The sequence below is a fragment of the Zophobas morio genome, unplaced genomic scaffold (assembly GCF_036711695.1).
Source record: "Zophobas morio isolate AGI-343-1 ecotype UQ-CSIRO unplaced genomic scaffold, CSIRO_AGI_Zmor_V1 ptg000002l, whole genome shotgun sequence".
Lineage (NCBI taxonomy): Eukaryota > Metazoa > Arthropoda > Insecta > Coleoptera > Tenebrionidae > Zophobas > Zophobas morio.
In genome coordinates this window covers 15,425,294-15,497,382 of record NW_026972107.1, presented here as the reverse complement: position 1 = coordinate 15,497,382, position 72,089 = coordinate 15,425,294, and the positions used below count along the sequence as shown (strand labels likewise).

The 72,089-nt window shown below is 33.3% G+C and overlaps 2 protein-coding genes across 3 annotated transcripts; one reads left to right on the top strand and one right to left on the bottom strand.

Annotated features, from left to right (window-relative positions):
- Positions 1–28,165: 28,165 nt before the first annotated feature.
- On the bottom strand, positions 28,166–42,338 carry LOC135128782 (uncharacterized). Its single transcript, XM_064055864.1, has 2 exons — positions 41,684–42,338; positions 28,166–29,455 (listed from the first exon to the last, which is right to left on the bottom strand). Exons 1-2 carry the CDS (start codon positions 42,057–42,059, stop codon positions 29,355–29,357), a joined length of 477 nt encoding a protein of 158 aa, XP_063911934.1. The 5' UTR covers positions 42,060–42,338; the 3' UTR covers positions 28,166–29,354.
- A 6,380-nt stretch (positions 42,339–48,718) lies between these two features.
- Positions 48,719–68,213, top strand: LOC135119608 (farnesol dehydrogenase-like). Of its 2 annotated transcripts, XM_064044100.1 has the most exons (5): positions 48,719–48,852; positions 67,046–67,316; positions 67,371–67,832; positions 67,884–68,039; positions 68,096–68,213. In XM_064044100.1, exons 2-5 carry the CDS (start codon positions 67,209–67,211, stop codon positions 68,135–68,137), a joined length of 768 nt encoding a protein of 255 aa, XP_063900170.1. In that variant the 5' UTR covers positions 48,719–48,852; positions 67,046–67,208; the 3' UTR covers positions 68,138–68,213. The 2 variants fall into 2 exon arrangements, with proteins under 2 accessions (XP_063900170.1, XP_063900107.1); XM_064044037.1 differs by lacking the exon at positions 48,719–48,852 and having other exon boundaries at positions 66,261–67,316.
- Positions 68,214–72,089: the final 3,876 nt, after the last annotated feature.

Sequence of the window (72,089 nt, the reverse complement as noted above, 5' to 3'; positions counted from 1 at the left end):
TATTTTTATCTTTTACTGAGGGCGTTTTTATCTGTGTCTGCCTGCAGTATTGTGCTAAAATTACTACCTGGGTGCCAACAAAGGTGCTCAGGAAATTATAGACATTTCAGAAACCGTAGCAAATTGCCTTTATGGGTTATCACAGTGACTCATTTTATTTTTGCAATTTTATTTTAAGTAATTTAGAAAATGTAAAAGAAAATGATTTCATTATGTCAGTTGTAATGACTGCGGTGAAAAACTAATTAATTTGTTATTTTCTACTAACAACTTCAAGGCTATAATTATTCATTAAGGCAATAATAATTCCTAGTTTATTTTCTTATACGAACGCAAATTATGTTGGTTTATGAAGAATTTTAATGAAGGAAAGAACTAGCGTAAAGGTACAAAACGTGTTTAATAGTTCACAAAAAAACATTAATCTCTTTATAGAGCGCTTTTTAGTGTTTGTGGTAGTTCTAACTTGTTATCGCGGGTAGGTTTATTATACGCCTGCTAGCCACCACGTTTCTTTGAGGTATACCACTCGGTTAAATTAGATTCCACCTTAAAAGTTTTATTACATAAGTGCTCCTTTGGTAGTTCAAGCTTTTTTGTGTTCTTGGTATTTCTATATTTATTTATTTATAAAAATGTACGTAGTGCTCTTTCACCAATATTATTTTTTTACGTCTTGAGCGTAAGCTAAAGAAGTATGGTAATCGACTCCATCGGGCGACTCGCTACTTTTATATTTTCTTGACGTTTCATGACTCCTAGAATACTAAAACATAGGTCTTTCGTTTCCGTCTATCTGTCTGCCGTCTGCCATCTCCCATCTGTCTCCGTCTGTGTCGATATTTATTAGGCAGATTATCTTCTTAACTACCGGACCCATTTATACGTATATTAGAAATACTGTGTAGATGGTAAAACGCTAATCAAAGTTTGTCTGATCATGCCCACCACCGATGATTTGAAGTTATCTCCAACTTTTACAATATTAAATTAATTTAAATTTTATAAAATAAAATACTCCTCCACTTGTTCATGAACCCGTGTCGAGTTTTTACACCAGATTTTTGTAAAAAAAAACAAAATTGTACAACAACATTTTACAATTAACTTGAAACCTTGCAAACGTTTTAAGGTTATCGAAAACATGGTAAATTGTTAATCAAAATTTATTCGCTTACGACTCTCCTAAAAACTAATGATGTCATTTCAAAATTTTGCTAAATAAACCCTATCTAAAATGTACAAAATATGATGATCCTGTTATTGTGATTTATGATTTCTGTCATATTTTTTAGAATTGCTTATACAGGGTAAATAAAAAAAAATAAATGAGTCAGTTTATGCTACTGATTATCAAGAACGACTCACTCCATTTTCCCGAAAATTTGGAAATACAATTTTTTTATTATTAGTAGTGCATTGCACATATCCAAATTGATATACGTGTCCTTGCAAAACTGATGACTTCATCACAAAATTTTGTAAAGGAACAACTCAATTGAAACATACTCGTAGCACGCTTCCTTACATTAACTTTAACATTACTTACATATTTTTATTTCAACATCTGTTTTTGTAAAAAATATAAAATTTGCAAAATCAAATTTCGTAGTTTTTCGAGAAAGCTGGATCTGTTTGTTGTACTTCAGAGGCGAGGGAACTTCTGTTGAAATCAACTTCGACCATTTTTTAATTATTATTTAAATTAAATATATTAATCATCCTTCAGCCCATTTGAATCACCTCCAATTTATCTTTCTTTCTGTCCTCCTGTATAAGAGTACATAGGATGTCCGAGACAAAATTTCTAGGGAAAATTACCATACAAGTTTAAATTAAAAAAATTGGAGTTGCCCGCTTACAGTCGTTGTGGCACATTACATACCTCCTAAGAAAATAGAAAGCGGGTGGGCGGAGCTAGTATTTATTAAAATAAGATTGATTTTGATAAATGACTGAAGAATATTAAGAGTAATCACTGGAATGAAGAGTAGGTGGGTATGCGGGGCTATTGCTTGCTTATAACAGATCCTGTAGGAAAAAGTTAAAGTTAGCCCCGCCCACCCACCCTGCCTCCATTTCAGAGATTCATTTTGTCTAGTCAATTGAAGAGAGATAAGATCGTTAGAATGAGAACAGCGTGTGTGGGAGGGGCTAGGATATACTTGCTAAGATAAGACTGATTGTGGCAAACGACATACCCTCTAAGAAAATAGAAGGCAGGTGGGCTGGGCTAATACTTATTAAGATACGATTGATTCTGGTAGATGACATATCTTCTCAGAAAAAAGGGTGGGTGGGCGGGGCTAAAACTTTCTGATATGGGACTGAACAATATTAAGAGTAGTCACTCGAAAGAAGAAGGGGTGGGCGGGCGGGGCTACTGCATGCTCATAAAACTAAAAATTGGTCCAAGGTTACTTCGACAGAACTTCCCCCGCCCTTGAAGTACAATCTTACAAATTCCGCTTCTTTGTAAAATTATAGAGAATTTGTGTTTGCGCCGCGGGGATGCAAATTCCAAAGAGGTTCCGTCCGCAGTTATACAGACAATGTTAAATGTATTCAAAGTAAATAACCAACGTAAAAGAGTGTATTATTATCAATGTGCATGCTTAACTTCGATTGTTTGTGTTTATATATCGAAAGAATGTCACGTAGAAATTTGTTTAATTTGAATGAATGAACAAAATGCTTTAAATATGATTATTATTATTCTTATTTGATCGTAATTAAATAAAGATGTGGGTATTCTCACACTTTCTAGAAAATGAGGTTCTTAATTTGATCAATAAAAAATTGGGCGAAGGTTCTAAGTATCATATCCGACAAATCCAGCTCTTTATTCTTTTTATTAGTCACAGTACAAAAGAAAAGTAGTCACAGCGTTATACCAATGCAAGAAAAAAAAATGCACCGATACACCCACTGCGCCACGGAGATGTACAAACCGTGTTGGGAATAAAACGTTATTATACCTTGCAAATATTTTTGCGAAAATTTGAACGTTTAGCGAAAAAACTGAAAGTGGATTCGTACACTACAAGTATATGAGTATGTTTTTGTGTAATATTCAAATAATTTTAAATCCCATTCAATGAAATGACTTCATCAAATTGTTGGTGGGGATGATTAACCAAATTTTGTTTAGGACTTAATCATCTAATGACAATAATCGATCTAACAGTAATGGAGATTATTTGTCTAATAAAAATCGACACAGACGACAGATGACAGTACCCAGACAACAGACGACAGACAGGCAGACGGAAACAGAGCACCCATTGTTTCATACTCCTGTGGTGAGTAAACGTCGAGATAACATTAAGATGGACCCGATTACTTTCTTCGCTAAATAAAAAGCTGTTAATTATGAAGAAGCAAATATTTTATATCATAGTGCTATTTTGGTTTACCCATTGTCTGTTAATACCTTTTTGAGACAACAATATATTTTAACGCTGACTTCTGAACTGTACAACTATGACATTTTAAAAAACGAGCAGCTTCTAAGTATAATTAGTAAAGTCGAAAGCCAATCAACAGTTATAGACTACCATAAAAATATACCAAGTGTTATTTAGAAATAAATTTAGACTTAAAATACTTTGGTACAGCTTAGTTCATAAAATGAGTATCCATTAGAAATAAATACAACTGAAAATATTTGAACACCCTTTATGTATTAAAAATGTGAAGATTAAACCTCTAAAATCAAAAACTTTTTTGCTGAAATTAAAATTAAGTATGTATGATCAAAAAATTATTTCTGTTTTATGAAAAATTTTACAGAACCTTCTTTTAAAAAGAAAAATCAATATTAAAATGTAAAAAACCAATCCTTGCTACGTTTTATGACAAATTCAGATCGAAAGGGGGAATTTTAACATAAAAAGGTCTTGGTACTTCCTTTTAATGCCATAAATACTTAGTCGAATGAAAGGGTTTTAACTATTTTTGATTAAAACCCTCCAAATTTATCTGAATTTTTGTATTATTGATAAAACCTTCCAAAAATTGTTTAACCAACGAATACTTGAAAAGAGGATGCTGTAATTTAGGGCTAGTTTTCACACTTTTAGGACCTTTTTTAATTTTCAACTTGATCTGACCTGACCTGACAATGTTTGAAGTTCAGTTTTTTTATTTTCAGAAAATCTGTTTTGGTTAGTAAACTAACTCAAAAATTGCGTCCCAATCAGTCACCTCCCTGTTTTATGTTAGATGAATCTACAACCTTTTCGACATCAACAGAATTTATATTAAATTAAAAATAAATCGCGATTCTGGGTACCCACAGAAAAACCTCTCTTTTACGGTTTACTAAGGAATTTGCATAGTTCATCTCCCAGTAAAAAATACTTTAGCCGAATATAACCAGTCCGGCTTTTTTTGTGCCTAATAGGCTCTTTATACACAGTGCTGTTCCAGTGACTGACTCATAAAAACTCCATAAGCATCTAAAAACTTGGCAGTGTGCTCATTTTGGAAAGTTTGTTGTGGTTGCGGTTTTTCGCCGAATTAGTTGTCGGCGTATGCATCTGGCTTGAGGCTTTGTTATTGTCAACAGTCTACAATATAAACTAAATACAACACTTTGTGTAGAAAATTGTATAGTTTAAATGTATTTCAGACAGTGCATAATGCGTGTAATTTATTTGGTTCGTTTTCTAGAGTTTTTTGAGTTTTGAGTAGCTCCTGGCTGCATGCCTGTTCGTGAATTAACGTGGCAGGTTGTTAGTGTTTTCTTTGCGTAAATGAACGTCTTGAACTTATGATTACACGTCGGTGACTAACCAGAGAGGTGTTTTGTCTCTGTTTTTACTGCACATAATGAAGTTCTGATTTGCTTTGGTAAATGAGCAAAGGGTTTGCGGTGGGAACTCGCGCTGTAGTAGTGGACAGTTCGCGCGAATTTAAATACGAAATTATACGTTTTGGAAATGCCACAATAGCACTGTTCAATAAATGTCAAACACAATTACAAAGAGTCGACTCTTGGTCTATGATTTAAACATCAAAGAACCAGCTCAACAAAAGATTTGAGGTGCACGTTTTCTTGACGACAGCAACAATAGAAAATAATAGAATGTCAAATAGAGCGTACGACCAGCTAGTTCTTCCCTACACTATTAGAGGTAATAATTTCTACTAGTTATGTCCTAGTTACACACCCTGTTAGGGGAGCGGATCTATCCCTAAACGGTGAATAACAAACACAGTTTGATAAAAACACCTTAATCTTTTTCGAGTGCTCTCAGGTGTATTTTTAACACCTCTCCGCACAATGGTTCGGTATAAACGACGTCTTTACCAGTTTTACAAACACCTCAGCTTTATGTCACCCTCTTGGTCGCGAATTCAGCTCGTATAACCGTATAAACTTTTGTTGGGGGTATCGCGCTCCTTCCCCTATTTCGCACATATATTTACTCGCCACGAACACAAAGGATACGTGTGAAATTGCCTTTGTGGTCAGCTTAATAGGTCCAGTTCCAAAACAACTGCTTCGGACGTTGTTACCATCCAAAAACATCATTTTAATTACCCAGAATTTGTAACTGCATCTAATTACAACAAACATTTCATCATTTTATTCCACGCACGAGAACTAGCAATTAATACGTAACGAATTTAGAACAATATGTACTCCATTTTTAAAAAAACATTTAATAATTATAGTGGGTATCTCAGATTTTGTTTTAACTCTGTTTAAGACTCATTTTATTTATTTTTGAGTTCTTACTAAAAACAAAAGGAAGTCGAGAAGTTTTCAAAGAATTATAGCTAAAATTTTTGAAAAAGATGTATTTTATGACTACATTTTGACCTAACTTTTATTTTTTTTATCTCAATATTTTGATATCTCAGTAAAAAAATGCAGGAATAAAATGTAAGTTGTACTAGATGAAAACCCTGAGATATGACTATCTGAAAATTATTGTGTTTTGGAAGTTTTTGTAAATACTCTATACAGCCTGTTATTGAAAGGTACGTACAAAATAAAATCGGCAATTGGTCTCGAAGTATGGGTGCTAAAAGTTAAAAAAAAATCAGGTAAAAGTGTTCTCCTTTTAGAGATAAAAATTATTCAAATTTATATGCAAATTCGTTGTACGCCTCTGATAAAAAGATCATCTTTCGTTTCTATAGCAACATTTAGTCTTCACAATAGTTTTATTGTTACAATTGCTAGGATTTATTAAAATAAATTAATTTTAGCTATTTATCCTTCAGTAGCGTCTAAAAAGGTTGGATAAGGGTTAATTTTCCCCTTATAATTTTGATAACACAAAATAAGTTTTTCCGACTTCTTCGACTTCGCGAAGAACTGTCCATTTTGTTGTACGTACCTTTCAATTACACCCTGTATACTACTACACACAAGCTTAGAAAAATAAACTCACGTATACAAAATGAACCGTCATTGATGGCTGAATATATCATATCGAGTCTAACTTATCTGATAAGGCACAATAATTCCGTTTTATTTTTGGCAATTTTAATATATGATTTTGTTTTAGTTGCGATCTCTGTACACTCAGTCGAAACCGCAGCCAGTGTTGCTTGAACCTTATGCATAGCAGTCAAACCTTATAATATCATGATTTATTATAAGAAGGTATTTTATATAAAAAAAATTGGTCTAAAGAGTTTAGACAGTACTTCCCTCGCTGTCGGAAACGTGACGACTGCATGCTTATTATGTTTTTTTTTTTGCAGTGGATTTCAAAGAATTCGGTTTTGTAGTTCCTGATTAACTCAATAAAATAAATTCACGCATTCATTAATTTTTTGAGTCACTCTGTATATGCAAGTCGAAAAAATTTTAATAGAATGATAAATCACAAGAAGAGACTCACCATATTTTGTACATTTTAGATAGGATTTATTCAGTAAAATTTTGAGGTGACGTCATAAATTTTTTAGGGGGTACGACCAAATACATTTTGATGAAAAAATTACCATGCTTATGATAATTTTAAAACATCTTCAAGATTTCAAAGCATTCGGTTTTGTAGTTCCTGAGTAAATCAGTAAAATAAATTTACCCATTCATAAATTTTTTTGAGTCACGCTGTATATGCAAATTCAAAAAATATGAATGGAGTGATAGATCACAAGTACAGACTCATCATATTTTGTACATTTTAGATATGATTTATTCGGCAAACTTTTGAGCTGACGTCATCAAGTTTTTGGAGGGGATAAGCAAATATATTTGACTAAACATGTATTATGCTCTTTATAACCTTAAAACATCTGCAAGATTTCAAAGCATTTGGTTTTGGCAGTTCCTGATTAAATCAATAAAATAAATTTACGCATTCATTAATTTTTTTGAGTCACCCTGTATATGCAAATCCAAAAAATATGAACGGTGTGATAAATCACAAGTACAGACTCATCATATTTTATACATTTTAGATATGATTTATTCGGCAAACTTTTGAGCTGACGTCATCAAATTTTTGGAGGGGATAAGCAAATATATTTTGACTAAACATTTATTATGCTCTTTATAACCTTAAAATATCTGCAAGATTTCAAAGCATTCGGTTTTGTAGTTCCTGATTAAAACAATAAAATAAATTTACGCATTCATTAATTTTTTTGAGTTACCCTGTATATGCAAATCCAAAAAATATGAATGGAGTGATAGATCACAAGTACAGACTCATCATATTTGGTACATTTTAGATATGATTTATTCGGCAAACTTTTGAGCTGATGTCATCAAGTTTTTGGAGGGGATAACCAAATATATTTTGACTAAAGATTTATGATGCTCTTTATAGCCTTAAAACATCTACAGCATTTCAAAGCATTCGGGTTAGCAGATTCAAAATTAAATTTCAAAATGTTGTTTTATAATTTTGATTTTTTTTCCAAAAATTTGGACGTTTCGGGTGAAAACTCAATTCGGAGTCGTAAAGTACATGTGTAGGACTATGTTATTTTATACAATTTAAAACCCATTTACTATGTACAATTTTGAAGTGACGTCATCGCATTAGTGGTGGGGATGATTAGACAAATTTTGGTTAGCGTTTTACCATCTACATGATATTCCTAATATAAGTACAAAATTTCACAACAATCGGTCGAGTACTTTCGGAGATTATCTGTCTAATAAAAATCCGGGACGGCAGACAGACGGACAGACGGACAGACGGACAGACGGACAGACGAACAGACGGACAGACGGACAGACGGATAGACGGACAGACCTATTTCTTCGTCTTCTAGGGGTCATGAAAGATCGAGAAAACGTAAAAGTAGAGAGTCGGCCGACGGACTCGATTACAATACTTCCTTTGCTTAGGGTCGGGAAGTAAAAATGGTCTAAAGTCATTTAGACAGAACTTCCCTCGCCGCTGAAGTACATTGGAACAAATACAGCTTTCAGCTTTCAGCGACTTCTATTTATTTTATACACTTAACTTCAATTGTTTATGTTCATATATCGAAAGAATACGACGATAAGCACCTGGCAAGCTCCCTGCTTTTAAAAAATTTTGTTTCCTCAAAACGGGAGACTAAAATTATTCATTAATTTACAATGGAAGAAAACATTCGGAATATTATTTTGGATAAGTATTATTACTAAACATAGGCAAGCGCAACATTACAGTATCCTCAAATTTTTGAGAAAATGGAGTGAATCGTTCCTGATTTCATCAATAAAACAACTGGTCTAAAGTTGTTAAGACAGAACTTCCCTCGCTCCTTAAGCACAACGCAACATATCCAGCATTTTCGAAAAATGATAAAATTTGATTATCAGATTTTGTATATTTTGGATAGGATTTACTCGGCAAAAATTTTGAGATGACGTCATCAATTTTTTGGAATGGGATACACGAATAAGTTCTGCTTAACGATTTACTATGATTACGATAACCTTAAAATATTTACAAGATTTCAGAGCATTCGGTTTTACAATTTCGAAGTTATAAGTATTACAAAATATTGTTATTCAGGTTTCGAAAAATTCTGGATGTCTGGGGAGAAAATTCGACACGGATTCACACATCACAAATGCAGGAGTATCTTGTTTTATACAATTTCAAAAAAGTTTTTATTATAAAATTTGGAGATGACGTCATCCAGTTGGTGGTGGGGATGATTAGCCAAATTTTAGTTAGCATTTAACCATCTACTTGGCATTCCTAATATACATACCGAATTTGATAACAATCGGTCCAGTAGTTTTGGAGATTACTTGTCTAATAAAAATGGATACAGACACCAGACAGACACACAGACAGACAGACGGTCAGATGGAAACGGGAGACCACTTTTTTCGTAATCTAGAGGTCATGACACGTAAAGAAAATTTGAAAGTGGCAATTCGGCCGATGGACTCGATTACTATACTTCCTTAGCTTACGATCGGGAAGTAAAAAGATTATAACCATTATATCCAAACAGCGACTTTCACCTTAGTAATTCAACATTTTACGACACGACCACCAAGTTTATCCTATGTGGTACAAGGTACAAATTGTAATGATTCAATTTGGATCTTTTTTGCCAAAATCTGCACGCCTAGAAGGCGGATTCATAAACCACAAGTATAGCAGTATGTTATTTTCTAAAATTGAAATGGCGTCTACTAAAAACATTTTTGAGAGGACGTCATCAAGTCGGTCTGATAGTTTTGAAGATTATCTATCCAATCAAAATCGACAGAGACGGCGAAAACACGGCAGGCGACAGACAGACAGACGGAATCGGCAAACTTATTTTTTCGTACTCTCGCCCGATAGATTACAATACTTCCTTCGTTTACGCTCGGGAAATAAAAATCAAAAATATATTTGATAGAAATGTTTCCCTGAATGCTTCCTTGGCATCTCATAGTATATTACTTGACAAACATTTATTTAATATGTACATTTAAACGACGATCCCACTAGTTATATGATGCCGTTTCTACGACAGTTTGATGTCATTTGACCTGTCTTAGAAACAGCATCACTTTCTGTAGACAGGTCATTGACTAGTTTTAGAAACGGCATTACTTTTTGTCAATTATTTGACCTGTCCTAGGACCCCCCTCATTTTTTGTCGACCAGTTTGACCTCTCTTAGAAACGGCATCATATTCTGTCAATCAGCTCGGCAGGCTGTCTTAGAAACGGCATCATTTTTGTAGACCATTTTGACCTGTCTTAGGACAACCATAATTTTTTGTCGTCAAAAAATTATGCAGGTCCTAAGACAGGTCAAATAGCCGACAAACAGTGATGGAAGTCCTATAAGACAGGTCAAACAGAAAATGATGCCGTCAGGTCAAATGCGGTCAAACTGTCTTAGGAACCGCATCATATAACTACTGAACCCATCAACTTTCTACAGGGGATGAACAATTCATTTTAAAACCTGAAATCGTTGTTCTGGAATCATAAAATCGAAGTCATTAAATTGTCAAAATTTCACATACCTTCTTTTCGTTGAGTCTAATTAGTTTACATTTAGAAATTTGAGTTTTTACGATCAAATTATAATGAATGCAATATTAAATCACAAATGTCACTTTATAAATTTATTGCAAGAGCGGCATAAATACATTTTTATATTACGTTATTAAATTTTGGGGGAGATATGAATAGATGAACTTTAATTAGGCGCTTATCGTAACTTTTAAATGCGTACAAAATTTGAACCAGTCGCAGTAAGTAACATAGATTGTAAATTTTTTTCTACATTTTTGAATTTTTTTTTTCAAATAACCTACATGCAGTTTCCGAAGGTTAAAAACAATAGAGAATTAATAAATCACAGGTTAAGGCCGTTTTCCACCATAAATAATTATAGCCAGAACTGTGACAGTAAATTTGTAGACAGGCTCTTCATATTCTAAGTGCCATGAAACTTCAAGAAAAAGTGAAAATAGACAACTTCTCTGGGTTACACTCGGGAAGTAAAAATGTGTCTTTAAAAATAAATCTAAAGCATCATGGGTTATTGTTGACAAAATTAACCCAGATTTGTACGTTAAGAAGTACTCACTTTAACCATATCATCTTAAAAACCTCATGGACTATACTTAAAATTACGGCAAATATTTTAGTATGGATATTTCTAAATTTTAACAACAGCAAATCTTCAAGTTAAATGCCAAAAGTAAAAATCTGTAGTTATTTATTCAGTATGCCCCTAAACGAGAACAAACACCTCGTGTATATTACGAAATATTTTTTTATAAAAAAAGTGTTTTGTTTTTTCCGAAGAATGTTTAGTTTCATGTTTTCTGGACGTTTCATAACCACCAGAGCACGACACAATAAGTCATCCGTTTCCGTCTGTCTGTCTGTCTGTTTGTCGGTCGTCTGTGTCAATTTTTATTATTAGACAGATAATCTCCGAAACGACTAGACCAATTGTTTAAATTGTATAAAATAATATTCTCCTACATTGTGCGTTATGAATTTGCCTTGATTTTAAATCACAATTACTTTACAAAAGTGTTTATGGTGTGCTCGGATTTAAGGCGTTGAATTTGAGCAACTGTGTCAGCGAAATTTGACACCTCCTGCTCGTCTCAAAATAAATGATGTATAGTTGTAGTAAATTTAAGGCAGATTTGCAGTGACATAAGTGTATACTTTAGAAACGTATGCCATAAATTTACAAAAATTTGTGATTCTTTGGCTTGGCAATGAATTTATTTCCCATGTAAAAAAATGCACGTTTTGACGGAATAATTATGCATTTATCACGGAGCGTGGGCTTCACAAACGAGGCGAAACCGAGTTTGACAAAACACGTGAGTACTGTAAAATTATACTGCGCACGTTTTGCATATATTATTATTTTTTCGATGGCGATAAAAAGTACGTTATTTGGAAATTAAACAGAAGGAAACAATATTCTGTGAAAAATCGATTAAAAGTACTTAAAATTCAGTATCCGCAGTAACTGGTTTCGATAAAATTGGTGTTTTGATCTTTTATTGCGTGCCTTTACAAAATTGAAGGAGGAACGTGATATCCGGTGCTACACATTAATTACTTGCCTAATCTTTTCAATTAAGATAGTTTATACTAAAATATATTTGTTTTTCGAATTATAACGTAAACTAGAGGTCGAAACACAGAAATATAGTTCCACATTAAGTGTTCAGGTGTTAAAAATGTTTCCCTAGATTTCCAGAATTTTAATATTATATTTAAAGATTATTTAAAAAATTAAACCTATTTTTCCAACATATACAAACTTGCAGATCAACATCAAACAATTTGTTGTTCTATAATTAACAATGATTTTACCGTAAAAAAATGGCGAAAACATGTAACACAGAGGCACAACATTTGTCCGCCAACCTTTCTCATCGTTTAGGAGCACGTTGCATTATTTAATGAATTGGGCGAGCAGAAAAACCAGTAGTAGCTCGTGTAAGGCTACTCGTGCCGTTTTTGCCAGAGGAGCGGTTGAGATCAGAGAACAGCGCTATTAACGTTTTATACTCAAATCAACGCTGAATTATTATCAAATGTTGTTATAATAACACGACCATAACCATAACTTCACGGATGACCTTGTTTTCCACGGCATTATTATTTGCAACGCATCATCTCTTGGCTAGACACTAACGGAAACTGCCGTGAATGATAATTTTAATTATCAATTCGATGCGAATCTCTGGAATGCCTTGCAGTTTTTCACAGTAAAATGATCAGATCTCATGTTCGATGTTCGCATGGTTTTTAGATTAATTGATAGTGACAAGGATCTTGCTTCATGATAATTATAGGTAATATAGACTGTGATTAAAACTAGCTGTCAATTTACTAACATCACTAGCCTCTGAACCACAACCAATCATACACCGCAATCCCTCATGCCTTCACGGGTTCAACTTTTTACAACCTGCGAGAGCAAAACTGACTAGAAGCAAATTATGAAAAGGCGGGTAAAGTAGAGTCTACGTCTACATTTCAAGTAAAGTCGTAAAAAATCTGAATTTTCAACAGACAGGCTACAGAAGACAGAAAGGGAATCAGATCCGAATTTTCGTATTCTGCTACCTGACGATTTGAAATATATCCTACATAGAAAACACTGCAAAAATCGAAAATTAAAAACTCAGATGATTTATTAGCATTTAAGAAAATGTCTTTTTCGTATGACTACATAAGTGGTAGATTACTCATTTATGCAAAACGTAGATGAAAATGACGGGTTTTGTACAAGTTGCTCACAACCTTGTCCTGTTTTGATCGCAAAATTTATTCACAATTTATTAAATTAGTCTCGCTTCATTACGGTTAATTTATATTTATACGAACAGCCGCATTTAGAACAATCAGTTCAGTTAAGAAAAAAAAAACTGGCCGTTGCACAGTCAAACATAATCAAAAAATTTTAATCAAAGCTTTAAATCATTGTGAATTAGAAAATATTTTCAGTTCATGAAAAAATAAAACAGTATTACATCGTTTTAACACATCTGAGAATTATAAACTCTATACGAGAACGTGTTTGTTTACTATGCATTGTTGTGTATCGTATTAGAACGCGTAACTATAAATATTTTTCATTAATAGCTTGGTTTAATTAAGCGAAGTAGCATTTAGATAGGAATCTGATATGCTTTTGCTGCTTACGACCAGCTTTTAACCTAGAGATCTTACTTAACATCACATAGATCATGTTGTATGTATGGTCTACAGTCTACACAATAAATAAAACTTGATTATGTATTTTTTTTATTTTTATCGCTAACTGGTATCTTTTATCTTCAAGCACACGACATACAGTTAATGTTCATGTAAACTAATGTCTTAATAATAATAATAAACAATCTAAAGTTAATCATCTGTTCAATTTATCAGAATATTTCAAGTGCCAATATATACCTGGTTTAATTTCATTAATTGATAACGTTTGTTTTATTTTACATTATACATACATAAGAGTCTACAATTCTGATCTACTAAACATACAATCCCTAATCCAGGTATATAGTGACAGATGTTGAGATTATGCATATGTGAATTATATGTAAACAAAAAGAAGCTAAATAAAAATTTGCCGTGGAGAAAACATAAAACTGCAAATAAATCTAAGGAAATTCCAGTTTGAAGCAAAAAATAACAATTTTATAGAAATTCTGGCTGAACGACCAACGTAAAAAAGTCAAGGCAGTTTATTAACTGCTTTGGGCTGAAAAAATTGTAAATCTATTTCAGTGGCAAATCATTTTTAATAATTAATTGTGTCTAACCACTTTTGCACACATCTGTCATGTTAAAAAAAAACAATTTGAAACTATTTGTTCAAACTGAAAGTAACAGATGGTACTAATGTACAATTAATGATCTCGAACTAATTGTTAAAAAATTCTTTAAAAATAATAACTGTGCGGTCAATGTTTGCTAAACAAATATTCAAAAAATAAAGATACTGAAGTTCATTGCGATGAAAGTGACGACAACTCCTAAAAAAAAGAAGGCAAATGGGACTATATTTCTTTTGCTTCTTACAAAATTTCTTATTTATTACTTACGTATTGTAGTATCCATCCAACGAATAGCTACTTTCATGTTTTCTCAATGTTTCATGCCCCGTAGAGTACGAAAAAGTAGGTCTTGCGTTGGGACATATCGAACATAACATTTATGCGCCCACACAACAGACACGGGAGTTAGTTAAGAACGATTCGACGAGGAATTAGAAAGACATGTGAAAAAATACAAAAGGGTGACACATTAGTGCTTATAGGAGATTGTAACACAAAGATGAGCAAAGAAGAATATTGGAAATTAACGGAAAAGAAACAACACCACTAATGTTAATAGGAAAGGACCTAGCCATGGAAATGAACATAATAATAGCTATTACAAAATTCTCCAAAACTGAGCATAAAATCACTTGGCTGATATCGGAGAGGAATGCTGGAAACCAGATAATCACGTACTAATAAACAAAAAGAGACAAAAATGATACAAGACATAAGGACATTTCACGGAGCAGAGATGAGATATGATCACTGCCTGCTAATAATTAAAATGATACTGAGGCTTGTACAAGAAAGGAATGGAGAAAATAGAAGGAAAATATAGAAAGAAAGAAAAGCGAATACGAAAAAGAAATGGAGATACAACTGACGAGATGCATAGAAGGTGGAACAATAGTAGAATAATAATAATAAGAAGAAAAAGAAGATTGCCGGGATTAAATGCTTATAGACGGAAATAGAAGAAGACTGCAGAGCATATCAGGAAAATAGCAAGAATAACATAAAATTAATGAAACACAAGAGGATGAAGTGAATTGAGGATATAATGAAAGATCTGGAAGAAGATAGTAAGAACAATGTAAAACTAAATACATAAAGAAGCAACAAAGAACAAAGACAATGGCAAAACTAGATAAACGAGCATGGAGAAAACACAATAAAAACTTTGCTAACCCAGGAAAACGTCATGACCACGGAGGCAGAAAAAGTAGCAAATCCACTACCTGAGGAAGAAATAGGACACGAAGCAGAATTTAATGAGATAACAGTGCACCTTAAATGTAATAAAACCAAAGGACCACACAATATAGAAAATTAATTCATATAATACGGGTGAAAAAATAAAAAATATATAACCAGAAGGATTTCGATTAAATGCGATACACACGATAAACCAAATAATATAGAGCAAGACAGCGTATTGTATACACTGTATATAAGCATTTGACAGCCTGCAGGGAGAAATGATAGTACTTAAATGGTATGAAAACAATGAAGATACAGTAAAAATTAAGAACACTTGTATACATGAAGGAATCTAAAGCAACTATGCTTAGTGAAGAGGTGAAACTGAAATTTCAGTACAATATGAGGGAAGTCAGGAGGAGCGACACTTGAGATGGTATAAAACTTCATCGATATGGGAGTTGAAATAACGACACTAACGACAAAAATGTAGAAGTGGACCAGAGAATATAAGCAAAACATAGTGCGCACTTCAAATACAAAAATATTATGAAAAGCAAAGCAATTAGTAGAAAAAGAAATTGAAAGTATACAGAGTCGCTCTCCGACCGGTAGTAACATATGGGGGACGATCAACCTGACGAAATTGTATGTATATGTAAAAGTTGAAGAAGAGAAGCCACGAAGATTTGAGAGCAAACTAGTTTGATGAATATGTAGACCCAAGAAAGAAGAGCAAGGGGAACTTCGAAGGCTAATGAACTTAGAAATACAGAGTATCTTACAAAAGAAATACACTGTGAAAATCATAAGGGTACGCAGATTACGATGGTTCGGAGATATAAAGAGAATAAGCGACGAGAGGGGAGCGAAGAGGGTGACAATGTGGAAGCCGAATGACGAGAAAATAATAGAAAGACCGAAAAGTCAGAAAAGAAGATCAAGTGAAAACAAATATACAAAGAAGGAAAGTATAGAACTGGAGGAAGAATGTACAACACCGATGGGGGGGGGGGGGATTAACAAAAGACGTAAAGAGCTCCGGTTATTATCTTGCACAGGATGCATAGATGTATATAGATCTAAAAATTTCCACAAATGAGCAAAAATATCATACATAAAAAATATAATTGCTGTTTTCAGCTTACAAAACTTCAGAAATCATTCCAGATATGTCGTCGATTTTTTTTGTTAGAAACGATATACGTTAAAAAAAAGCGTATGTCATAGAATTTGCTAACTTTTATTTTTACTATATCTCAATCTCAACAAATAAAGTCAAAAATAGACCTAGTACGATTTCTAAAGTTTCTGCAAGCTGAAAACAGTGGTGACAACCCCGTTCCAAAATTTCCATAAATAACTGAAATTGTTTTTTTTTAAATACGGGCTGCAAAAATTTCAATAAAATTTAAAAAATATTTGATAATAGATTGTTTAAAAAAATACTGGCCTCGCATTTATGTAGTAAAAGTTGTGAAGAAGTTACATTTAAAATCATAGCCATAGGTGTAACTTTCTTCAAATAGTGTCTCTTCAGTGGAAATTTTAGTTTGTAATGACTTTACAAATATAGAGTCCGAAACTATTGATCAATGAAAAGGACCTGACCTGACCTGACCTGACCTGACCTGACCTGACCTGACCTGACCTGACCTGACCTGATCTGACCCTGACCTGATTAGTCTCACAAAAATTTTAAACATTTCTGTGGATAAATACAAGCCAAAAAGTACACCCTTAAAGTGTGAAACAAAACTTAATAATAATTTTGTTATCTACAAAATTTAATACATGGCTATTTTGACGGGGCCATTTTGTCGCTGAGCTATTTTGTCACCAGGCTATTTTGCCGGAGCTTTTTTGATGGGGCTATTTTGCTACGGCATTTTACTCTATTTTTTATTCATTTTTTTTTGTAATTTTTTTTATTCCCGTAGTCGATAGTTTCTCCGATCGTTTAGTTTTTACAAACTAACTCTCGAGGGAAACAAATTAAAAAAAAAATGGTCGAAAGTTGTTTCAACAGAACTTCCTTCGCCCCTGAAGTACAATGAAACATATCCAACATTTTCGAGTTGAGTTTTTTCCTTACACATTTTTGCAAGGACATACAGTGTGATACTAAAAATAATACTATTGTATTCCAAAAATTTTCTGGGAAAATGAAATGAGCCGTTTCTGATTTAATCAATAAAATAAATTGACTCATTCATTAATTTTTTTGAGCCACCTGTATAACCAAATCTAAAAAATATGAATGGAATGATAAATCACAAATATAGTCTCATCCTATTTTGGACATTTTAGATAGGATTCATTTGGCAAAATTTTGAAATGACGTAATCAATTTTTTGGGAGGAATAAACGATATATTTTTATTAATAATTTACCATCCTTCCAATAACCTTAAAATGTTTGTAAGATTTCAAGGTATTCAATTTTGCAATTCTTGATTTATTCAATAAAATAAATTAACTGATTCATTCTTTTTTTAAGTCACCTGTATAAGCAAATCTAAAAAAAATTAAATGCAATGATAAATTACAAGTATAGTCTTATCATATTTTGCAATTTTAGGTGGGATTTGTCCAACAAAATTTTGAGATGACATAATCAATTTTCTGAGGCTGATTAGATACATTTTGATGAAAAAGTTACCATCCTTACAACAACTTCAAAACGTCTGCAAGATTTCAAAGTATTCACATTTGCAATACTTGATTTAATCAATAAAATAAATTGACGCAGTCATTGATTTTTCTAGACACCCTGTATAAGCAAATCGAAAAAATACGAATGGAATGATACATCACAAGTAAAAACTCGTCATATTTTTATATTTTAGTTTGGCTTTATACAGCAAAATTTTGAGCTAATCAATTTTTTTGGAGGAGATAAGCAATTATATATATTTTTTAATTTATTATGCTTATCGTAAACTTAAAACATCTGCAAGATTTCAAAGCATTCGGTTTGGCAAATTCAAAATTAAATTGCAAAATGTTATTTCATAATTTTGATTTTTTTCCCAAAAACTCAACACGAAGTCATAAACTACATGTGTAGGACTACGCTATTTTATACAATTTAAAACCCGTTTACTATGTACAATTTTGAAGTGACGTCATCACATTATTGGTGGGCATGATTTACCATCTACACGATTTTCCTACTATAAATACAAAATTTGACAACAATCAGTACTTTTGGAGATTATCTGTCTAATAAAAATCTGGACGGCAGGCGGACAGACAGACAGACAGACAGACGGAGAGACAGACAGACGGAAACAGGAGACCTATTTCTTCTCTAGGGGTCATGAAACGTCGAGAAAACGTAAAAGTAGAAAGTGGGCAGACGGACTCGATTACAATACTTCCTTCGCTTACGCTCGGGAGGTAAAAACAAAATAAGATGATATATATATATTTCAGATTTTTTTTTGTAAACACTATAAATTAAGACTTCATTTTATTGATACGACGACAAATCACATACTTTTGTTTATCTATGCAAAAATATTGTATCACAAATTTAAAAATAATCGTACTGGATTTTTTTGCGAATCCCTGTATTGTAAAAAAAAAAACAAAAAAATTGGTCTGACTTGTTACATCGGAATTTGAAATATTAAATAACTTGTAAGGTTTAAGAAAAAAAAAATGCACATTAAAAACAGAATACCTAGTAGTCGAACTAACGTTAGATTGTGTTAATTTTTTCTATCGCTAATAACTAATAAGCGAAAGTTGATTGTTCACCCTGTATATTAAAATTAATATTTTGGAATTACCAAAAGTTAATGAAATTTATCCTGACACATAATACTCTATAGAATTATTGTATAGGTCAGGTAGCCCGTGGAATACAAATTAATAAAAAATAAAACTATGTATTAGTTAGCATCTTGATATAAAAACTCAATTACATATTAAATATACTTTATTTATGTAACTATGGTACTTATTTAGTGCACACACTTTTTTCAATAATACATATTTTTTCGTTTTTGTGTAGATAATATGCACAACATACATAATAAAAAATGTTAACATCATATCCTTTTCAGCACCAAATAGAAATACCTAAATTAGTCGTAATAATTTACCCTTTAAGCGCAATTAATCATAAAAATAAATTCTCATATTCTTCACTTTAACAGCAATCTGAAAGCTCGGTTGCTTCTGTCAACTTGTACGTTTTATTAATACATTGCGCCTAATTATAGCGTAATGGACCACTTGACAGGCTTTTTTGATGCAGATAGATTTATGCCACTCGACTGTGTGTAAACCGACATATGTTTGATTTATCTGTTTTAAACTCTTCAAGTGGAAGTTGAAAGACGGTAATACTATCAGATAAGATCTTTCCCAACGTATGAAGTCGTAAAGCGGAACTTTCTCAGGTTGTGGTAGACCGTCAACCATTTCGTCTTCACCGCATGAAACGGTAAAACCTATCGGTTATTTATATATAGTTAAGTATACTTTGAGTAATTTACATCTCAACTTACAATTACCATGGGAAACGAATTCGAAAATACCAAAAGCAAATATTCCAAATCCGAAGATATCTGCATTTCAACCTGTCACCAGAGAACATTGTTCACGATTCTCACGCTGTTCGAGAGTATAATAAATAGATGTGAAGAGTTTACAGTCCATCAAACAAACTCGGCCCGATTATGTCAATATTTACGTTTAATTTCGTATACTGGGTTTTCTAAATTGACTTAATTAGAAAACCGTGATTATGTTTGGGTGCGTGAGGGATTATAAGCCTCGTGAGGTAAAAGTGCATCTGATGAGTCACGGTACTAGCATTAGCTTTCTTTAATCTGGTTGGCGTCAAGCCTTTCTGTGGCGTCTCAACCTCGACTTAACTTAATTAAAACTTAAGATGAAGGAACGAGTTTGAAAAAAGGCGCACAAGAAGGCAATTAGCGGTATTGGTCATTACCAGTCATTATCATGTGGGTGCGTGAATTTGTGTCAACAAGATATAATGGTTGAACTCATTAAAACTACTATATTCAGATATTTTGTGTTACTTATTTCTTTTTTTATGTTCATTGTTTATTTCTATTTTGACTCTTCTGCAATTTGTTTTGTAGATCAACTGATGTGTACTTATTTATACTATGAAATTACGTGTCATATGTTGTATTGCTGAAGAGACTGAGGATGTGGAGTCCACATTATATTTATATACATTTTCTAAAATGTTATGCAGGCTTTTCTAAAATAAATAAGCGAATACTATATTTTAATTAATTACATTATTTTTTTAAGTGACGTCATCAACTTTTTGAAAGGAGCAAATAAAAAGGGGTCGTGTGTTGTCTCTAATTTTTTTTGTAAGCCGTATATGTACAGTTGAAATGGGGTCCAACCCCCTTTTTGACCGAATAATCTGCCTTATTCAGTCCTAAGTAAAGTCGGTCCTTTGAAAGCGACGAAGATGCAAATTTTGGTCAACGTTTTATCATCTTCATAAATCAAAATAGCTAATTGTTTGGCAAATTTTGACAGTTTAACCACTGTCTGCATTACATCGAAATAAAAAATTGGCTTAGGGTTATTTATATAGAACTTCCCTCGCCCCTGAAGTACAGTAAAACCTATTCAACTTAATTAAAACTTAAGATGAAGGAACGAGTTTGAAAAAAGGCGCACAAGAAGGCAATTAGCGGTATTGGTCATTACCAGTCATTATCATGTGGGTGCGTGAATTTGTGTCAACAAGATATAATGGTTGAACTCATTAAAACTACTATATTCAGATATTTTGTGTTACTTATTTCTTTTTTTATGTTCATTGTTTATTTCTATTTTGACTCTTCTGCAATTTGTTTTGTAGATCAACTGATGTGTACTTATTTATACTATGAAATTACGTGTCATATGTTGTATTGCTGAAGAGACTGAGGATGTGGAGTCCACATTATATTTATATACATTTTCTAAAATGTTATGCAGGCTTTTCTAAAATAAATAAGCGAATACTATATTTTAATTAATTACATTATTTTTTTAAGTGACGTCATCAACTTTTTGAAAGGAGCAAATAAAAAGGGGTCGTGTGTTGTCTCTAATTTTTTTTGTAAGCCGTATATGTACAGTTGAAATGGGGTCCAACCCCCTTTTTGACCGAATAATCTGCCTTATTCAGTCCTAAGTAAAGTCGGTCCTTTGAAAGCCACGAAGATGCAAATTTTGGTCAACGTTTTATCATCTTCATAAATCAAAATAGCTAATTGTTTGGCAAATTTTGACAGTTTAACCACTGTCTGCATTACATCGAAATAAAAAATTGGCTTAGGGTTATTTATATAGAACTTCCCTCGCCCCTGAAGTACAGTAAAACCTATTCAACCTTTCCGAAACATTTTTAAATTTGATTTTGCGAATTTTTGATCAATAAAATAAATTGTACAAGTACAGACTCGTAATATTTTACACGACGTCATCAATTGTTCTTGTACAATTTTGGTTTTTTTCCAAAAATCTGGATGTCTAGGATAGAAAAACAATGAATTCAAGTTGGGTCTGTTATTTTATAAAATTAAAATAATATTTACTATATTTACATTTTGAGATGACGTCACAATTTAGTTGGTTGGGATGATTTGTCAAATTTTGTTTAGCATTTTACTATCTAACCGATGTTCCTAAAATACATATAGAAATTGAGAAGATTCGGTCCAATAGTTTCGGGAGACCCAATTTTTCATACTCTAGGGGTTATGAAACGTCGAGAAAACTTAAAAGTATCAATTCGCTTGAGGGACTCTATCACAATACATCCTTAGTTTCTGCTCGGATAGTAAAAAGCAGTCTCTTCATTTTCAAACAATCATTATTATACAATCATCCTTTTATCTGTCGCTCGGAGATTTGAATTGAATATGAATGCACCCAAAATAGAGAACTGTGGAAAATTTCGAAACTGTATTCTCTTATCAAATGAAGAAAACACGTGTTGAATGACAAGCCTGATAAAATTTTAACAATTTGTCTGTCGAAGATACGCAGTGATAGGTGTCATTTGAAGTTTAGTTACATTCCACAAGGTCACTATATTCCCAAGGAAAGAGTAACAGTTAAAAATAAATTTTTTATCATCAAAAGAAAAAATTTGTCTAGCGTAATATACAGTTGTTCGGAAAAGTTGTAAGATTTTTCGGGAGGGGGGAGGAAGATAAACGGAAAAATTTTTATTAACGATTTATCATGCTTTCTATAACCTAAAAATGTTTGTAATATTGTAAAATATTGTTATACAATTATATAGTATTTAATTTTATACAAAAATCTCGATGTCTAGGGTACAAACGTGGATACATAAATCACACATGTAGGAGTATGTGATTCTACAAAATTTAAAGAAAATTTATTCGCCAAAATTGTAGTTGTAGTACATACCTACCAAGATAAGACCAATTTGGACAAATAACACCCTCTAAGAAAATAGGCGAGTGGGAGGGTACTTTCTAAGATACTTTCTAAGTACTTTCTAATATATGACTGAACAATATCAAGTGCAGTCACTAGAATGAAGAGGGGGTAGGGGGGCGGGGCTATTGCTTGCTTATAAAATACTCTGTCAGAAAAGGTTAAACTTAAAGTGGTAATTGAGTTCTGTTTTGACAAACGATAGAATCTAAGATTTAAGAACAAAGTAAAAAGTGTAAAGATAATAAATAATAAAATATATTTTTTACTAAATTTAATTTTTTTAACTACTTGTGCGAGTGGGAGGAGCATTAGCAATATTTCATCAATAATATTTTCTAAATACTTTGTTTAACAATTGATCTGTTTTCTCACTAACGGTTTAATGGATTTGTCAAAGATTCTAATTAATAATAATGTTGTCTTTAATTAACAGTATTAAGAGTAGCCACTAGAACGAAGAGGGGTGGGTGGGCGGGGCTATTGCCTGTTTATAAAAGACTCAGTAAGGAGTTAAAGTCTTAGCCCCGCCCACCCAACCGTCCGTTCTATTTTTTTTCTTCTCAACTAAGAAATATGTTTTTTATACAAGAAATTACTTTTTCAGTTCTTTATGTAAAACAGTTACGACTGAGTTACGATTAGCGCTTTTTTATGTTTTTCACATCCTAGGTTTTATTAGTTTCCCTCCCATTCGACAGAAGAATACACTTAGCCCCACCCACCCACCCCGCCTTGTGTTTTAGTGATTTATTGCATCTGGTCGGAATGAGAGGTGGATCTTATACTGAAAAGAAATAAAATCGTTAGAATGAAAGCAGCGTGAGTGAGCAGGTCTGTGATTTTGGCAAATGACAGACCCTCTAAAAAAATAAAAGGTGGGTGGGTGGTGCTAGTGCCTACTATGATAAGACCGATTTGGACAAATAACACCCTCTAAGAAAAAAGAGGGCGGGTGGGTGGTGCTAGTACTTGCCAAAATATGACAAAACAATAGTTAGTAGTCACTAGAATGAAGAGGGGGTCCGTGGGCGGGGCTATTGCGTGTTTATAAAAGACTCAGTAAGGAAAAGTAAAACTTAACCCCACCCACCCACCCGTCCGTTCTCTTTTTTTTTTCTTCTGAAATAAGAAATAACATTTTTTATACAAGAAATTACTTTTTTACTTTTTATATAAGAAGCTTTGTTTAGGTTTTTCCAATCCTAGGTTCTATTATTTTACACTCCCATTCGGCAGAAGATAATACTTACCTCCGCCCACCCACCCCGCCTCGTTCAACAAATTTTGCTTGAAATTGGTAGAACTGTCACCCCACCTTACGTCTTGTTGTCAAAATTGGCATGGTAGTAGAAATATTAGAAAACCGTTTTTTATTAAATAGGTTCGTTCCTTAATTGTTTTAAAACTTCTTTTTGGTGTCCGTCGACCGACTCTCTACTTTTACAGTTTCTCGACCTTTCATGACCCCTAGAGTCCGTCTGTCTGTCTGTCTGTCTGTCGGTCTGTCTGTTCCTTTGTCCGTCTGTCTGCCGTCCGAGATTTTTATTGTTTATTTGTGTTGTCAAATTTTGTATTTATATTCCGAATATCATGTAGATGGTAAAACGCTAACCAAAACTTTTCTAATCTTCCTCGCCAATAATGTGATGACGTCACTTCAAAATTGTATATAATAAATAGGTTTTAAATTGTATAAAATAACATTGTCCTACACGTGCAGTTTATGAATCCATGTTGAGTTTTTACCCGAAACGTCCAGATTTTTGGAAAAAAATAAAAATTTTGCAATTTAATTTTGAATCTGCAAAACCGAATCCTTTGAAATCTTGCACATGTTTTAGAGTTATGATAAGCATGATAAATTAAAAAAAAATATATTTACTTATCCCTTCCAAGAAAGTGATGACGTCAGCTCAAAATTTTGCCGAGGAAGTCTTATTTAAAATGTTGAAAATGTGATGAGTCTGTACTTGTGATTTATTATTCCATTAATATTCTTTGAATTTGCTTATACAGGGTAACTGAAAAAAGTTAATGAATACGTGAATTTATTTTATCGATTTAATTAGGAACTAGAAAACCGAATGCTTTGAAATCTTGGAGATGTTTCAAAATTATCATAAGCATGGTAAATTTGTATTTGCTCATCCCCCTTAAAAAGTTGATTCCGTCACCTCAAAATTTTGCTGAACAAATTCTATCTTAAATGTGCAAGGCGTCTCTTATGATTACTGCATTAATATTTTTTAGATTTGTTTATACAGGGTGTCTCAAAAAATTAATGACTGAGTCAATTTATTTTATTGATTAAATCAAGAATGGCAAAACTGAATACTTTGAAATCTTGCAGACGTTTTAAAGTCATTGTAAGCATGGTAAATTGTTAATCAAAATAAATCTGTTTATTCCCCCAAAAAATTGGTGACGTTATCTCAAAATTTTGCCGAATAAATTCCACCCAAAATGTGCAAAATATGATGATTCATCATTGCATTCATATTTTTTATTGATCATGTTATGAACGAGTATTAACTTACAATCAGGAAGTAAAAAAGTAACAGCAATGACAAAGTGATAAATGACAAAAACAGATTTTAAAAATTACGCTACGATATGAACAAGATCCATTTTGCAAATGGAGGGAACCAAGGCCTTCCAGCAGAATATACATTATTCCATGCATCACATACTATAAAATTATCAGAAACAAAATTTATATTATTTTTTGTAAATACAGGAAAATAATATGGCTAATGAAATGGTTGGAATAAAAATTAAAATTAACAATAATGTAAAAATACCGGAAGCGATATGTGCTTCTGAACGGCTTAAATTTGAAAATGTTGGGACTACAGAACCTTTAGTACATCTGGTGCAATGAGTGAGACCAGACACCAGATTACTTGGAATGCTTTTGTGGTTACATAACCACAGTTCTGTGATAGAAAATTTAGAATTCACTTATTCACCACTTCCTTATGTCTTAAAGGCGTTTTCTGAATATGCATTGTATATCAACTATGACCAGAGGCGGATTTAACGACGGGCGCACCCTGGAACCCATAAAACCCCAACTTTACACTTTTTTCTAATAACACCAAATTTAGCTTCTGTGTGAAACTTTTACTATGTACAAGTTTACAATGGGCGATCAAAACTATTTTACAATGGTCACAAAGTAAATTACGCAGAAAGTCGAAAAAACTGATGATTTGTTTTTCATAGGATTTTTGTCACGTCAGATGACTATCAATTTGAAAGTTTAAACTATCAAAGACAAACTTTTAAAAATCCATAGTTGTCTTTGATTGTGCTTTTTAGTATAAAGATGACATGAACAATTTTAAAGATAAGTTGGAACATTGTTAATCTTTTTAGATTATCAGTTTTATATAAATACATATAAAAAAACAGTGATTTAGTTAAAATTATTGAAAGTGATGAAAAAGTTAATAACTTTGCAAAGTGAAACGCAAGAAAAAAATTTAATTATTTCAAATTTAAAATTTTAACTTCAGTTAAAACTTTTTATTCAAATATCATGTATTTAAAGATATGATTAATGCACGTATTTTAATTTTACATATATCTGACTATATATATAATATTTAACGAGGATTTGTAATACCCAAAATGTGGCTACTTAAGAAATTATCAGTACCTACCTCTATTACTTTTATAAATAACGATTTCATACTAGTAAATATATTAATGTAAATACCTCTGAGAACAGGAAACACGTAATATGAAAATTTCTGCAAGCTGAGTTGAGCAGTAAAATTACTGCGAAGTTTAGCGAAACTTTTTGTAATGTCAGAAAAAAAAATCAATATTGGGAAAAGTTAAAGGAAACAAGAATATAAGAATTTACAGAAAATCTGTACCTAAATCTGAAATGAAAAGAACCTCTGGAAATTCAAATATTAATACTACCTACAACAAAAATACACCATGAAATTTTAAATCTGAACAGCTTTGAATTATTCCTTAAAACAGAACCATCACCATCTGTTTAATTAACCATCAGGCCTCATAAAGGGCAATATTTAAGTCGAGAGACCTAGTAAAGTCATAACACTCATTTTAACAAAGTTGTCAACTCTCAAATAAAGAACATTCAATTCTACGAATCACAAAAGTATAACTACCACTCCTTTTTTAGTTATTGGTTTACACTCTGGTGACGAATAAAAATGATTTCAAAACAGTTGATGGAACAGAGAATTATAAATTGCTTTAAGGGACACAGGAACTGATTAAAGAAACACGTCAAGAAACAAATTATTAAGGCAGAATCGGACGAGGCAATGACAAGAATTCAAAGAGAACTGACCTTAAAAAACTGAACATAAATATCTGGGATATGCAGTATAATTAGAACAAGAAATAATCCCTATAACCAAATAAAGAAGGTTATCTGGAATTTCTTAAACCGGCTGGAACTGTCAAGGATTGTTGAACTAAAAAATATTTGTATTTTGTTTTTACACTTAACTTAAGTAAGCAATTATATGTTAGGAAACAGAGACCTGGGATATTTTGCGTTTGATTGCCTTGTTGAGGCGGAAGGCAATAGTGTAAGCGCGTGCCATCTATGTAACGCATAACTGAAATCAAATCAGACAAAAACAACATTTAAAACAACAATCAGACCTGCGGTGAGAACGGAATGCCCGACCGATCGTGACCAACTAGGTACTACTATTATTGCTGAAGGGAAAGTAATGAACAATACCGTAACAAACTTGGAGCATATTTCCTAGTAATACTTGAGAAGAATTTCATTTATAATTGCCATCCGATTTGTAGTTCAATGAAGAGATTGGTTATAAAGAAAATTTATACTGCGACCTTTCAGGAAAACGCTTTCAAGATTGAAAGTCAACCCACATGAAAAAGTTACAGTGATAGAGAATATGTTGTGTTCCGGTTAAATGGTTTTTATAATCCATTGTTTTCTTGATCGTTTAGATTTTATGACGTTTCGTGACCCTGAAGGTCGCAACACCTGGCTAATGCAACTGTGCTTGGTAAGAATGCCAATTCAATTACACGTTGGTAGATCGATCACGTGTTCGTCGTTGTATAGAGCTTTTTATTACTGCAGAAGTGCTCGGATCTTTGTGGTGGACGTTTTGTTTCTTTGAGAAGAAGGCAACCACTTCATTTGGAATATATTCAAAGCAGTGAGGTCAGTGGGTCTCTTGCATGCGAAGGCCACCTTTTCATGTATGCAGGAACGGAACAGGACGAATAAAATGCCGAGGTACACTAACAAATAGAAGCTTTATTTAAAGGGCTCCTTATATACTTTAATCTTTTCAACAGATTTACAACTTTATGCTACGGCGGCCAAACACTGTTGGGTTGAGGTGGCTTTGACAGACAAATATTTTATTTAATTACAGAATCCTCAACCGAACATTATTTAGCACATTATATAATATTTAAATAAAAAATATTTTTTGAGATCATACTTTAATAGATCACAGGTGTTATAAATAATATATCTATTTTTATTATCTCAAAATAGTTTCATCTTTTACAAAAAGCAGAATTGAGATCTTGCAACTCTGTTTGTCTCAAAATAGCTTCCCCTGAATTTAAAATAAAGCAAAAAATCAAGTACTGCTTTCCTACACCTGAATCTCCAAATTCTTTATTTGTTGACAAACGGGCAAAGCTGCCAAAAATTAATATTCTGCAAAAATTGCCAAAAATATTTTGTACTTAATTTTTTCTTTGGATTACAGTTACTCATTCCAATGATAGTACTTCTTAAATGAACCAAGTGAGAAACAATATTCCCAACTTCCCATTTTCTTACTTAAATTATTTTTTCACAATCTTGTACCAATTAATTCAACTCATATTTTACACGGACTATACTGGTCATACCAGCAAGCCAACCTTGAAACCAGAAAATTTATAAAACATGTTTACAGCACTATCGACATACGGTTTTTCTAACACAAATCTCAAATTTAGAAAAAAGATTTAGTTATATTTAGTCAACAAATTAAAAATTAAATTGCACTAGTTTATTGACTAAATAACCCGTATTCTAAGTACAAATAGATCAACAAAAATTGGAATTTCTTGTTAATTTAATTGTACGCTCTAATTCCGTGTTGACATAACTTACTATAACGAAACTTTTACATTGTATATACAGTATGTTCACATAGATAGTGCAGAAAAACCTTTATAAACTCCTTCACCTTATTACGTATAAGCATACAATGAGTCACCATACATAACTCATGAAAAGCCAACAAAACCAAAATATTTTAGAGATCAAAAGAAAGAAAAAAATCAACTTTACAAAATAAATACAAACAAAAATAATAATTCACTGTACAATATCTAAGTTAATTTTTAAAACAACTTGTACTTAAATAAAATTTCGAGATCGAAAATTTGTAAAGAGAAGTGGGGATGAGGCACAGAATTATTTTAACTTGAACAATATTCGGTCAGCTTCGGTATTTTCTTCGGCCTTTCTGCAGGTGAGTCCTTCAAGCATACCACCGGTCGTTTCGATTTGACCATGTAATCTGTAAACAAAAAAAACATCTTGTTAGTTCGTTATCACATCACGAACAAAGTACAAATAAATAAAATTAAATCGGCAATAAAAAAATTAACATTCGCGGATAAGCTTATTCCCGCCAAATTTAAGCGATTGTTAGTGAACCCACTGTATTACGATGTTGTCTGTCACAACGATAAAAAAAAACAATCGCGTTGGAACCGTGATAAGTGACACTAGCGGATGCTGTACTATATTCCACTACGCAATAACATGATGTAGTAGTGATACACAACCCAAGGTTACTTTTTATCACTGTTAAAATGTACCACATAGCGCTTAATTCGTCGACCTTCATTAGGCGAAACTGGGGCAACAAATTACGCACATTAAACTGTTTGTTTTGCTTTGAGCTCATGGGAACGTTGCCGGAGCTGGAATGGACCGAAAAAATACGAGCGAAATATGCCTGTCGTAGTCGAGACCACTAAAAATCGCGAGAAAATCGAGCTTCTGGTAGCTGTTATGGATTGGTTTCTGGTTTAGCAGCGAATAATTACGAGATATGACTTCTATTCAAGCTTCGCACACGTGTTCACAGAAAGCAAGCGTCAATCAATTGGTATTCATGTCGCGGCACGCCTCGATCTATCTCGCTTCGTTCGAAGACAATTTCATATACCGCAGATGTTCAATCCAACGCTTTTGGGGTCAATTAATATCTATCAAGAGTTCAAATCTGAAGCATAAAAACACATCAATTTCGCGCTGTTTGCGTTACTTCGAACGCAACGATACCAATTCTCCTGATAAGTTTGGCAGAAACGTAAAATTGAAACCTGATCGATATCCGGGCACAATTTTTTTGTTGATTTATCTCCCCGACGGTAGGCCTGACGAAAAATTTGTAAGGAGCTTTTTTGTAAACGACGTAATTATGTACAACTTTTACTAACAACTTTTCTGGATAAAATTAATAAAGAAAAAGTTATGAGTGAAAAAATTAAAAATTTAGGGGACGAATACCTTTTGTGGTATTTTCGGTCCTAGACGAATTTACCATTGGATTTCACATTAATGTTTTAAAATGGGGTTGGGAGGGTGAAATGACAGTTGACAGAACTTCCCTCGCCCGTGAAGTATGGTCGAATAAATGTATGCGAAATGCAAACTATAATACCCCAGTCCCGAAAACTCAGTTCTCGATATACCCACAAAGAAAATGCACGGTTGCTTATTTTCGAAGGTAAAATTGAAACCCGATCAAGATGCAAGGGTCCTTATCTGACGGACAATAAAAATATGAATAAAATTATGGCAGCCAGTTTCGATAATCCAAAACTGGTCCACTGCGATGGTCAGTTGTAGAAATCTGCTCCGATTAATTGTGTGTGAGGGATTGTTCCTTTCTACTATTAAGCATGCCCTTTCCGCAAACCTTTATAACTGTCATTTTTGACGAACAACGTCCGTCAACAGTGCAAGAAGAGGGTCGCAGCACCCCTTCCTTTGTCCGAGATGCACCTCGAGCAACGTACCTCGATAAAGGTCACGCCACAAGTTAAAAACCCTCGGTATACCGGAGCAATCATGAATAATAATAATAATAAGCGCACAAAGCCAGTGCGCTACTACCAGCGTAACACGTGTCATACAGCCCAATTACTCGGGCCGTAGTTCTCACGAAAGCCAACGATGGTACCGCGTTCTCATGTGTTTGACCCATTTTACATCCGGGTTGAGGGGATTGGATTACTCGAGTGTACTCCGTCGAAACCGACACTAGAAGAAAAGCGCGTTCGCTTTCGGTTCCTGGTAGAGGCGAAGCCACCACATGCCCATTGTTTTTTGGGAACGCTCTGACGTCACCAACAAAAAGACTTTCCACAGATCAGTGCACTGGAAAATTGCGATCTTTCCGCATAACGGCGCACTCTTCGACGCTCTGCTCTCGAGGCCTGTCTGTCACAGTCCAGTTGAAGAATCGCATCTTTCTAACAGCAATCGACTTCCTTAACCGAGTGTTGTAGGAAATTTTTCTTTGTGCGGATGGAAGCGCGAAGTGAACGACCTGATGTGGCCGTTTGCTTGTAAACACAGAGTGCAGTGTACGCTGATGAGGTTTCTTCGGTGGCCCCCGGCGGACCCCGCTAGATACACTCCTATAATCTGATTTCAGGGAGGGACAGCGGAGCCCCATTATCTATCGGACCCAGGTTAACGCACCGATCAAGGTGAGCCGCCTCTTGTGCGTGTACTACGCATCAACCACGCACGTTTTTTGTTGGAGGCAGAGGGGCAAAAACGTCACTTCCTACCATCCATCCCTAAGAACACGATTCGTGATGAGACTTTAATGAGAGGAATCAGCTCGGTACAAGTTTGACTTGACCAGATCGAGATAATTTCTTTGTCCACCTCGTATTTTCAGGGGTTTTGACACCGCTGAAATTTCGGAAGATTTACCAGAGATTTATGGAAGGCGTCAGGTTTTTACAGACATTTGCATAGAATGGGAAGTTGACAGCAACCAAATCGTCGGCAAATATTTACAACGGTGTTTGGTATGTTCATAAATATTAAAATTAATATTTTTTCCTGCAATCGAATTTTTAGAATGGAAAGATTGGGTGTGAATCGGTGGTATACTTGTTTGTCCAACTGGTTTCTGACGCAAGCGCGTGAATTTTGGCAGCAAAAAATATACAAGCGTCGGTCTCATTTTGCCTAACCAGAAAAGTTATGTAAGATTCAATTTCAAAATTTTGGATACTTAACTAGGTACCTGCAATTTATAGTCATCGAAAAAAATCCAGCTCTTTAGACATTAAACATGTAACGTTTATGATGTAGAAACGACTGTTTTGAACGTTAAAAAAAAATCCATCCAATATACTCACACAACAAGGTTGTTTCAAATTTCGAAAAATTCGGTCAAATGATTATGGATTTTTGAAACTTAAGTCTGTTGTGACTTCAAAATTCATGGTTGCTGTAGCAACGTTGTCGTTTGATAATCATTCAAATTTAGGTCAGTATTGTCGTTTTACAAATTACCTCCCACTGATACAAAAAAATTACATCAACTACTAAAACTGTCTAACGACTTTATGATGTCATTTCTTGAAGTATTTAGGGCGGAGTGGAACTAATGGAAGGTTCGCTGTAAACGGCACTTTTACTATGCAAAAATTTGTAAGAATATTAAAAATAATAATAATAATTAATACAGAAAAACAACACATGTTTAAAAATAATGAACAAGATGCTAGCAAACTCTGCATACAAAAAATCAATGAACTACTTTTTTCAATAAAATTTGATAGTTTTTCATAGTGCTCGTAGAGTCTTCATAAAAATTATTACTAAAAAGATTTACACACACAATTTTTACACCTATTTTGAAAATAGAGGGATCAAACTAGGTTTATGTAGTGCTATTTTTGTAAACAGGACACAAAGTTGTCACAAAATTTATTAATTAAATTATAAAATTATATAAAAATATTTCATTAATGAAAATTAAGCAAACTGCTATACCGGGTGTCTGGAAAATGGCGGATTAACTCTCCGCGACGCTCTTAACAACCAACTGGTGAGTTTGGGAAAAATAGTAAAAAAAAATTCTTTTCCCCATTCTGGAAGAGACTCTTGGGTACCCATGCTGTATTATTTTGGGAGCCCATAGAGATTTTTTTTTGTAAATTATTTAAAACAATTTTGGGGGACTTCGGTGTTCTATTTTGGCAAATTCTAACCTGACCTGTTTTTGATTTAATTTTGAAACCCCGTTTTTTTTTTAATTTAAAACAATCTTAAGGTTCTAGGTATTGCCGTGTGGAAAGAATCTGGAACTAGCCCCGCCCACCCGCCCTTTCTTTTCTTAGAGAGTATCTCAATTGCCAAAATCAGTCTTATCTGGGAAGCTACTAGCCCCGCCCGCCCACCCACCCTCTTTTATCTTAGAGGGTATCTAATTTGCCAAAATCAGTCTTATCTTGGCAGCTACTAACCCCGCCCACCCACCCTCTCTTTTTTTAGAGGGTATGTCATTGCCAAAATCAGTTTTATCTTAGCACGGACTAATGATTAACTTTTACAAAAAACAAAATGATCAAAATTTGGAAACATTACGAGCTTACTTATATGCACAAGGCAGGTATTTTGAACATCTTCTCTTATTTATGAAAAATAAGAGCTTGTTTTATTAATAATAATGGACAACGATTAATGACTACTGGTTGTTATGGTTAATGTCCTAAAAAAATCAATGGTGGATTTTAGTCACCATCGTTACTAAGAAATCAAGAGGTATTCACACATTAGGTGCGCGTACTATTGCTAATTTTACTTTTATAAAATTACGTTTTTTTTTGTAACCTACATCATAAAAGAACTTTTTTTTGAGACTAGGGAAACCCCCGTACATAATGTACATTTTCCAGACACCCGGTATTTTTTTTTTTAATTTATTAAAAATATTTAAGGAATAATATAAAATAAAAAAGCAAATCATTTTTTTGGGTCGTTAATAATTCATATCGTTTCAAAAGACAAAAGTCTTAATAAAATTTACTGGTTGAATGATATCGAATCAAAAAATTGGTCGAAGGTTATTTAGACCTTCGAACTTCCCTCGCCTCTAAAGTACTGTCCAAAAATCCATCTTCTTTGAAAAACATAAAATTAGATTGTGTGATTTTTTTAAACCTTTATACATTAAAAAAATATATCGACCAATAGCAGTATATTGTAAGAACAAAAATCCCATGACGGATTCGAACGCATGAAACTTAGATGCCTCGGGCAAAACCTCAAGGCGGACTCATAAATCACAAGTACAAGAGTATATTATTTTATAAACCTAAAAACCTATTTGTTATGAAGAATTTTGAGGAGACACCATCACAATATGGTGGGAATAATTAGACACATTTTGGTGAGCGTTTACCATCTACCGGATATTCTTAAAATTTAACAACCATCGGTTTGGTAGCTCCGGAAATTATCAGTCTAAAAATTTCCTAGCATCTAACTGAATTTGATGTGTGCGACGGATACTAGACATAAATCCATAAAATTAAGTTTTCCAGGAGCACTACTTTTATTTCACCCAGTCGTAAAGTGGATGGATGAGAGACTTTATGTTCGTTCATTAAACTGAATGAAAATAAAATAGGTAGAAGATAAATTCTAAACCTATTTGAGAAGTCATAGGAGTGAAGAAATGTGACCTGCAGATGTATTTTCATCTGACGAAGATAGTGAGAGGCATTCGAACAATTTTTTATATATTTTTAGAACTACGAACATCTAATTTCATGTTTTCTTGATGTTTTGTAACCTTGGAGTATGCCGCCTGTCGTCTTTTGGCGATTTTATTAAACACATAATCTTCAGTCTCACCAACAAGTTGATAACATCATCCCAAAATGTTGCGAATTCCTATTTAAACACGTAGCATACTTTTATATCTGTGGTTTATGAAACCGCCTTCATTTTTAACCTTAGAAATTCAGATTTTTCAAACAAAAAAATCATAATTGTGTGACATTTTTGAGTTACAGTCCATTGAAATACGATTTTTTTGAAATTTCTCTTAATTTTACCGCTTTGGATAATTTTGCAAAATTCAAAAATTTAAAAGCAATTTTTTACGCACTAGAAACATTTAAAAGTAGACGATCTCACAATGTTTTGTAACATTTTAGAATTCTGGCCACGTATTTGAAATTCGCTGGTTTTATTGCATTTACGTAATAACCCAAAACCATAGAGATTAGAAAAAAAAAAAAAAAAAAACAATGGGGACGCCGTGGACGGCTCCCACACGCTATGCAAGTCAACCTGAGACATATCCATGTCACGTACACAAACTGAGCGTATTCTACTGGAGGTGGCGAGACCGGTTTTGCCTTCTTACCCACAGAGTAATCGAAAAATAAATTAAAGAACGGGCTCCACCACAAATCAAGACTCGGTCGCGTCATCGTCGATGGGCTGTGGGCGGTGGCCGCCGTACGTACAGTACCATGGACGTTTTGTTTTTGTCGTTTGCTAGTCACGGGCCAACGACCCGCATTCAGAGTCGATTTTAATTATGTATCCTGTCAAACGGTGCTACCTTACGTTTTCGGAGCACTCAGTCCTTCAGGCGTAAGAACCTTCGAAGATCCTCCGTCGATAACAAACACACCAAGGGCTACCGGGCCAAATTGATGGAAGCGAGGAAAAAAGACCCCTTCACACCCTTGCCCTGCGACCCAGACGAGGGTAACAACAATCAACTTCTGTCTAATATAAATCTGGGTACATTTATAAACACTGGAAGCCAGTCGCGGGCACGAGCGTAAACAACCGGCTGCACCCGTGATGGGAAAAAAAATCCACAGCCACATGGTACAAGTTTGCCACTGCAGAGAGCAGACACGCTATTTTTACACACACGTGCATCATGGGTGGATAAATCGCGGAGGAGGTAGATTTACAAGAACACGTCGCAAAATGAATGCACAAATTTCAAGCGAACTAACTAGACAGCCAGACTCAATTATGTACCTTTGCATTTGCATGGCGCTTACTCATCAGACCGAGCTAAATCGAAGCGTTTTCTGAAACTTGATATGAACGCAATCTTGTGTCATCGTATGTCAAGGCTGCGGGTAATTATCGCAAGGAATTTATGCAACTATTTCTAATTTTGTTCTAGCGTACGACCTACGGTCAACATGGATCGCGAGTACGCATTGTGGTTGCCAACAAGATTAACTAGTTTTTGCATTTATGCTCTTAATAATCTCCCTAGACCTTGTTGTAGTAGCTGACGCTGTCAATTATTACGGCTTCTGTCGTTCGTTACGTTTCGTTACCTTGGAACACTGATGCTGAAGAGGTGTGGTGGACGATTAGGATTACCAAATAGGGTTCTTGCATATTGTATGTAGGTAAACTCTGCAAAAGGAGCGAATGCAATGCACATTGGTTAAAAGAAACAAAAACCGCAACCATGTGGTGGTAGAGATCTTCCTGACTCTTTTTTAATTAAATGAGTTGTTCGCCAGGTGGGTTTGGTAGATATGCTAATCTTAGCTGTCACGTCTAATGCGTATTCGCTTAATGGAAAATCGGCGAACTCATTTCAAACATGAAGATATTAACAACGAATGTTTCAGCTGTTGCTTATGGCACCAAACTCCGCATTTAATAAGATAAGAAATGGATTTTTTCTTGCAATTAGTTTCAACATTAGGTAACTTTATTCAAATAGGCAATAGGCAGTAGGCCTTCAAATTTCTTGATTACATCTTTTGTTCTTTGTCGGCGCGGCTAAACAGGTCACTTATTCAGGTTTTTGGCTTAATAGCCAACAGAAACATCCACGCTAATGTCTGCAGAACAAACGCAGCGCCATCTAGTAGGTAATCTCAAAAACAAAAATAGGCATATTATCAATCTTATCGATACGAATGATTTCGTCTTAGAATTTGAAGCAATATCGTTCATGAACAGAGAAAAAGAATCAGGTACACGATGAAGACCCTGTGGAGCGCCTTACAATATATTGACATATAAAACAAGATTTATTTACAAACATCATTACTTTTAACACGAATTTCTCACTATTAGAAGTGTAAATTCTTGGTTTAATTAGTGAAAGCCATAATGAGATGCTAACGATGTCTAAATTATAACAATAAATAAAAATAGTATTATCAAAAGATGGAATATACATTTTTTAAACTGACACTCAATACGGTTACTACAACAATGTTTGAAATGGTAAACATTGGTTTCCATGGTGTTGTTTTTCACTTGGCTTTCGTTGATTAGCTTAGATTGTCCTTGCGTTAAAATCTGACCTACTCCTATCTTTTGCACTACTTTTTATCCACTTGTAGTTACATTACGACATTGATTATTATTATATGCTATACTATATTATATCCTTACCACTAATTTTAGAAATTATCTTGAAGCTCCCCATCACGAAAACAGAAACACATTGAAATTTTCCAATGCAAAATGTACAGGTATACAGTATAAACAAAGAGAAGTGAAGGCCGAATTTTAGAAAAATTTGCGCCAATTTGATTACTGATTTGCTTCATGAAAACATTGACCATTTTTTGGAATTTAGAGTCACATTATATTCAACACTTATTAGCAGTCATGCTGTCTTGCTTCGGTCAAACTATACATTTTAATATTCCCGCCTTTTTTGCAGGTAGTCCGTTAAAAGATTTTATTTGCATTTAGATAAATCCTATAAACCGTATTCTATAGAAAGCTTATTGTTGAAGCTCAGCCGATAAGAGAGAATGCAAACTACTACTACTCTTGTTTATTTTCGGCAAAAGTGCGGATCAAACGAAATAAAAGTTTATAGCCGGTACATCGATAGTACTGCTTTTCCCTTTTCCCGAAAGACGATTTTTTATGTGATTTCAAAATAAATCCGCATAGTCAGAAGGCAAGAACCAGCTCATCGTGGTATACATTTTCCATTTACCTTCACCATCAAAAGACAAAGCCCATGTGTAAAATGGTACTAATTTTGCACTGGAGACAGCTTCAGGTTGCAAGTGACACTTTTTCGGTTTCCCACGATTTTATTTTTTCGGGTTGTTAGTTCCGTTTCAAGTTTGTCTTGGAAATTTTGATCCGAATACCCAACGTTAAACAAAGGATCCTGTTGACAGTCATCTAAATCTGGCAACAACTGTTAGATCCTGTTCATGTAGCATTTATAAACGCTACTTCGCGTTCATAAGTTACAAGTCGGATCCTGATACGATAAAATAAATTCTCGCGCTCGATTAAGATCTTTATCAAATGCTCTTTGCAACCTTGTTCGTTTGTCATTGGTGTCCGCTTACGCCTCTAAGTCTTCGCTCGTAATCAATCTCGTCGACCAACAAGGATCTCTTTCCAAAATCTGAAAAATTAATTCTTTTCTTGTTTTTGACTCGTTATCGATGGTACTCGCATTGGGCGCCAATACGATCTATGGCAGTGTTCTCAGTGCCGATGAGAAAACATTACCCAGTGAGGACGACGCCAAAAGAAATCCCCAATCTTCGGCTTCAGTAGTTCTCTTCATAATAGCCGCTAGGTGTACTTTCGACTTTAGGGTACGAACTGCAGGAGTGTCGGTCAGTCAGGTGTGAAGTGGAAACAAGTTAACAGAGTGTTTCCTTTAATTCGAATGCATTAGCGTTTGAATCAAAGGCAGTGGCGTAGTATGGGTGTTTAAACTATGATACATTAATGAATTCAGAACAACGCATTTATATGGTGTCGAAAAATATACAATTTAGTTTCTTACCGTGTTGCTGGTTTTATCTATATTTATTTTAATGTAGAGAAATTATTACAAATAAAGTTCCCTAATCAAACTTAATAATTTTTGCAGAGACAGGGGATTTGAACTTTTCTAGCAAACATAAATTTATTAGACTAGTATTATACCGTGTCCAATAGAGAATAAAACGAATTAGAGTTGGCTCTGAAATCTAAGTCATCACATCGTTTTATCAGTCTCAAAAGTGAAACATGAATGTAAACACCCAGTGACAAAACGTAATTAGTTAAAGGTTACATTAACACCAGTTTACGTCAAGCTGAGAGCAATAGTAAGTAGTTACCGTTAAGCATTCAAAGATTTCACATGAATGAGATAGACTGATTTGGTTTTTTGATCTTGCTTTTCAGCATTGATACTTTTGTCCGCTTTGAGTATCTATAAAATAAAGGTACCGGATATCAATGCCTACATTTCTTAATTATAATTAAAATACTAGAAAAATATAAACAAGTTGATTTGTATAGGCTTTTCCTAAAATGGTACAAATTTTGAATTGATAAGTTTATTTCCAAAGTATTTGCTTTGATATTTGAACAGAATCGATTATAAATACATTGATAGCACATTACAGTTGTTGACAAGTTAATACCTACAAAGTGCAAAAATTGTTTAACACTTAATTAATTGCATAATTTTAGTTGCATGAACCTACCATTCATTAGGCAACTATTGTTCATACTTAAAAAACATTCATGTTGAGGTAGACACGATTGCGCCAACTTGTTTATTCATGCGAGGCGACGTTGCCATTGCGATGCAAAAATTATTCCTAGTGTGTATGTAGTACCGTTAATCAAGCCAAGCCTCATATCCTCATTTCTACACGGTAGAAGATAACACGGTTCAATGTTTACAAATAATTACTATAAACAAACTCCAATAATGTGTACTCAATCGATTCCAAGAAAAAAAACATTAAACGAATTTGCGACATCGTACATATTTAAAATTAGATCCAGCACGAGCAGCTGGTTGGGGGTAGTAGACAGATGCTCGAAACCGTTCGACACATTACGAGGTCGAGGGTTCACGTACGGGGGTGCTCTACTGTCATGATATATTGGAAGGGGGTGTTCCCAACGGTTATTTTCGACTGCAACAAAACCAAAACACGTCTTCTCCCTGTCACAGACACCGCCACCAGTTTAATTACAATGTAAAACGAATGTTATATGAAAACCGTGCTCGTGCAGCAACGATAAAAACAAAAACTCATAAATTAAATGAAATTAATCGCTGATTCATAAAATTAGTCATTCATTAAATCGTTCTTTATCGCGTCATGTTTTTTAATTTAATTTAACGTCTAATTACAGGTTGCGTTTTGATTTAAGTTGCAAGAAACGAGTTTCTTTATTGTTTAAATACCCACATGACGTTGCATGCACGTAGGTAGCTGTCAAAAAAATCTGAGCTATTGGCGACAGTTTTCTTAGTACTTCCTTACTAAATTGTGCTTTAGGAGATAAACAAGTGTCTGGAGGCAAGCGGCATCACTTTACGACGGCGCTTCAAAATTGTGTTAATAAATACATAAAGAGATCAAACACATATCACGTTATTTTGACTAGTTTTTATAGTGTCTTAGTCAACTTATCTGAAGGCGGTCATGTGATAAAAATATTTGTCGCGATGTTACTGCACAATGTAGTTTATAATTGTACTATTTTATTAGTTTGTAATTTCGTAATAGCGTTAAATTCAAAACAGAACGTTCTCTGTAAATAACCAAAGATGTATGGTTGTAATATGTGTTGCCTATACAACCGGGATTACCACAAGTTATAAAATGTGCTTTCCAAATACTATCAACAAAATATTACCATAATTATAATCTTAATTAACGATCCGTTATCAACAAATCTATACAAAAGCACACATAGCGTCTACATTACTGGACATTTCCTACTGTATTAAATGCTATTAAATTTGTCATTAGACTTAGCTTTTACCGTATATCAAAATTTCAAACAATAAGTAGTTTTTGTTTTGCAATTAGGGCAGCTTACTGAAATTCTAAGTACGGGATATCATGTTTAGTGAACTAAAACCAAATCCAACTACCTTTCAATATATATTTCTACATAATTCATATCCTTCCAAAATTTCCAAGTTCCGTATCTAGTATATCAACCACTTCGATTTTTTATTTTTTATGAGATAAGATATACAAAACTTAGTCATCTTTTTAACAATAGATACACATATGCATCACATTTGACAGTCTGATAATACTTGTTTTAATGGACAAGGCAACAAATGTCAACGCCTACTTAACCAAATAACGATACACGCTTTTTGGCATGTTCAGACTTCGATAACATAAATATGACACTTCGGTATACACTGATCGCTTGATTTATGTGAGTATGCAACCAAATATAAATCACCTTCATTAATTGAGAACACAATAGTTACTTAAAGCAAGGCCCTACAACTGTGATCTAGTGAACCAATTCAAGACTTAGCATGCTTAATGTACATAAAATATTACGTAATTGTAACTCAAACTGCAATAAATCTTTTCCAGAGCAAGTTTACAGTTCCGACTGTCAAATACGACAAAGTATACAAATGTGTATGACTACTTGCTATTGGAGAAAATTTTTTACAACTTATGGGGTTGGTCTCTGTCGATTTTCGTTCAACATTTTTCCCAGAATTTTGAAGATACGGATTGCCTTTACAACAAGCGACGCTTTCGCACGTGCATTTGATTACGAGGGCGTTGATCCTCGAAAATGTGGCAACAATGCACCCCAACCACGAACAAAAATAAACGAAATAAAACAACACCAAATTACCAGATATACGAGTAAAACGGCAAATATTGACATAGCCATTTTGTAATAGTAGTATGACGCAAAATACTGTTGCAAATTAACTCACCGGTGATATGGGTCTGTTTTGGAACCTTCGTTTTAGCTTGGATCTCAGAACGGGCGGCTGGTTCGATCGGCTGAAAGTAGTACGCTGAAGACTCCACGACCTCTGCAGATTTGCGTTTTCTGTTAACCCGAATGGGGGATGCCGAATGCCAGATGTAGTCCCCATTGGGGTCCAGCGTGGTTTCGTCCTGGAAGTTGAAGTTCCATTTGGTGCAGCCCCTCTTGAACTCGATGTTCAAGTGGTTCTGGATGAAGGTCTTCGCGTCCTCCGGGTCCACCGGTCCGAAGAGGCTTCTTTTAACTTTGGCGATGGGACTCCTGGTGACCAGTTTATAGTTCATTTTTATATTTTCCGCCTTGCAAACGCTCATACTCATTGTGCAGGCAACCAACTATACGCGAGTCAAGTCGAAGACGAAGCCACGCTCACTGGTGAGTACACAGCACTAATTTGTCAATTCGGGCGGGAAAAACGCTACGCAAACCGACTGCGTTCGACGTTGCAGTTCATCTAATGTCACTATTACGGGAAGTCACTGTGATTTTTTGGGAATTTCTGCGAAAAACTGGGAAAACTTCACAAACAAGTGCGGTGGCGCACAACACGTCCAAGCGCTTCGACGAATTCTACGCGACTGAAGCCGAAGTGTAAACGACGCCGCGTGAAACGCTATGGAATCGTGTTGGAACGTACCATAGCGGACAATAAGGGGAGGTCGCGCTCAAATTTGAAAACGCTGGATGCATGCACTGTTTACACGATTTTTTGATTTGCACCGTGTAGATTCTTGCACTGATAGACGAGGCAAGGCAACAGTGGACGCGTCATATACAGGGTGACTGCTAATGGGCTGTTTATCTCTTTGCGTTTATGAGACTTAACTTAACATTATGACACGTACCGCTAGAAAGTGAAAGCATCGCAACAACACAATAACGACGTGCAAAACTCCTGCTACTGTTGACGATTTTGTTTGTGTTTATTATTACTGGAGTCCTTGCGCGTTTTCGCTGCACTTTGAACGCATCTCCTGCATTTTTATCGGGTGCGTTGGAACTTTTCTCAGGCGGGATGGTGTCAAAAAAGTTTCAGCACTACTGTGGACATGTTATGTAACTATGCAAAAATAAAAACTATGCAATAAGTTCAAGTGGGTATTTTTTTAACAGGATACAACATACTCGAGTTTGGCTGCCAATAAGAGTACAGTCTATCTAACCCCAATACCCCAATTACCTTGTTGTCACGGTGATGCTTAGTAACAGCGACTGTCGAAATTTTTTAATTGACTAAAGGGTTGGTATAACTAGTTTTTTCTCTGAAGTGTTAGCAATTGTTGCTTATTGATACTGAAATAATTTTGATAAATGTCATTAGAAAAGTTAAAGCAAACATTTGGATACTAATACTTTTGACTAACAAAACTGTTTATTTACATTATTTACTTATATCAAAACAATTAAGTACCTATATAATACACACATTATTTTGTTGTATTAAAATACAAAACCTGTCGTTACCAGATGATTACGATAATAATAGTTTATTACTTTACATACGTATATTATTCAATTTAAGTGATTTATTCGAAAAAAAATAAGAAAATTGACATGTAATAAAATTCAGTCTAGAAACAACAATATCGGAAGTGCTATAAGCTGTAACAAATCGAACTAAAAAACTCACCGTAGCCATCAACATTTGTCAGCTAAAGTAACTATTTGTTTTTTTTTCGTTTCTGACAGAATCGTACTATGGTCAAATTTGTGACGTTCAAAAATAAATATTTTTCTGACGACCTTTCATACACTTTTTCCTCAGGTTTTGAACTAATTTTGATTGATTAGTTAAAGTGAAATCCCATGTATATTTTTATGAATAATAATTATTGTATAATTAAATAAAATATTGCAATTTAAGGTATAATGTAATTTTAATATAAACACGTGGCAAAAAAGTAAAGCTATCCATTACTCCCCCTCATGAACAAAGTTATCATTGAATAAACTTTCACAACAACGCTTGAACAGGTCACAAATATTTATCGACTTTATTTGCATATTACTAACAAATTTGGGATTTTCTTGTCAGTGGTAAAATGCCGTCATCAATATAATTTTTAATCAAAAGCCTTATTTGTTGATGCTAGTATAAGATGTAGTTGATGTTATCAATCTGAAAGCCAAACATTCTTAAAATAATTCTTAAAACAGAACCCATGTGAAAAATAGTTTCAGTATACGTTTTTTAAATATTTGTAGATTAACTGTGGTGCCTTTAGTCATTTCCACTATAACTATACCGGGTGTCTGGAAAATGACGGATTAACTCTTCATACGTTATGTACGGGGGTTTCGGAAGTCTCAAAAAAATAATAAAATACATATGTATTTAATCAATGTACCTGCTAAGATAAGAGTAATTTTGGCAAATGAGATACCCTCTAAGAAAAGAGAGGGCGGCTGGGCGGGGCTAGTACCTGCTAAGATAAGATTTATTTTGACAAATGAAATACGAAGAGAAGACAGGGAGGATGGTCAGGACTAGTACCTGCTAAAATAAGACCGATTTTGGCAAATGACATACACTCTAAGAAAAGAGGAGGCGGGTGGGTCGGGTAAGTAAGTTAAGAGTGATTTTGGCAAATGGCATATTCTCTAAGAAAATAGTGGGCAGGTGACTGGGTCTAGTACCTGCTAAGATAAGACTGATTTTAGCAAACGACGTATCCTCTAAGAAATTTTATTAAATTATTATAAGAAAAGTCACTAGAGGCTCCAAAGCACTTTCAAATTCTTTCCAAACAGGAGTACCTAGAACCTGAAGAGTGAAGATTCTTTTTAAATGAAAAAAAAACGGGGTCACAAAATGAAGTCAAAAACAGGTCAGGGCAGAGTTTTCCAAAAATAGGACACCAAAGTTCCCTAAAATTGTTTTAAAGAATCTACGAACAAATCTCGAAGGGTTCCTAAAATAATAGACCCTGGGTACCCAAGAGTCTCCCAAATTAAAAAAAACACGGCGCTCAAGACTTTTTCAAATTCATAAAAAATAAAACACTAAAAGCTCAACAGATTTTTTCAAGTTCATTCAGCAACAAAACACCAGATTCCTTTCAATTTATCCGAAAATAGAGCACCAAGGGACCTAAGGGAGTTATAATGATTTTAAAATTGATCCACCCACCCTCCCTTTTCTTAGAGGGTATTTCATTTGCCAAAATCAGTTTTATCTTAGCAGGTACTAGCCCCTCCCACCACCCTCTCTTTCTTTGGAGGATACGTCATTTGCTAAAATCAGTCTTATCTTACCAGGTACTAGCCCCACCCACTCGCCCTCTCTTTTGTTGGAGTGTATGCATTTGCCAAAATCGGTCTTATTTTAGCAGGTACTAACCCCGCCCACCCACCCTCTAGTTTCTTAGAGAGTATTTCATTAGCTAAAATTAGTATTATCTTAGCAGGTACTAGCCCCGCCCACTCGCCCTCTCTTTTCTTAGAGGGTACATGATTTGCCAAAATCATTTTTATCTTAGCAAGTACTGATGACTAACTTTTATAAAAAAAGATCAAAATTTGGAAACATTACGAGCTTACTTACATGCACAAGATCAGAATTTTGAACATTTTCTCTAGTGTTTAGTTGGTTATGTTTAAATGGATTTTTCTTTTGTTGGTCTTATTTTTGTTTATAATTTATAAATATCTCTTAAAATTTTTTTTGTTTATTTATTAATGAAAAATAACAGCTAGTTTTATTAATAATAATGCACAACGATTAATAACTCTTGGTTGTTATGGTTATTCTCCTAAAAAAAAAAATAAAAGGTGGATTTCAGTCACCATCTTTACTCAGAAATCAGAAAGTAAGCCGAAGGTATTCACGCATTAGGAGCGGGCAGTGTTGCCAGAGAACATAGAGAAGCGTCATAGTTTAAATTAAATGACGGGTGAGGACTCCTCGACTTATGTTGGCAACAGTGTTTGTTTCTAACTAGGAATAAAATTAACTAGAAAAAATGTCATAATGTTTTTAACGACGCGTTTTACATTCGACAAATTGACATTAGTCGTCTGAGAACTCGTTTGATCTACAGACCACAGCGCACTCAGGCCAATGTCAACTCTAAGCGTTCGGAAACGATTTGATTTATAAACCATGATGCGTCATCTGATACACATCCTAACCGGTTTCGACCATAATTTCTTGCTGTTTCAACTTTCGAATTCTCAGTTTTTCGAAATTTTAGTTTGGGGATTTTTCAGTTTACTCCTATTTATTATTCAATTTTTGGATTTTACAATTTCTCAATTTTTCAATTTCTCGGTTTCCAGTTTTTCTCTTCAATTTTACGATTTTTAAATATTTCAATTTTTCAATTTTTGATTTTTATAAACTCTTTATTTGTCGATTTTTCAATTAATTGATTTTTCAGGTTTTTTGGTTTTTCGGTTTTTCAATTTTTCTATTTTTTCAGGTTTGATTTTTCAACTTCACTTTTTTGATTCTTCGATTTCTCAATTTTTCAATTTTTTAATTTCTCAGTTTTTAGACATTTCAGTTTTGGGATTTTTCAGTTTACTTGTTATTCAATTTTTCGATCTTATGATTTTGCAGGTTTCTGATTGTTCAATTTTTCGATTTTTTTAAGGATTCGATATTTCGACTTAATTTTTTTGATTTTTCGATTTTTCAATTTTTCGATTCTTTGTATTCTCAATTTTTGGATATTTCAGTTTTGGGATTTTTCAGTTTTTCGATTCGTCAGTTTTTCTTTCATTTTTCAGTTTTAGGATTTTTCAATATTTCGATTCTTCAACTTTTCGATTTTTGACTCTTGGATTTTTCGATGTGTCGATTATTTTACTTTTCCGATTTTTCAATTTTTCGATTTTTAAATTTTAGATTTTTTAATTTTCAAAATTTTAGATTTTTCGATTTTTCGGTTCAGTTCTTCGATATTTCAATTTTCAAGTTTTCGAATTTTTCAAGTGTTTCGATTTCTTATTAATCTTTTGATTTTTCGACTTCCCGGTTTTAGATTTTCTGTTTTTCAATTGTCATTTTGTCAAATTTTCGATTTTTTAGTTTTTCAAATTTGACTTAAAAACTCTCAATTTATAGATTTTTCAATTAATCGATGTTTTGATTTTCCCATTTCTTGACTTTCGAGTGTTTCGATTTTCCTATTCTTCAATTCTTTAATTTTTTGATTTTTCAGGATTTGATTTTTCAGTTTTTCGATTTTTTAAGGTTTCTATTTTTCGACTTCACTTTTTTGATTTTTCGATTTTTCAGTTTTTAGATATTTCAGTTTTAGGATTTTTCAACTATTCAATTCTTCGGCTTTTCTATTTTTGACTTCTGGATTTTTCGATGTGTCTGCCTTATTACTTTTTCGATTTTTAAATTTTAGATTTTTCAATCTTTTGATATTTTAATTTTTCAATATTTCTTAATCTTTCGATTTTTCGCCTTCCTGGTTTTAGATGTACTGTTTTTCAATTTTTTGATTTTTTAATTTTTCAATCCCGATTTATCGAGATTTGATTGTTCAGGTTTTGGATTCATCTCAGTTTTTCCAGTTTTCCATTTTTTCGTTTTTTAATTTTTCCGCTTTTCCAATTTTTCAACTTTTAACTTTTTATTTGTCGATTTCTCCATTTTTCGATTTTTCGACTTCATCACTTTTCGATTTCTCGTTCTTTTGATCTTTCAATCTCTCAATTTTTCAAATTTTTAAGTTTTTTGATTTCTCGATTTATCGAGATTTGGATTTTTCGATATTTTGGTTGTCAATTTCTCAATTTATAAATTGTTCAATTTTTAACTTTTCGATTTTTGGATTTTGGCCTATTTCGGTTTTTCAATTGTTCGACTTTCGACTCCACGATTTCTTGATCTTTTGATTTTTCGATTTCTCGGTTTTTCGATTTTCCAGTCTTTCGGTGTTTCGATTTTTCAGTTATCCGATCTTTTAAATTTGGGGGTTTCGATTTCTCGATTTTTCGTTATTCTATTTTTAAATTTTAGATTTTTGAATTTTACATTTTTTCAATTTTCTGATGTTTCATTTTTCGATTTTCAGTTCTTCGTTATTTCGATTTTTCTATTATTAGATTTCTCGATTTTTCGAATTTTCGATTATTTTTATTTTTCATTTTTTTTTTCTCACTGTTAATATCATACAAAACTTGTCACTAAAAACATTTAAAAAATTCATACAAAATAGAACACAGTGTTTCCAAAACATTTTCCCGAAAAAAATCTATTGGGTTACTACGATTTCAACAATATTCTTAGTTTAAGACGTTTTGCTAGTATAAAACACAAATAAAGAGTTAATTCTTAGTTAAACAAAATATGTAAAATCATCTAAATATGTACCAAAAATATTCGCTTAGTCGTTATAAAAACCGACCAAACAACTATTTCCCGCAGAAATTATAGTCCAAACCAACCAAATTGCTTCTGAACGCTTAGAGTCGACAATGGCCTGAGCGCTCTCTGGTCTGTAGATCAAACAAGTTCTTAGGCGACGAGTTGTAGTGAAACAAGTTTTTTTAATGGCATCGACTATTTAAATTTGGCGCTTGCCTTTGGCGGTTGAGGACTCCAATGTCAATAAGTGGTTTTGCAAAATCAGTCTGTATGTCGCATCTATATTAATCTATAGTGTTGCTAATTTTACTTTTATAAAATGACGTTTTTTTCGTAATCCAAATCATAAAGAGTTTTTTTATTATTTTTTTTGGGACTCCATGACGTACTGAAGAGTTAATCCGACATTTGTCAGACACCCGGTATAGTTGAGAATTTGAAATTTTTATATTTAACGAGTCAGTAGTCGTCAAAATTCATAATACAGTTCTGTTAGGAACATGCCACATTGTTCGTATTTCTCGAACAGTCTGATCATGTTAACCAGAGTGGGTTAGCACAACTAAATCACCTTCCTTTATTATTTCAGCAACAGATAAGTTGGTGTCATAACGCTTAACTGGTTTGTTAGTTTTCAGATACGATGAACTGATCTGAATTTCAGTAGTTTAAATAAGAGCGGTACTAAATTAAACTTGGAAGCAATTATTTTATGCTCCGAAGATGACTTAGAAGACTGCAAAACTGGGGAATGGAGAACACTTTATCAATCCTACACGAGCGTTGAGGTAAGAAAACGCTTATCATTTTACAGCGTGCCCCAGAAAGAATAACCTGTATGTAATAGCTATTTATATAAGAAACAAATGGCTCAATTGAGAAGTTTTATCTGTAAAACTGGTACACGTGCTGAAAGAGCGTTGGCGAATACATAACAGATAATTCCTTCTGGGGCAACCTACGTTCAACAGTTTCAATCATTTCTGTACTAATTGTTATACAGGGCTTTTATTAATGTTTGATGTCCACTAGGACTTTAGTTTGTAAGTTGGTACCATCGATACACTGTCAAATTCAATTTAAAATTTGACATTTGGTGTCAGTCACGTGATTACGTGTCTATGGCCTACCAGATATCAAAAATTAATGAAAGCCAGAATTAAGAACGATCTTCTTCATCTAGATCTGCCGATTCATTTTCCATTAAAAATTAAATAAACAGCTTAAGTCATTGAAAATATGGCTGTACCAACCTTTCGAAAATTTTACAAGTGGAAAAATTTGTGATATTTTTGGGAAATGTTTGAAAATTTGTATTTTAACATTTTTGGAGTCTGAGAACAAGGCACAATTTTGTTGATTATTTTTAATGTGAAAACCTAGTGATCGAGTAATATGATTGATTTTATGATTCTTAAAAACGAGAGTATTTTAGTTAAAAGAGTGCATACCTCGAAAACGGCATTTTTGTTTAAAATATTATATTGTCTTCATGTAAGAGGTATTGAAAAACCCAAATCTGAAGCTAACTGCACCAGTGGCGGCTCGTGACTGTATTAGAAAAAAAATTAAATATTAGAAAAAAAGTGTTACACTAAGAATCTTGTCTTGCTAATGGCCTTTATTTTAATATAATTTATTTGTTTGTAACAAATTTCTCAATCACTTTGTCGTTCAAAATTGGATATTGCTAAGTTTTTTTTGTTATAATAATGATAACATGAAAAGACTGTTAGTCGATCTCTACACAGCTTCACATAAGATATTCGAACTTATAATTTTAAGGAAAGTACATACTGCAGCACTGTTGGCATACAGTACAGAGAGCTCGGCTCTCAGACGCTGTTTATTTAAAATGTTGTAAGCTGAACAATTCAGGTCTAATTCGTTCTCAGTAAACTTGTTATGGTATTCTATAAACTTTTCAGAACAAACAAGTGATGCGGTTACTAGCCATAAATGCAAAACATTCCTTCATCTGGCGTTTGGTTTTTTTTTTATTTGGTTCCGTAGCATTTTGGGTAAAATTTGATGCTTTTTGACTAATTGACGTACTTTCTTTAAAAACAGCTGTAACTCTTCGTGTTTCGGTGAAATTCATGCTGTTTTTTTGTTACTGATTTATACAATATCCGTGTGGTATACGCTGTAGAAGAAAGTTAAACAAAAAATAAAAATTGAATCCTGTAGGGTACAAAGAATGCCTGTGGCTTACTTGGAAGTGAATGTGTTGCACGTTCCTTCCAACTGTTCCATGTATTCAATAATGGATTCCTGACATTTATAATTAACATTAACTGTACGAATACTGAAATTCCAGCAAGTGGGAGCAGAGCGAGGTACATTTCTTTCCACTAATTCATTCAGCACTGCTACACATTGGGCCGAATGGCTAGAAAATACGGGAATATCTTTTGAGGTTAAAAAAAACTCACACTTGTGAATTTACTGAACATTCTTTTGGAATATCCAACTTTTCTTATAACCAGTTCATAATATTGTTTCCATCATAGTTAAAATAGCTAAATAATCATATTTGTTTGATTATAATCGTTTAGACTCCTCATGGTTTCCTTGTTGTAGTAATGAATAATCGGCTTCATATGAATATTTTTATATGGATATTAAATTGTCAAAAAATTTTCAGATTTTAAAAAACATAAGCTAACATTTTACAACTGGAAAAGTACTAAGATTAACATCAAATTTTGTATATATACTTATTCAACCACAATTTAAAATAGTAAATTAAAATTAATACAAACAACAATTGTAATGTTTTTTCAGCATCTCCTTGTTTGCTAGTTTTACGTAGTACTAGTTCTATGTCAATAAACAACATAACCTTCCTCTTACATGTTTTATTACATGTGCCAGTAGCAAAATGCCATTCACTGCACTTTCCTTCTTTGTGCACAGTGGAGTAGTAATTCGCAGTTTCTGCAAGTACGTGGTCCAGAAAAATAAGTCTTATTAACTTTTTGAATAAAGTCGTGTAACAAAGGTCAATTATGTGTACACCTTTCATCGACTTAAGGTTACCTGGGCAATTTTGTTGTAAACAACTCTTCAGCTCTCGCTTTTTTGGCCAAAAAATTTACATAAAGAATAAAGTAAGGACTAAAACGAATTTAGAACCACACATAATGCCAGTAATTTTGACACAATTATTGGCCATTACCCTCAATAACATAAAACATGTTCTACGAACACATAGTTCAACGTCCCTCGTTGACTTGTGCTTAAAAAATATCCGCGAAATATTTCACCTGCTCAGACAGTAATAAAAAATAAAATTTGCAACATTTGAATTTAAAAGTTTCACCTGTCCTACTACATTTAATTTATTCCGACGCGTCCTAATTCCATTACTCAAACTCGCAAATAGATAATTCCCCAATTACAGTTAACGTGTACCACTTCGTAGCGTTAAATTTACAGTGGTTAATGAACCTAACGATTAGATAATAGATAGGACTGTACATAATTCAAAAGGCTCGGTGAATATTAATTATTACAAAATTAACACTTTTATTTACGTGAGCGCTATAAGCAATTTGTCCGACCACAGTTTATTGGCAAAAAATGTACTGAGCCGTAAAGCTCTTATCGAACGTAACCTAAATAATAACTTTGACAAGTCGTATCTGCCGAATTGATGCAGTAATATCACAACTCAGGATGATAATGAATTGACGGATACGAACTGTGTGATAATAGCCAACGATTAGGCTTAATTCTAGTTAATGTTTAAATGTAGGTCAAATTGATATAAAAAAAATAGTAAAGTGGACATAGCCCGACCAAAAATTAAACTTAAACTTCGCAGATTCTGTCTTCTGCAGACTAAATCCAGAATAAAAGGGAGAGGGAGACTGCGGTTTGCACCGTCTGCATGAGAACGGGAGGGTCAGAGATTCTGCATCCGTTTTGAACAGGATATTCTCACCCCCTAAATGACTTTCCAGGATATATCAATCAACACTGAATGTGCAAAAAAAGTCGAATTCTGCAATTTTGACTTCAATTAACTGGATTGGTACTTAAGATAGAGTTAATGGTTTTAATTATCCCTAATGGATTAATAACTTCATTCATAAAATGTTACTGCCGTAAATCATCTTAACTCATTTTGTAATAGCTATTACGTTCTCGTTTTGTGATAAGGTAAATCCAATATCTATTAAAGGATCCTAATGGTCAATATTTTACTTTGAAATATGTAATGGTGCTTATTTGCATATTGTTAAATTATTACTTACTGTTATATCTGGACTCACCTTCCTTATGCAAGCAAAATGATGTTGTAAACAACATTAGTTCAAATTTTTACAAACTAATAAAAGTTATGGTTCATGAATTTAACTAACTGGAAGCATAATAAAGTAATGAATTTAATTAATATCTGCTACAGTTTATTGTAACAGGGTTTAATTTTGACGTTCTATATATTACTAGTTCAAATTTTTAACAAAAAAGTTTTTTGTAATACATTAAGTGATTATTACATTGTTTCACTCTATTTTCATAATACGCATATGTTAAAAAATGTGTACGTTGTGGTTTAAATTACAGTTATTAATCTATCAACAACGCTGCTCTATTGTATATAACTATGTAAACAATACGACATATCCAACTTTTTCGAAAAATTATAAAATCTGGCTTTACAAATTTTGTTTTTTCAAAAATCTGGATATTTAGTGTAAGAAATCAAACCGGACTCATAACCCACAAGTCTACGATTATTTTATACTTATTATAAAATTTAAATAACAATTACTACGTAAGATAGAGTAATAACGACCCTGGCAAAGAAAATGGACCCATACGGCGCCCCGGTATGTCAAGTTGCGCCGGAATTATTTTGTATATAATCGCTGTACAATTAGTCGTGTGAATTTGAGTTACGGGGAAGAACATACATATAAACAAGAATAGAAAGATACTGTTGGAGTTTTGCATAGACAGTAACATGATAGTTACTAAAACCTTCTGCAAACATAAGCAAATACTTACATAAAATAATAAGGACAGGAAGCAGAATAGAAAGATCAATAATATACTTAGATTACACAATAATCCACAAATTGGAAAAAAATCTAATCAAAGATGTTAGAGTAAAACATCATATGAGAGAGGTATTTGCTACTGAGAACAAAAATTTGCCAAAAACATACGGAAATTAAAATAACAACAGAAGTATACAAAAGAATTAAAATATATAAAATAAGATATACTATGATACAATAAGACGAAAGTATATAGAAAAGGTGGAAGATAAAATTAAATAAAAAGAAATGAGACATAAGAACCTAAACAAAACTGGATTATTTTTAAAGAGACCCTTGTCAGCGATGTAAAAGAAATATGTGGTTGCTAGACTGACAAGTTATTAAATTCTTTGGTTAATATTTAACAATTCACTCATAAGGACCAAATTACGAAACACCCAAAGGACTAAAAAACACGAAACAAACAACGATGAATGGACTAAAAAGTAAAACAGAGAATTAATAACAGATTATGAAACAATAGTAAAAAATTGGTCGAAAGTTATTCCCTCGCTTCTGGAGTATAGTCCAACAAATACTGCTTCTCTGAAAAATTATAAAATTTGATTTTGCGGAATTTAATTTTTTCGTGATAATCTCTATGGAGTAAAACCAATATAGAAAGTACTAGTCACAGTGCAACAGAAAAAAAGAAGGTTTCACCTTCTTAAAAAAAGACACTTGGAGCCTCCGAGAAGGTTTCGCCTTCTTTAAAAAGGGCCAGTTGGGACTCCCAAGAAGGTTTCACATTAAAGAAGACAGCTGGGAGCCCCGAGAAGGTTTCACATTTTTAAAAAAGACAACTGGGACCCCCGATGTGGTTTAGGTTTTTAAAAAAAGACAGTTGGAACTCCCGAGAAGCTTTTATATTTTTAAAAAAGACAGTTGGGACCCCCGAGAAGGTTTCACATTCTTAAAAGAAGACAGTTGGGACCCCCGAGAAGGTTTTACATCTTTAAAAAATACAGTAGCAAGCCCCGAGAAGGTATTACGTTAAAAAAACGACATCTGGTAGCTCCGAGACGGTTTAACATTTTTAAAAGAGACAATTAGGACCACCCAGAAGGTTTCACATTCTCAAAAAAATCATTTGGGACCCCCGACAAGGTTTTACATTTTTAAAAAGACAGTTGGGACTTCCGAGAAGGTTTCATATGCTTAAAACAAGACATTTGGAACCCCCGAGAAGGTTTTACATTTAAAAAAAATACAGTAGGAACCCCCGAGAAGGTATCACATTAAAAAAAAAGCCATTTGGGCCCCGAGAAGGTTTCACATTTTTAAAAACAGACAGTTGGGACCCCCGAAGAGGTTTTACATTTCTAAAAAAGACTGTTGTCACTCCCGAGAAGGTTGTACATTAAAAAAGGGCATTTGGGGTCCCCCAGAAGGTTTTAGCTTTTTAAAAAATACAGTAGGAATCCCCGAGAAGGTTTCACATTAAAAAAGACATTTGGCGCTCCCGAAAAAGTTTCACATTAAAAAAAAATACATTTGGCGCCCCCGAGAAGGTATTTATAAAAAGGCAGTTGGAACCCTCGAGAAGGTTTTACATTTTTAAAAAAGACAGTTGGTACCCCCGAGAAGGTTTCACATTCTTTAAAAAAGGCATTTGGAGCCCTTGAGAACGTTTTACATTTTTAAAAAATACAGTAGGAATCCTCGAAAAGGTTTCACATTAAAAAAAGACATTCGACACCTCCGAGACGGTTTTATATTTTTAAAAAGACGGTTGGGACTCCCGAAAAGGTTTTACATTTTTAAAAAAGACAGGTGGGACCCCCGAGAAGGTTTCACATTCTTAAAAAAAGGCATTCGGGGACACCAGAAGCTTTACATTTTAAAAAAACACAGTAGGAACACCCGAGAAGGTTTCACATTACAAAAAAAAGACATTTGGCGCTCTCGAGAAAATTTTACATTTTTAAAAAAGACTTAACACAAGACATTTGGGGTCTCCGAGAAGGTTTTACATTAAAAAAAAAATACAGTAGGAACCCCCGAGAAGATATCACATTAAAAAAAGACATTTGGGCTCCGAGAAGGTTTCATTTTTTTAGAGAAGACAGTTGGGACCCCCGAAAAAGTTTTACATTTCTAAAAACACTGTTGGGAATCCCGAGAGGGTTTTACATTAAAAGAAAGATATTTGGGGCCCCCGAAAAAATTTTACATCTTTAAAAAATACAGTATGAACCCCCGAGAAGGTATGTCATTAAACAAAAGACATTAGGCACCTCCCAGAAGTTTTAACATTTTTGAAAGAGACAATTGGGACCCCTGAAAAGGTTTGACGTTGTTAAAAAAAATCATTTGCCGTCCCCGAGAAGGTTTTACATTTTTAAAAAACATAGTTGGGACACCGTAGAAGGTTTCACATTTTTAAAAAAAGGCATTTGGGGTCTCCGAGAAGGTTTTAGAATTTTAAAAAATACAGTAGGAATCCCCGAGAAGGTTTCATATTAAAAAAATACATTTGGCGCTCCCGAGAAGGTTTCACTTCTCAAAAAAATCAGTTGGGACCCCCGACAAGGTTTTACATTTTTAAATAGACAGTTGGGACCTCCGAGAAGGTTTCACATGCTTAAAACAAAACATTTGGGGCACCCGAGAAGGTTTTACAATAAAAAAAATACAGTAGGGACCCCCGAGAATGTATCACATTAAAAAAAAAGACATTTGGGCCCCGAGAAGGTTTCATTTTTTTAAAAAAGACAGTTCGGACCCCCGAAAAGGTTTTACATTTCTAAAAAAGACTGTTGGGGGTCCCGAGAAGGTTTTACATTAAAAAAAGGCATTTGGGGCCCCCGACAAAGTTTTACATATTTAAAAAATACAGTATCAACCCCCTAGAAGGTATGACATTAAACAAAAGAAGTTTTAACATTTTTGAAAGAGACAATTGGGACCCCTGAAAGGGTTTCAGGTTGTTAAAAAAAAATCATTTGCGGTCTCCGAGAAGGTTTTACATTTTTAAAAAACACAGTTGTGACCCCCGATAAGGTTTCATATTCTTAAAAAAGATAGTTAGGACCCCCGAGAAGGTTTTACATTTTTAAAAAAGATATATACATAGTTGGGACCCCCGAGAAGGTGTTACATTTTTAAAAAAGACAGTTGGGACCCCCGAGAAGGTTTCACATTCTTGAAAAAGGCATTTGGCGCCCACGAGAAGGTTTTACATTTTTAAATAAAGGGGGCGTATTCTCACCTTTTCGAGAAAGTGGGGTAACAACGCGAGAGAAAAAGAGAAAATAAAGGAAAGACCAAGTTTGGAATCGAACACGCGCCGTCCGGTCCGCATTCCCGATTCGTAACCACTAGACCACAAATGGAATGCCTTACGCGAATGGTAAATTGTTATTATACCGAGCATTATGTTTATGTAAAAATTTGGACGGCTAGGAAAAAACTCAAAGCGGATTCGTACATCACACTTATAGGACTATATTGTTGTATAGCAGTTAAATCAAATAAACATAGAATTCTTGAGAATGACGTCATCAAATTGTTAGTCGAGACGATTAGCATGATATTTCTGATATACATACAAAATTTGATAACAATTGGTCCAGCAGTTTCGTAGATTACGTGTCTAATAAAAATGGATAGACACCAGACAGACAGACAGACAGACAGACAGACAGACAGACAGACAGATAGACAGATGGAAATGGGAGACTACTTTTTTCGTACTCTAGTGGTCATGAAACGTCAAGAAAATATAAAAGTGGCCATTCGTCCGGTGTACTTGATTACTATACATACGTCCGCTCGGGAACTAAAAAGGGGGAAGGAATACTCCGAAGAACTGTTAAACAAAGACGACTGTCATCAGACCGAAAAAAACAAAAGCTGAGAAATGAATAAAAATACTTTACTTAGAAAAACAAAATCAGAAATAAATAATAGAAGAAGTAGACAACGCATTCAGAAGAATGAGACTTACTAAAGGCGATAAAAAAGTAGGCGAAGCAGCAAAGAAGGAATTACTTAAAATAAGAAAATTCCGATATATAAAAAGGAGGTAAAAATAGTTTGAGAACTACAAAGGAATATGTATTTCTATTATGTACAGCAGAAAAAAAATCTATGAAATGATAATTGAGAAAAAACTCAAAGACACAATCGAGGACAAACACAAGACGAATAATGCAGATTCCGAAAAAATCATAGCACACAAGATCAAATATGTACATTAGACTAATTAACAGGAAAAGAACTGTGTAATAAAACAGTATTTTTAAGTTTTATAGATATGAGCAGGGCATTCAACCCAATTAAAAAAGAAGCATTCTGGAAAAGTCTTGGTGAAAAGAAAGCAAACCTGGATCTAAAAATCGTATATGAGACCACAACTAATCAGATTAGGACATGAAACACAACATCAATACCTTTTAAAACAGAGAAAGGTGCAAGAGAGGGAGGAGGATTGTACACACTATTATTTATCTGCACACTAGATGCTATAATAACAGAATAAAAGAATCAAAATATGGCTATTTGGAAAGAACATACAAAAAGATGTGGACTACAGATGAAACATATAAAATATAAATATATATGAAGGACGACGAAACAACACAAACCATGCACACAACTTTTTCTCATTTAATTCTGTTCTTATTACATAGTTTCATGTTTTTGAAAAACACTTTCAGAAAATTACAACAATTCGCCAGTAGATGACAGATGAGGACAACGTGCAAAAATTAAAAATAATAAGTTAGTTTTTTGTATTTACCTCTGTTTACCGAATAAAACACAGACAGAAAATAGTAAACACGATAGTGCAGGATTCGTCACAAAATAAGTATTCTGCTATCTTCTATTAGTGTGTCTAAAACGGTGCTTTCCAGACATGATACAAACATTTCACTTTTTTGCTTATCTTAACTTTACTATGCACATAAAATTATCGATGCAACAATCTACGAATATGCAATAAACTTGTAGTAAACATAAACTTGATCATACAAATATTTATTTTTATTAAAAATGTGCAATGTTTTTGGTACATCGATAATGCTTTGGTGTGTACATTTTCTGCGTCAATAAACATAAAACTGTTTCAAAATGATTTTTTGAGGTTCACTCATTTAACTATACACCTGATATTTCATATGTCAAGTTTCCTAGAGGTCAAAATTAATCTATTTCTAGCTTTTTATACTACTACTTTAACAGCCATCGATGTTGTAGGATACTTACGATTACCAAAAGGGTTTAAAATAAGAAGACTGATCCCGATTTGTTACTACTTTAATATTACTTTTTTAGAAAATTGTTTTGAAGTTGTCTTCTACGAAAACAGAAATACGTTGCAGATACATCTTGCTGAGGCAAGGTGCAATTCCGGAAACGTCTTATTATAGAAAATTTCACATTTCACTTATAATAATAAATATGACACTGCAAAGTGCATAAGTACACATAGCAAGCAAACATGAGTAACGGCCGAATTTTATGAACGGTGTTTCCGTTGAACTGAACTGATTTGTCGACATTATGATTGTGTTGTCGGAGCAAATATTTGCACTAACTTAACTCTTTTGGCGAAACGTATCACAATATTTCTGCAAAAACCGTTGTTAATTGTGTCACTGCTTATTTGTCAAAAAAAAAAACGTAAGAAAATAATGGACCCCACCCACAAATTAATCCTTATTGATTATTATACTGAGCAAAAAAAATCCAAAGACGACAAGTATATGTTTGTTTGGGTACAAAAAAAAAGAAATTGTGTGCTTTTACGAGCACTTTTATTGCCGGTTTGCATTATGGAAAACCATACAGGTAGATGTTCTTTTTGTTCGAGTGTCCATTGTAAATTTTAAACTTTGCGTCAGATTTAATCTAACACTTGGTTGATGAAAAGGCAGACAAGCTGTCTGGCCCCGAGACTATATCTTGCGCTATCTGGAACATTGTAGTAAATATTCCCGCCTTTTTTTCAGGTAGTCCGTTAAAAGATTTTCGTTTGCATTTAGATAAAACCCATAAATCGTATTGTATAGAGAGGTTATTGTCGAACCTCGGCGATAAGAGACAATGCAAACCACTACAAACTTCTTGTTTATTTTTTATTTCTACGAACACATTAGAATACAGAAAAAATAGCTTCAAATTTTTAAAATATACAGCCCAGAAAAAATATGTTTGGTAAATAGCACACGAAACCTTGACCTATTCCAATAAAAACAGGAAACATTTGGGTAGAGTATGCTTGCTTGTTAACGGTGATGCAATCATGAAACGGTTACGTTACGTTATGAATAAACATTTGATCATCTTACTTAATTACCATTATTTTTGGTATTGTGACTCGCATTTCATATTTTCGAAATTTGTCACAAAACGAAACATTTCTCTTTGGTTAACTGAAAACAAATACGTTTTTTGACTGGACAAAGTCTAAGCATCTTGTTCCACTAGGAATATAACTTTTCTTTGTTTTTGACGGCACCTTCTAATAAGCCCCTACAAGCTCTACTATGACATGGATGAAAAGGACTAGAAATAGCGTTCAAGTACCCTTTTTTCCCAAACCGCCGCCTAAGAACTTCCTTTGAACATAATCGGTTTATGTGAACCGCCGTAAGTGTTGAAGATTAAGGTAATGTAAACCAAGTCGGTGAATCGGTAAATGCGATACACGTTTTAAGTGTTAACGCCATTAACATTTCAATCAGCACGGGAGTCGTTTCGGTATTTGTTGAATTAGCTGCACACAGGTGTGCGTCTTTAAGCTCAGAACAATAATTGCACAGCAAAAATGGAAGATACGTTTCTAAGAAGTAGACTCGTATGCCTGCAGTGTGTAAAGAAAGGAGATAGGATCTAATTTTTACCTTACGCTCACAATATGGCAATTGTCAATTACTCCCAGATGGAGAACGGCACAGCTTTGAGTGCTTCGATTGCAGTAAACTTAGAAAGTGAAAAAAATTGTTTTAGTTTCGCCTTGTAGAAGGTAGACATTTTAAAATAACTAAATGTGAAATCGCCGTTGGAAAAGTATTAAGTTAATCTGGTCACGTTTTAGAAAAGCTCACCCCAAAGATAGAGCAAAGAATAATACAAAACAGATATTACTGGCACCCCTTAGCCCACAGATTTACACAGTGATCAATCATTTTACATATCTAAATTTCTCATTTGGATGAGTCACAGAGATTGAAAATATTCAGTCATAGTGACTGAAGTACTTTGTGTGAGCGGCTGCAGTCCTACATACTTGTATATATGTGAAAATAACGTGTCATACGTCTGAGGTGCTGAATAACATGACCAACACAAATTTTTATTTAGGTCAAGGTTAAGTCAAATGAGTTAAGTCTGGAACAAGTGCTTTATTTGACTTTGAGAGTTTTCTACAATTACAGTTAATTATACAAGGTATCGTTTTGATGTCTCAAACTGGACTCCCGTCAAGACGGCTAAAATTACAGCAAGTTTAAGCTGTCACCTTGAAAATATTTAATTGTAAGGTTTGGCATATTATTTGTACGTTGTTGATAAAATTTTTTTCGATCTGTCAACGTACCTAAGAACAAAAATATTGTGTGTAAGATAAAGTCCAACCGTATGGTAACTACAGTAAATTTATCAAAAACCTTTAAGCACGATTTTGGATTATTACGGTGAACTGATTGATAATTCTTTGATTAAGTAATTGAAAATGTAAGTTAGTTGCGAAATTTAGCCTAAAATTCATTCATGCATTATATTTTGTCAAATTTTAAATGTAGTAATAGTGATAATTTTAAAATGCGGCTATTGATAACTGTACCTGATGACTAATAGGTCGGTAGAGAGAATTCATTGTTCGTTTCTTACAAAAGTATACCATTACTAAACCGATGTGTATAACGTGTTGCATATATACCACAAATTATTAAATATCTTTTGTTTATTACAATAATAAGTGAGATGTTTAATACAAATACAGTTAGTATTTTATACATATGACAAATAAATTAACATACATAAATTCAATAAATCATCGGTTCTTTCAGACTTGCACTGCATTTTGAAATATTGCTACAATGACGACTGCATAATAATTAAATCATTGATAGTACTGAGCAGACAATGTCTAATTAAATAGCACTAATATGTGTAAATTTATGAATAATGATAATAATATAAAATAATTCATATAAAAACCTGGCGTCTACGATTCCTTGAAAAATATTTTCACGAATTCAAAGTTTTAACATAAACAATAGTTTTGCAAATTCCATAGTTCTTAGAAAAGGCAAAAAAAACTGTACAGTGGTTACTTTTTACTATTACTTTTATCCAAAGAAAGTTATGATGTTTGCATTGAACCTTTTAGCCAAATAAACCGCGTGTAAGATTTGCTATTCGTTTAACAGACTGTGGCAAGTGACACACATTTTTTGAGATTATGCTCATGTTGTTCACCTTCCTGTTGAATTACCACGATAAAACTGTAAAAAACAGGGTCAAATGAATATCACAGGAAGGATGGGTTGATATGACACTATTGTTAATCATCGTCATCGCATAAACAACGTTCCTGCTTTCAAAGAAAAACATGTTAAAACTTGCTGCTGTAGCCGTTTAACATATGTAAATTAAGGACATAGAATGTGTTTTTATGGAATTAACAGTAGGTACACTCAATAGTTGTTTGTGTATCAAGGCCATAAAGAAGAACTTTTTCGGTCGGTCTGAACTCAAATAAAATGAGGCCGAAAAAGTTCTCTTTGGCCGAGGTACATATAACGTTTTTCAGGCGACCAGAGAGAAAAATAATTGGTATACCATAAATGTTTCACAACGGTTTTCAGTAAAAGTGGAGTTTAAATGAAAGTGCTTTTGGGCTTTTTTTATTTAAAAAATGTTGGTCAAAAATACAAGGCCAAGGACGTAAACGTAAATTTTCGACATACATATATGTACAAAAAAGTGACAAGTCGGTCCAAAAATTTAGACTAGATTTATAATATCTAGTCGTCTAAAAAATTTGTTGTGGCTAAAGGGTTATCATTGGAATCCACTAGATAAAAATACTGAAAGTGGCATTTGAGAAAACGGTGAGAAGTTGCTTATTCAGAATTATTGGAATTCTTATTTTTTAGTTTTTTTCTCTAGAACCAGTTTTTACGAAACTATGGTTCCTGAAAAAGTTTGGAAATATTTGTTGCATGAGTGAGAAATTAGCCACATGAAACACATTGCACAACAAAATTTTTAAAGTAATTATGATAAAATTAAAATCGGATTCATAAACCACGAGTAGGTACAGAAGTACATTATTTTATAAAATTTAGATAACATTTACTACCCAAAATGATGAGGGAATGTCATCAAATTGTTGGTGAAGATCATTGGACAAATTCTGGTTACCGTTTTACCTTCAACACAAAATTCTTAAATCACGTATAAAATTTGACAACAATCAGAGCTCACGTTGGAGAAGTAACAAAGAACTTTACTATCAATTTACATTTTGTATTATACACACCCCATGAAGCTAAAACCTTTGTCTTGTATTTAAATGAAGGAAATTAATAGTTAAATTAATTTAATTGACCTTAATTTGTTTTGATATCCACATTGTAACTTTCACCGTAAGATTACTGCGTTTCTAGAATTGTTTTTGAGATAATAAATAAAAATTACACCAATATCTTCCTCTTTTTACTTCCCGAGCGTAAGCGAAAGAAGTATTGTTATCGAGTCCATGGGCCGATTATCTACTTTTACGTTGTCTCGACGTTTCATGACCACTAGAGTACGAAGAAATGGGTCTCCTGTTTCCGTCTGTCTGTCTGTCTGTCCGTCTGTCGGTTTGTCCGTCTGGCTAGTACTTGCTAAGATAAGACCAATTTTGGGTAATGACATAGCCTCTAAGAAGGGAGAGGGTGGGCGGGCGTAGCTTGTACCTACTAAGATAAGAATGATTTTGGCAAATGAAAAATACTCTAAGAAAAGAGAGGCGAGCGGTACTAGTACTTGCTAAGATAAAACTGATTTTGGCCAATGAGATACCCTCTAAAAAAAGAGAGGGCGGGTGGGTGGGGCTAGTACTTGCTAAGATAAGCCCGATTTTGGCAAATCACAGCCTCTAAGAAAAGAGAGGGTGGGTGGGCGGGCCTAGTACCGACTTAGATAACACTGATTTTGGCAACTGAGATATCTTCTAAAAAAAGAGAGGCGGACGGTACTAGTACTTACTAAGATCAAACTGATTTTGGCAAATGAAATACCCTATAAGAAAAGAGAGGGCGGGTGGGAGGGGCTAGTACTTGTTATGACTGATTTTGGCAAATGACATAGGTATTCTCTAAAAAATTTAATTAAACTATTGTAAGAAAAGACACTAGAGGTTCCAAAGCACTTTCAGATTCGTTTGGATATATATATCTGGGATACCTAGAACCTCAAGATTCTTTAAAATTTTTCAAAAAAATAAAACGGGGTCCCAAAATTAACTCGAAAACAGGTCAGGTCAGAATTTTCCTAAATAACATCAAAGTCCCCTAAAATTGTTTTAAATAATTTACAAAAAAATCTTCTTGAACTCCCAAAACAATACACCATGGGTACCCAAACACTGCGGCACTCCAGACTTTTTCAGATTTGCAAAAAGTAAAACACTGAAAGCTCAAAATCAGTCTTTTCTTAGCAGGAACTAGCCCCGCCCACGCACCCTCTTTTTTTTTAAAAGGTATGTGGTTTGCTAATATCAGTTTTAACTTAGCAAGTACTGATGACTAACTTTTACAAAAAAATATCAAAATTTGGAAACATTACGAGCTTACTCATATACACAAGGTAATTTTGAACATCTCTAGTGTTTAGTTGGTTATGCTTTAAATGTCTAATTAAATTTTTTTTTTTTGGTTTATTTATTAGTGTTTTCTTAATAATAATGCACGATTAATGACTACTGATTGTTATGCTTATTGTCCTAAAAAAAATAAAAGGTGGATTTCAGTGACCACCGTCACTAAGAAATCAGGAAGTAAGCCGGACGTATTCACGGATTAGATGCGTGCAATGTTGCCAATTTTACTTTTATAAAATTACATTTTTTTTTCGTAGTCTACATCATAAAGAATTTTTTCATTATTATTTTTTTGGGATTTCCGAAACCCCCGTACATAACGTACTAAAGAGTTAATCCGCCATTTTACAGACACCTAATATAACACAAAGAAAGTTTTGTTAAAAATAAAAACAGTTTATCGTCGTTTTGTAAATTTTAGTAAAAATCACGCATTTTTAAAAATCAATAACTCAGTTATTTATGAAAATTTCGGAACGCACTTTTCAAGACTGTTTTCAACTTACAAAACTCTAAAAATGCTACTAGATATATTGTTGACTTTTTTTTGTCGGATTTTGGTTTCTGGTACGATTTCTAGAGTTTTATAAGCTGAAAACAGTGATGGCAACCGCGTTCCAAAATTTCCATAAATATGTGTGTATTTATATTAGGAATATCATGTAGATGGTAAAACGCTAACCAAAATTTGTCCAATCATCCCCACCAATAATATGGGTTTTAAATTGTATAAAATAACATAGTCCTACACATGTAGTTTATGACTTCGTGTTGAGTTTTTACCCGAAACGTCAAAATTTTTGGAAAAAAAAAATTAAAATTATAACACTTTAAAATCTAATTTTGAATCTGCAAAACCGAATGCTTCGAAATTTTGCAGATGTTTTAAGGTTATGATGGTCATGACAAATTTTTAATCAAAATGTATTTACTTATCCCCCCAAAAAATTGATGACGTCAGCTCAAAATTTTGCCGAATAAATCCTTTATAAAATGTAGAAAATATCTGTACTTGTGACTTATCATTCCATTCATATATTTTGGATTTGCTTATACAGGCCGACTCAAAAAAAATAATGCATGCAAATAAATACATTTATTTTATTGATAAGGAACTACAACATCGAATGTTTTGAAATCTTGGCGATGTAAAGTTATCATAAGCCTGGTAAATTTTTGATCAAAATGTACTTATATGCTTATCCCCCCCTAAAAAATTGATGACCTCAAAATTTTGCTGAACAAATCTTATCTTAAACGTGCAAAATATGATGAGATTGATGAGTCTATACTTGTGAGTTATCATTGCATTAATATTTTTTAAGTTTGCTTATAGTCAACTCAATTAATGACTGAGTCAATTTATTTTACTGTTTAAATTAAGAATTGCAAAACTGAATACTTTCAAATCTTGCAGACGTTTTGAAGCTATTGTAAGCATAGTCACTTTTTAATCAATAAACCCGTAGACAAGGCCGTAACTAGGGGGATGCTGAGCCTCCCACCGAGTTATAATTAATGAAATGTGAATTACAACATCGAAAATCAAAATAAAATGTAATTCTTTGTTCAATAAGCGGAAGTCAGAGCAATAAAAATGTCTGAACCGTCGGCATTGTGATCCGGTTATTGCAATTTGTAGAAAACATCTTTTAGTTTAATTTTTGTTTCACTGTCATCACGTCTACAGGTTGATAAGTGTTATCGCTATTTGTCTTAAATCACGGACGTAATTAAATTGTTTCCTTATTTTATTGATTATAAATCACTATTGAAGAATAACTAACATTAATTCACCATTCAAGAATGACAATAATACAATACTTTTGTTATTAGTATTACAATGCATCTATCCAAACTGATGTATGCGTCCTTGCAAACAAAGTGGATGATAACAACACAAAATTTTGTAATACAAAAACCGAACCGTTAGCACGTTTGTTTACCTTTAGTCAAACATTAGATACATATTTTTAATTTCGTTTATATTGGTTGCCATAAAAAGACAAAAAAAATCGCAAAATCAAATCTTTTAATTTTTCGAAAGAGCTGGATTTGACAAGCTGTATTTTATGAGCTAGGGAAGTTCTGTCGAACTAATCTCCTACCAATTTTTTAAACAACATGTTTAACCCTAAAAATCTGGTCTACAGTAATTTGGGCAGAAGTTCCCTTGGTCCTAAATGAAAATTCCTTAAATAAATCCAATTTCATAGACAAATTTTAATCTTGATTTTGCAATTTTTAAAGATAATAATCGATGTTAAAATAAACATGATGATTGATTATGAAACTTTACGTTAAGTAGGTGTAGGTTTCAAGTGAGACTTTCTAAATTAATTTTGTAATGACATCATCAACTTTTTAATGAGGATCAATTTGTTAACTTTGATGAACACAGTGCAATCTTAATAACAACAGAACTATGCTTCTAAAATTTTGGAAAAATTAGGTAAACAGTTTTTAATTTAATCAATAAAATAAAATGAGTCATTAACTAGTTTTTGAGACATCCTTTATGGACAGTTATTAAAGGTCTGCATAACTAATAAGTTAGAATTAAAGAAACGTGTCATTCTATAAATTTATAAGTAAAATTTAGTGAGCAAAATTTTGACGTCATCAAGTTTTTCAAACGGATGAATAGGTGAATTCTGATTAGAAGGTTACGATGCTTGTGACAACCTTACAGCTTGTGGAAAATTTCAGACCAATTGGTACCGTAAATCTAAGTTAAATAGTAAAATTTTGTTGTATAATTTTGTTTTTTCCAAAAATTTATATCCCTAAGTTACAAATAGATATCAATATGTTAGTTTTAGACTAGGACATTGTGGACATAATAAAAATTAATAAATCACCAAAAAATAGTGCCAACGTTCTTTAAAATATATACCTCAATGTTTAACACCGAAATTACTGAGAATATCAAAAGTTGGGAACACGAAAAAATTACTAATAAATAATGAAAAAAATCTAGGAACTTGAAAAATAAGAAAGGCTCAAAATTATACACCCAAAAAGCCCGTGAGATACCTCAAAACGACAAAGAATATAATACATATATATTTTAATTCATATAAGAATCTCTTCTTGTTGGTATAGCAGTTGTACAGTTCGATACTAGCTATTATAAACTACTGACTTCTAAAAAACAACAAAAAATTATCTTATCTAAGAAACTTTTTTTCAAATAAAACTGATACACTGAAGTTCGATTTTATTTCTTCCATGTACTTGCGAATGAAAACCATAATTCTCTGAAACAATGGTTCTGTCAATGGAGCGATGGATCGGTAAAGTGGCTGTCATAACTGGAGCCAGTTCCGGCATCGGGGCTGCCATCGCTGAAAAACTAGTGAAAGAAGGAATGAAGGTAACATCCGTTTAAAATTCACTTTCATACTCCATATAAGAAATAAATCTTCAGGTGGTTGGCTTAGCACGTCGGGTACAGCTCATCGAAGAAAAATCAAAGACGTTAACAACCAGCAGCGGTATTCTCCACGCGTTTAAAACCGATATTACCAAAGAAGAAGATGTTTTAAGCGCATTTAAATGGACTGAAGAAAACGTAGGACCTGTCTCGATTCTCATAAACTGTGCTGGAGTGTTTAAAGATCCTTCTTTGATGTCTGGTAAAACCGAAGAATATAGACGTGTCATAGATACTAATGTAACAGGGTTGTGTGTTGCTACGAGAGAAGCCGTCAAAACCATGCAAACTAACAAAATAAGTGGTCATATCATCCACATGAATAGTTATCTTGGCCACGTTATTCCTCCTTCTCCAGGATTGAGCATATATGCTGCCTCCAAATTCGCTGTAACCGCTCTTACTGAAACTCTTCGTCAAGAATTGTTAGCGGCGAAAAGCAAAATCAAAATTTCGGTAAGTGTAATATTGCTGAAAAGTTCAAAATGTGTATAAAATAGGTTTCAGAGTGTTAGTCCTGGAATGGTTGAAACTGAAATGACAGTTTTTAGTAAGGAATTGGATAAAGAAAGGCTGGAACTTTTGAAACAATTGCCGTCGTTAAAAGATCAGGACATTGTAGATGCTCTAATTTATATATTGTCAACACCTCCTCATGTTCAGGTAACGCGTTTTATTAAAAAAAGTATATATTTACATTTCTTTTAATATCGTTACAGGTACATGAATTAATAATTAAGCCCGTAGGTGAACAAATATAATTGATTGTTGTTTGTTAATATAATTTGTCATAAAATGTAAAATTTGCTGTTAATTAAAATTAAAAACTCTAGATAACGTCTTGGTTTTTTTTTAGGTAATAGTTTATATAAATTATGTAATTAATTCTCGAAATCTATTTTAGCATGAAAAATATTTAATGTTTCGTTAAAGAGTTACACAATTTTTTTTTTGTACAGATGCACTTATTTTGTAACGAAATGATTTCTTAGAATACTTTTGTACTGACTTATTAATGGCAAGTGCATTTCTCTAATCTGAGTCATTGTGTTTCGCTTCTTGAATATTAAGCAATTTTAACGAATTACTTCATTCAGTACTTTTTGGTTTGACGTAAGAAGCACATCAAAACACTACATTAGTAGTGTGGTAAATATGGTAACATGTCTTTCACAATGTTCAACAATGCATGTTTGTACAATGTAATACATTTTAAAAGTGGACTCTCACAGTATTCTGGAAAAGAAAAAAAAACCCCAGTAACTGTTAAACTTGTGCTTTTGTTTCAAACTTTAGGATAAGAAGGTATGTATCTATAAATTTTCCTCTAATTTCGACATCAACATTTTTTTAATTTTCCACTATACTTCACTAAAAAATAGTTATTGTTTTCACAATGGCGATAACGCACATATCTTCTTATTGTTCAAAATCGAGTCGTCAGTTTTCATATAATTATCTGTTGACATTTTGTCAGTTTTTTCGAAATTCGTCAAAAGTAATATTTTAAATATTTTTTGGTTTATATTTCACATTTTCGGATGTATTATTTTAAATGTTATACATTCAGTTTATGATATACAAGAACTACTAATCCAAAGACGTGATCAAATGTAAGTAAAACATTTTTAATTTAATCCTAATGATAACATAACAGGTGAAGATTTCAACATGAAACACATTACACTGAATAAAAAGTTGCCTAATTTACTGTAAGTAAATGAAAAACAAAATATTTACACTTGTGAAAACACACAGGTCAAGTGGATTTCTATCTTTTAGTTTTATATTACTTATAGTAATACAAAACGTAGTAAACTTAAGTTCAAATCAATATTTACAACTGCTGTTTTGAAACCATCACAATTAATTAAATGAAATCTCCATTTGGAAAAAAATCCCATCATATGCTACGGTTCTTTTTCATGATTTGCGTGTCATGTAAATCTATCTAAATGAATCCCAACTGCGAGGATATATTGAGGATTTTCTAAATGTAGCAAAAAATTTTAAATTGTGTACTGATACTGAAGGTAACAATAAATATATCTACCAAACTAATTTCAAACATTAAAAACACTTTTTTCTTGATAAAAACATGATTTCGTTAAAAAAAAACAGTAACTTGTTTAATAATTACACTTTCTAGCAAAAATTGTACATAATTATTTGTTGCTCATACAACAAGAGAAGGTCTTGCCCAGGCTAGCGGATTTACTGTGTCCATATTGATGAACTCGCAAAAAGACCGCAAATTGAGTAGATTATTTTTGAAATTCCGATGTGACGTTGGTATGTTCTTCTAATTTTCTTGAATCTTTTTTTGTTCATGTAAAGATTCACGAAAATATCGCAGTAGGGTTAATTATTATAACAAGGTTATAATTTTTTATAGTTAAAAAATATAGTATAAACTGACAACAAATTTTTGTTTCTTTCGTATATTTTCAAAATATATACTGAATTTGTGAGGAGGTTGTGGGTTTATCAGTGTTGATTTCTTTAATTCGCACTCATGGAAATTATTATTTTCAAAGGTTTAATGTTTTATGCGTTTTGTTGTTGTGTTATCAAATAAATAAAATTTTTATATCCAGAATGTTTATAAAAAATCTAAAACATTACAGTTTTCAAAAGTGCATATTTCAGTTTTTTCAACCAGATCGCCTTATATTTTGTTAGTACTCTAATCTAATTACTCTATTTTTTGTTCTCATTCTTCCGATATCTCGGTGTATCTCCTAAAAACTGAAAAATAAATAGATATGTGTGTAATAATATCAGAACTGTATACTCAAATTTTCGAGAAAATGGGCTGAATCGTTCTTGATTTGATCAATAAAATAGATATCATTATTAAATTTTTTTTTGAGTCACCCTGTATAAATAAATTGGTAAGTTTTCTCGTGTTCCCTAGTTCCTCAAGTACAAGTCAACAAATCTCGCTTCTTTGAGAAACTGTAAAATTACATTTTGCGATGTCTGTTTTCTGTTAACCTCTGTGAAGTAAAAACCAGCGCCATAAATAACCCTTTCGCAGCTCCTGCGTCGTGGGAGCGCAAATTGCCAGGGATTGTGCAAATTGCACAAGACGGACAATGTAAAATTTATTTAAAGGAAATAACCAACGGGAAAAGTGACCTCTCAGGAATAATAACAAACTTTAACTTCAAGTGTTTGTGTATATATCGGAAGAATGTCACTTAGAAATGTATTTGATTTTAATGAGCTTTTTGCCTTAAAACATAGGGCTAAAATTGTTAATTAAACAGTTGAACAGACAGTCGAATAATTCCTCTAGAAATTGCTGCGATCACTTTGGTGATACAAATTTTTAAAGGAAAAAAATTGAGAAACTGTAAACGGCGTTATTATTAACATATACACAACGACATAATGTTCTGAATATTATTATTATTCTTATTAAATAAAGACGTGCATATTCTCACCTTTCCGAGAAAATGAGACGACTCGTTCTTAGTTTGATCGACAAAAAATGTTTTATAACGTCATAAATATAGGTAATACACAGCGCCAGAGAAAAAAAGAAAAGAAAAAAGCAAACGGCTAAGTTTGGCATCGAACCGCATGGCCACAGACGGTTATATCCTGAGTTAGCGGTAAAATGTTATTGCATTGTGTTATTTTTTTGTGAACATTTGGCCATTTAGGGAAGTACTCAAAGGGGAACCTAACATCACAAATATAGGAGTATATTATTGTATAACATTTGAACCATTTTAAAGTAGAATTCGTTGAAATGCTGTCATCAAATTGTCGGTGGGGATGATTAACCAAATTTTGGTTAGCGTTTTACCATCTGTGTGATATACCAAATATTCATACAAAATTTGACAACAATGGGTCCAGTAGTTTCGGAGATTGCGTGTCTAATAAAAATCGAGACAGACTCCAGACAGGCGGACAGACGGACAGATGGAAACGGGAGACTACTTTTTTTCGTACTCTAAAGGTCATGAAACGTCCAGAAAACATAAAAGTGGCTGTTCGTTCGATGTGCTCGATTACTATACTTCTTTAGCATACGTTCAGGAAGTAAAAATATGAATATATTAATAAACGACAGGTACTTACTGATAACATTTTGCATATTTTAGACTGGATATTCGCTAAAATTTTGAGATGATGTAATCAATTTTTTGACCGGGGACAAATAGAAATTTTGGTTAGCGTTTTATCATCTACCTACACGATTGTCCCACCATACACAAAATAAAATGTGACAACAATCGGTCCAGTCATCAAAAATAACACAGATGACAGACGGACGGACAGACAGACAGACAGACAGATAGGTAGGCAGACAACAGAGAGACATATGACAATAGACAGACGACAAACAGACAGACGACAGAGAGACAGACGACAGACGGGCGGGAACGCCAGAACTACTTTTTCGTAGTCTGAGAGTGATGAAACGTAAAAAAAAACATGAAAATAGCCAATACTTCCTTAGCTTATACTCGAGAAGTAAAACTTTCCGGAAAATTGGAATAACGTGATAACGTCGCATGGAAATCCCAAAAATTATCAGGCCAGTAAGAATATTTAAAAATATATAGAGTGTTGTACTTAAAAAACCGTACAACTTTAGCCCCCGACTTTTCCAATGTCCAATAATAATTAATCACATTTTGAGGAAAATATCCCTAGTGAATGACTCTGAATATAAAACTCTTCTGGTTTAATTAT

Excerpts from the sequence above, each read along its gene's own strand:
- LOC135128782 (XM_064055864.1), bottom strand. The coding sequence starts at position 42,059 with ATGAGTATGAGCGTTTGCAAGGCGGAAAATATAAAAATGAACTATAAA. Across the intron at positions 29,456-41,683 it reads AAAACAGACCCATATCACCG|ATTACATGGTCAAATCGAAA; the intron begins GTGAGTTAATTT and ends TTTTGTTTACAG.
- LOC135119608 (XM_064044100.1), top strand. The coding sequence starts at position 67,209 with ATGGTTCTGTCAATGGAGCGATGGATCGGTAAAGTGGCTGTCATAACT. Across the intron at positions 67,317-67,370 it reads TAGTGAAAGAAGGAATGAAG|GTGGTTGGCTTAGCACGTCG; the intron begins GTAACATCCGTT and ends ATAAATCTTCAG. Across the intron at positions 67,833-67,883 it reads AAAGCAAAATCAAAATTTCG|AGTGTTAGTCCTGGAATGGT; the intron begins GTAAGTGTAATA and ends AATAGGTTTCAG.